The 72089-nt window shown below is 46.1% G+C and overlaps 2 protein-coding genes and 1 non-coding gene across 3 annotated transcripts; 1 reads left to right on the top strand and 2 right to left on the bottom strand.

Annotated features, from left to right (window-relative positions):
* Nucleotides 1–4583: 4583 nt before the first annotated feature.
* On the top strand, nucleotides 4584–32423 carry LOC119406803 (PC-esterase domain-containing protein 1A). The gene is made up of 7 exons (XM_037673537.1): nucleotides 4584–4659; nucleotides 4735–4814; nucleotides 6684–6907; nucleotides 9662–9875; nucleotides 11419–11588; nucleotides 21507–21640; nucleotides 32263–32423. The coding sequence occupies exons 1-7, from the start codon at nucleotides 4584–4586 to the stop codon at nucleotides 32421–32423; spliced, it is 1059 nt and encodes a 352-aa protein (XP_037529465.1).
* Nucleotides 7810–7882, bottom strand: Trnar-ccu (transfer RNA arginine (anticodon CCU)). The gene has a single exon. It is a non-coding gene; the product is annotated as a tRNA-Arg (tRNA).
* Nucleotides 32424–49215: 16792 nt separating the features above from the next.
* On the bottom strand, nucleotides 49216–57559 carry LOC119406805 (PC-esterase domain-containing protein 1A-like). The gene is made up of 5 exons (XM_037673540.2): nucleotides 57484–57559; nucleotides 57322–57401; nucleotides 56765–56988; nucleotides 52779–52992; nucleotides 49216–49415 (listed from the first exon to the last, which is right to left on the bottom strand). Exons 1-5 carry the CDS (start codon nucleotides 57557–57559, stop codon nucleotides 49242–49244), a joined length of 768 nt encoding a protein of 255 aa, XP_037529468.1. The 3' UTR covers nucleotides 49216–49241.
* Between the last annotated feature and the right edge of the window lie 14530 nt (nucleotides 57560–72089).

Genomic DNA, 72089 nt, shown 5'->3' on the forward strand with positions numbered 1-72089 from the left:
ACAGACGAAGACTGCGTTGCTGCTTACAACTGCAGGCGAAGAAGCCATAGAGGTATTCAATACCTTCGTTTTTTCGGAAGGCGAAAGCAACACCGATTACGCTACGGTAGTCAAAAAGTTTGACGAGTATTGTGAGAGCCAGAGCAATGAAACATATGAACGCTACTTGTTCAGGAAACGAATGCAAGAGCCAGGCGAACCTCTTGAGCACTTCGTGCGAGACTTGAAGACACAAGCTCGTCTGTGTAACTTTGAAGACCTGCGTGACTCCATGATCCGCGATCAGATTGTTTTTGGAATACAAAACGAGAAACTACGAGAGAAGCTGCTGAGGAGCACAAATCTCACGCTACAGAAAGCGGAACAGACTTGTAAGGCAGCCGAAGCAACAGCAGCGCAGCAAGAAACATGGCTACGGGACCATCAAGTGGATCCAATTCGGAACTTCCCCGCGCCAGGAAGGCAGCACCAAGAAGCGAGTCAAGGAAACAGCAACGCCAGGAAGCCACCAGACTACCTATGTCCCAGATGCGCGCGAACACACGCGCCAAGAAAGTGTCCTGCGTTCGGGCGTGCTTGTTACAACTGCCAGCGGAAGAACCATTTCGCAATTTGTTGCAAAGTAGCGAGTCAAGTCAACGAGCTCACTGGCGATGACGAATGCTTTGATGTGCTGAATGTATCCTTGAGAAGCAAGGTCAGCGGCCGCGACTGGCTTGTTCGTGCGAATGCTCACATATCAGTGAGTTTTAAAGTCGATACTGGCTCGCAAGCAAACATCATTCCCTTGAGTTTCGTTACCAAGATGCAGCCAAAACCACAGTTAAAGTCCAACTGCTCAGTTCTACGTTCGTACGGTGGCAATGAAATCAAACACTGCGGCAGCATAACAGCTGATGTGACACTGAACGGACACACCGCAGTCCTTCAATTTTTCGTCGTACGCAAAGGTCAAGCAATCTTGGGACTGCAAGCTTGTGAATACCTTCACCTGGTTTCACGCTCAGTTCACAGCGTGGAAAAAAGCACAGCGGAAGGCGTAGGGGAGGATTTTTGGCACCTTTTCAGTGGCACGGGATGCGTCAAGCGCCCTTACCACATGGTACTCCGCGACGACGCAGTTCCGGTGGTCCAACCAGCACGGCGGATTCCACTAGCCTTGCGAGAACCACTGCGTGAAGAACTGGAACGTATGGAACGAGGAGGCATCATTTCAAGGGTGATAGAGCTTACGGATTGGGTGAGTCCTCTCGTGATAGTACGTAAGAAAGATGGAAAGCTTCGAGTGTGCATGGATCCGAGAAAGATTAACGAATGCATAAAAAGGGAGCACTATCAAATGCCGACGCGGGAGCATATAGAAGCGGAACTAGCCGGTGCAAAAGTGTTCACTCGCCTCGATGCTAACGCTGGTTTCCACCAGATACCATTGGATGAAGAAACTTCAAAAAATTTGCATGTTTGCAACGCCTTTTGGCCGATACCGCTTCTTGAGGTTACCGTTCGGCATTTCTTCAGCACCAGAGGTTTTCCAAAAAGCGTTGAATGAAGTGTTTGAGAATCTGCCAGGTGTAAAGGCATACGTTGACGACGTGATAATCTGGGGCTCTTCAATGAAGGAGCATGATCAACGACTCAAGTCTGCCTTGCAAGCAGCAGAACGAGCTGGACTAACTTTTAATGCGACTAAGTGTGCAGTGCGTGTCAAGGAAATAGAATTCCTAGGTGACGTAATTAGTCATGAGGGCATCAGACCAAATCCTAATCAGGTGAAGTGCATGACTCAAATGCCAGAACCAAAGGACAAGCATGCGGTTCAAAGGATGCTGGGTGTCGCAAACTACTTCAGCAAGTTCTTGCCGTCCTTGGCTCAGAAAACGATAATGCTGCGGAGCTTATTAAAGCACGACACACATTTTGAATGGACTATAGACCACGCTAAAGAATGGCAGATGCTATGTGATAGCATGTCTCGCCAGCCCTTGCTATCACTTTTCGATCCAAAAAAGGAAACCAAAGTTTCATGTGATGCGTCGCAAAACGGAGTAGGTGCTGCCTTGTTACAGTGTGAAAATAACACGTGGAAGCCTGTGGCATACGCGTCTAAATCGCTCACCGAATCTCAACAAAGGTATTCGCAAATCGAAAAAGAAGCCATGGCAATAGTGTATGGGTGCGAAAGATTCAACCATTTCACATACGGTCGTAAGATTATCGTGGAAACAGACCACCACCCACTGATAGCGATTTCTCAGAAAGCAATCGGAGACATGCCACCAAGGCTGCAACGCTTTTTTTTGCGCCTGCTTCGATACGACTTGCAAATTACGTTTATTCCAGGGAAACACCTCCTGTTGGCCGATATGCTGTCCCGGGCGACTGTCAACTGCAACAACGATTTCACTGACGACGATGCGGAGGTACACGCCGTGAGTGTGCTTTCATCCCGTATCAGCAACAGGACCCAACAACGACTGGCCAATGAGACAAGTAAGGACAAATACCTGGCAAAAGTTCTGGAAAGCCTGAGCAAAAACACACCTATTGATGGCCAGCTAAAAGCGTTTAACGGAGAGCTCACACACGTGCAAGGTGTGTTGTTAAAAGGGTGCAAGATTGTGATTCCTGCTAGCATGAAGTGTCAAATACTGGGAAAAATTCACCGAGGGCATCTAGGCATCACGAAGTGCAAGTCGAGGGCGCGTGAAAGCGTTTTCTGGCCGGGAATGAGTCGAGACATTGAAGACTTTGTACAAAAGTGTGCAGTTTGCAGGAAATTTGCCTACAGCCAGCCCCTTGAACCATTGCAGATGCGGCCGATACCTGAGCAAGCATGGTACCGAGTAGGTATAGACCTTTTCCACTACGGCGGCAAAACGTACCTATGCGTCTACGATGCATTTTCGAACTTTCCCGAAGTAGAAATGCTCAAAGATGCATCGGCTGTCACGGTTATCCAAACGACAAGTGCCATTTTTTCCAGATATGGTATACCAATGGAAGTGTGTTCCGACAATGGGCCACCGTTTTCGAGCAAGTATTTTGCCGCGTTCGCGCGAAAGTATGATTTTTCGCATGTCACTTCTAGCCCTGGCTACCCGCAATCGAACGGTCTAGCAGAAAAAGGGGTACAAGTAGTGAAACTGATTTTAAAGAAAACTGATGAAGCAAAACACGACTTTTGGCTCGGTTTGCTTGCTTACAGGACAGCACCCCTGGAAGGCAGGGCGGCACCGGCGGAGCTTCTCCAGGGCAGGAAACTGAGAACAAGCATACCGGACTTCGGAGGTGATCCATGTCTCCGCATCGTCAAGCATCGTCAGACAGACAGCCAGAGGCGTCCCCTGCCAGCTCTGAAGCGCAGAGATGTGGTGCGTCTAAAGAAGCAATCGTGGGACACAAAAGCGAGGGTGGTGGAGCACTGCCCACAACCTATATCTTACAATGTGGTCACAGAAGAGGGGAGGATCCTACGACGTAACAGGAGAGATTTGTTGCGAACCAGAGAACACTTTGTGCGTGATTTTTCAGATGACAGTGAGGACGACAATGAGGTCGAGCCACTCGACAGCAGTGGAGGTGCATCAGCACAAGAACAGTTGCTATCAACTGGGGCAACGGTGACGAACGCCTCACCAGTCCGAAGATCCCAGAGGCAACGTAGACCACCAAATCGTTTAAGATACGACAGAAACTTTGAACAAGTTCCAGAAGCGTGCTTTTTGGTGCATGCCACTAGCATGTGTACTAACACTTCACTAACAATGTACTAACCTTGCGGAGGCGGGGCGATGTTTTCTTGATCTGTTTTTTTTTGTGTTCTGAAGGAAGAAAGATGTATCGTACACGTGGCGCAAGATATGTGCATGAACTGTTTACAGATGTACCTGATACGCACGCATTCGGTGCATATAACCGGCTGACGTTCAATAAAGCGGGCTTTTCCCCCACCGGACCGGCTATCAGGCGTGTCAGGTCATTGATACATCAATGAAGATGGAAGACTCCATGCCGATGCCGCCCGAAAACATCGTTCTAGGGAAGGCTGCAACCTACAATGAAACTGCATTGCACATCGCTTAGACAGCTCTAAAAGCAGGTGGTGCGCTGATTTTTTTAGCAAAGCACGAACCTTTTTATGCGGCTTATACGCGAAATGGGTACACTCGGTGTAATCCAGATTACGAAAACGTACAAATAACCCGCAACTTTTTTTAATTGCCAGTTATGCTTCATGTGGGTTGAGGTATTACTTAAATCATGATAAGTGCCCGCTTTGAACACGGACGAATGTGTTACATGGCTTGAGGACATTAAGTGAAGCTACGTTAAGGCAGCATAAAACTGAACTTCGGGCCCCACCCATCGAGCTCATGACCCCTTACCCCAAACCCTTATCAATAAAGTTCTTCTTCTTCTGGTGATCACAGTGGTATTCATCATCTTGAATCACCCTGCAGAGCGTGCGCGCATGCATCTGCCCGTTCGTGTTGTGCGCGTGCTTGCCGAAAAAAGGAGCTGCGTTCTGTGCTGGCGGTTCTGTTGCCCAGGCTGGTTCCGTCGACGCCTTCTCGCCGTGAAAGATGCCTCTGATATTTGAGAGCACCGACGTGCGCAACTTGCTCAGCAACAAGCGCGTCGTGTTGATGGGATGCTCAAGTAAGTGTACGTTCGTACAATATATTCCAGAGTTCTTCGAACGTAAAAAATTGTTCCATGCTCCACCTCTCATAGATGTAAGGGCAATCTACAAAGACCTCATATGTGTCCACCAGCACAACGAGTTCATATCAAACGAGAAGCTGAAACAGAAGGTAAGCGCTCAGCTGTTCTCGCGCGCATCTTAGCGCTGACTTTGGGTACTTCGGGGTATCGTTGCAATGATGTTGTACTGCCTTAGGTTATTTCTCCGACATAACACGGTTGGTGCTGTTGTAGGAAGTACGAACATTAATCTATTGCATGATTACCTTTAGCACGTTCTACGGCATGTGGAATGATAGTTTTGCTACGTTGCACGTGATTTTGTTTTAGGTTGTACAAATTGAGACGTCAGAGAGTGAGAAAGGTGAGGAAGGCAATTCAGAGTGAACGTTAGGGGCGAAGTCTGCTTTGGAAGGGTTCGTGGTTTAAGGCAGGACTCTCAGAGACTCTGTTCCAATTATGCGTTGTATATGCGTTCTGGTAAAGGCGATATGGCGGGTTCGATTGCGGTGGCTGCATTTTCACGGAGGCGAGGAATGTTAGAACGCTCGTGCCTGTTTGATTCGACAGGGAACACGTAGCATCAATTCGGGTTTCGAAGCAGTAAGATAATTCTATCCAATTTTCCGGTAAGTTTCAATGAGCCATGCTACGGCGCAAAGAGCCAGTAGCGTTGCAAGACTAGAAGTAACCTAATTCTAGTTCACCATTTTTTTTTATAACGAACCGAGAACTCCAGTACCAGTGTCGTCTTCGTACAAGGAACGAGCTCTTCAAATGTAGGCGTCGCGAAGCGAAATTGAAAGGAGTTTGTACGAAGCTATCATCGAAAGCACTCGAAATCGAACGGTGAAATATCAATTTCGTGATCCCTAACAAAACAAATGAATATGGTAAAAAAAATAATGAATGAGAACTCGTTCACCATTGATCGGATGCGTAACTGACCATCAGAGTTGAGCGCGTTTTAAAGGGCCACTAAAGAGAAACAATAAATCGGTTTAGATCGATAAATTGTGCTCCGAGAGCTCTAATGTCGTTAGTTTCGCCATCACAGGTTTATTAATAGAGGAGAAAATCAAGTTCGAAGTTTCGTTTTTAAATTTCGCGTCGAAATCTTCCCGCGTGACGTTACGGATTTCAAAGTATATTTATCGTATTTTGGCGCCATTGGCTCAACAAAATTACCCCAAACTTGGTATGTTAAGTCTATGGCCCCCTCAGAGGACAATGTACTTCATTTTTACCGATTAGGAACTACGTAGTCCCTAGTAGGCGCTGTCAAAAAATGTGACGTCACAGCGAATGATGCGGAAACTTCCAGGTGGCGTCGCCACCCACATTTCGTTATTGCGAGTTTTCTCGAGCGTCTTCTCGCAGCAAGCGTGGTGTTTTTGGTATCGTGAAAGAGTACTTTACTAATATGAGAAAAATTGTGTTGCTCTTTAGTGTCCCTTTAAAGCGGCGTGGGTAATTCTAGAGCCATACAGCACTTCATGTGGTTAGCGCAGCTCTGTTGAAATTTGGTCTTGTCGGTACATACTGACGACGAAAAATAGCGCTGAGTGAACGGGGACACAAGAAGAATAATGTGTTGTGTGTTGTGCGCCTTCTTCGTGTGTGCCCGTTCATACAGTGCTATTTTTCGTCGTTAGCACAGCTGTTATTCCGGGATATTCGACAACTATTACTACCATTGCGCAAGTGTATAGTTTCCTTTGCTTTACTCACACAATTACACATTGATTTCACTTATATAATTAACTGGCCTGTACTCTTGCAGTGGTTGGTACGCGTTCTTAGCCAGATTTCAGCGCTTAGGCCTACTTTAACGTGGAGGAGACAACAGTTACGAAATTTAAATAGCCGTGTTGAAATTGTTTTGGTTTTTTTTAAGTGTAGGAGAGCTTTGTCAGTTTACTGTTTGTCGTTCTATGTGAGCCTATCTCTTTGTTAAAAATTTTCAAAAAATGTTTTAGATGGAAGACAGTTCATACGGAGACAACCTTGTAGGGCACGGAAAGAAGCACAATGGCCGTGACTATAGAGAAGAAAGGCTGTACAGGAAAAACAGGACCTCCATCTCTTTCTACTTCCTCACGAGGATCTACAGCGAGTACGTTCAACGTATCCTGGCAGACATGACCGTTGGCTATGCGCCTGACGTCATCGTCGTCTCATCGTGTCTCTGGGATATCACACGGTCAGTGGCGCTGCATGCGTTGCTACAGCAACAATGATTGTCTCGCACCAGGTTGCAATTCCGTGACAGTGAAACAGAATTAGAAGTACTTCATCAGGGCATTTGGTAGCCCTTCAAGTGAATTTAAAAAGTTAGAAACCAAGAACTTAAAGTGGCCACTGAAAAACCACATGCTCCTGCGGCTACAGCGACACACAATGTCAATTTCCGTCAGGAGGAGTGACGTTTGGTCGTGTGACATTGAAGCCAGCGGCTGTGCGATGCGGTTGGCCTGCCACGCCAAGTCTCGCGATGAAATTCATATGGTCCTAGCTAGGCCAAATATAGTGTGCTAAAAAATAGAAAAACATATGCGAGGTGCGCTGAGAGGAACAAGTAGAATGAAAAGCGGAAGGGGGCATTTTCCGTTTTCGTCTGCTCGACTTTTCAGCTTCGAAAACTAATAACTTCAGCACTTACGCGCCAATTCTTATAATCCTTTTTTGAGTTCATGTCAGCATTCGACACGACTGCCCTACAGAAGGCAGTGAAAAAAAATTGACCCAGAATCTCCTTTAGGAGTTGTCTGAGTGATGTGCAGGCGTAGAGTTTCACCCTATAGTCGCGGTCTTCCCAGGAGTTCTTGTTTTCAGGTAGCATCTGCATGGCGTCTTTCATATTCTTTCTAGAGCTAGTGAGCGTCTGGAGCGGCCTAAAGAAAGGTCATCCCTTGAGCAAACTTTTGTTAATGATTCAATTTTCGGAAGGTCGCAGTTTTTTTTAATGTGCGCAATGTTCGATGTCAACTTTATACGTTATCAATGAGCCCTAACAGACAATAATGCCAAGGAAAGTATAGGGGATGTTATTAGTAGTAAATGTAAGGTAAATGTGAAGAAAGAAAAGTGGACGAAAAGATCACTTGCCGTGGGCAGGGACCGAACCTGCGACCTTCGAATAAGGCGTCCGATGCTCTACCAACTGAGCTACCGCGGCGGCCATCCCCCCGTCCATTTTATAGGGTATATATGTATATTTAAACATGGGAGCGTCATTCAACGCCGCTCCCACGTTATCGTTTCGTTCACTTGTCTTTCTTTGCATTACCTTACATTTACTACTAAATAACATCCCCTATACTTTCCATGGCATTATTGTCTGTTAGGGCTCATTGATATTGTGTATAACAAAGAAAAACAAACCCTTAAAATTAACACTTCTTAACCTAATACGTTGTAATACACAGGTACCGTCACGTATTATTTCAACAAAGCCGTCATAGCAAGCGTTTTCCTTGTTTATTTCATATGCATCGCTATAGTACAATGCACTCATGCAGCGTGGGTTTGTAGTGCAGTGGTTAAGACACTCGCCTTCGGAGCGTGGGGGCCTGCTTTAAAACTTCAGCATCGCCAAAAAATCATTTTGTTTTAAACATTTATTTCTCTATAGCCATGATCGTCTTACATGAGAGCGACGGACGGACGGAGAGTTTTGTAGCCGAGTCGGCGCAGCAATGCTTACGCACTTCAGAAACGTTGTAGGGCTTCTGAAAGGGTAACGAAAGCTGAAAAGTGCAGATTTCTCAAAACCAACTGATAGTCGAAGTAGAAATGTATAAAAGGAGTCATACCGGTATATCCCGATGAAAATGCTTGCAGGAACTCCTAACCAGGCTGGTGCATCTGCTTTCTACTGCGACTTCCCTTCTAACTAATTGCTACTTCGCAACAGAACGGCATGGTCATTTTTTGTAACAGTGTATATGTATATGTGCAGTTCTTTTGTGACTGAATGATGAGCAGGGTCAATTCTGTGACAAGCAGAGCCTGACTTCTTGGTGCCGTTAACAGCTCTCGATGGGAAAGCACTGAGAACCGTTTATGTAGTGTCGAGTGTCAGTCAACAGCTGCAAAAGAGCGCCTTACTTCAGAATCGGATCGGTAAAAATAGCGTGGACAATGTACATTATGCAACTTGGAGAGAGGAGGCATTACATACGGCATAGTTCATTGTGACAGTGTGCTTTTTGATCTTCTCAATGCCAATCTGAAGAAGTGGTTCTAGGATACCCAATACAGAAGAATGGCCTATGGTTTCTGAAGCAAGACTTTTGGCCACTCAGGCTTAGTGATGTAAGAAAAAACAGCCCTTATACGGCGCCGTGCATCTGGATAATTGCACTTGAGCCAAATCCTTACCAACGGCTACGCATTGTAAAGTATAATGTATGATGCTCTATTGTTAAATATTGACATGCCTGTGGTAATACTGGAAACTTAGCTAATCAATGTGGTAATTGTAGCCAGGTAGATCAACGTTTTGACATGGCCCGATCTGCTGAATCCATTCGTGTGCTTCAAGGAAAAATCCTTTCTTGCGGTTATTCTTGTAATTAAGTTTCACTACAATGAACCTGTACCGGACACGTAAAACTAAAAATACCTCCTTGTTTCTTACAGTCTGTTGTAGAACTGAATGAGCTTGTACTGTTTCTCACGACATAGCATAAACACTGTGAAACGCAGAGAAGATGTAGAATGCACAAGGATACTGACGTTGGTGTGAAACGTTTTAGATCTACATTACATTGAATTGTTCTGACGTTAACTGCATCGGATTTGGTATTGTTAGTTTCTTTATAATGATTGAATGCTGTGATTTCTTCTCGGTAATTTTACAGTCGCCGTTGACGTTCTGTCTATGCTTGCTGCCTGCACAGACTTGCTGTGTTTCCGTTTTAAGTATCCTCTCACAAGCTGCACTTGTCTGCAGTTGGGGTCCAAATGGCGTACAGGAGTACAAGGAGAACCTGAACAGGTTCTTCAGTGACCTGAACAGGATACTACCCTCTACGTCCCTGGTCATCTGGTTGACAGCAGCCCCCTTAGCTCAGGATGTCCGCGGTGGATTCCTCATTCCGCAGCTGGACTTCCTCAAGTACTCCCTCCGATTTCACGTCCTCGAGGCAAACTCCTTCTGCAGGGAGGTGATGCGATTACATTTCATCTTGGCATCTTAAACCACTTGCATGGGCAGCAAAGAGAAAAATGTGAACTGTGCTAGCTAAATGGCCTCCACAGTACTGTTGTAGTACCATTAGATTGTAGTCACTGTGAAGGACCAGAGGAGCCCGGAAATAAATAAAATCTAGTAGCAGATGTAGCGCTCAAAGCACGAAGCAGCCTGCACAGTTTTCAGTCAAAATTTTATCAATCGGTCAAATGCACCGCCTGTGTGTGGATAATTAATACAACGTGCATATTTTTCCCGGAACCACGTTTACTGTCTGAACACCGATACACTAAAACTCTCTTACCACGAGAAAGGCAATGATAAAAAAGAAACTTAAGAAGGAAATACGGGATGGAGCCATTATATTTTAATTTCCATGACAACTTGTCGTTTCCTCATGGATTTTTGGGGTCTGCGCAAGCGTAGCCAAGTATTTGCCAATTAACATATACCACACTATCTATTAAGGAGACAAAGACTCGGGAGTCTGAAAATGCTTTACTGCAAGAAAGTGTCTTAAATACGGGAAAGCGCTTTAAGCTGCGCAACGTCAAATCCGACGTAGCGCTGCTGAGATTTATGCACAGAATAATTGAGATATGGGTTTGGCCTTAATTTCCCCTGATATAAAGGGGTTGCAGCGCACACAGATGGGGAAGGAGGGAAGCAGAAACAAAACGCCTATTTCTTCGCTTTGTGTCGTTTTTTTCCCGCGTCATGAGGGTCTAAAATGGAGGACATTCCGCTAAGTCATGCATGTCAAAAGTGAGCAGCAGTTAAAAATGACAATTTCACGTTGTTCAGTACGGCCACAAATTCTTAGATAAAAGGCTTACGTTTCATTGGTTTTTGTTGTGTACCTACCATATCGAACTGATTCAAGAGCTCCCTTTCAAACATTTATGCCTATTTTCAAGCGTGTATTAAACGTGTGAATAAGATACGATTTTATATATTTGCTGTCTCTCGGGTATCGGGAGTATAAACGGAAGTCCCTTATTTGCTGTCATGCTCCCCTGTTATCTGCTTTTATTTTCCTGGCGTATCCTGTATTGTATCCTTCATGTCCTATATATTTTCTCTAAGCCTCTATCTTGTCCAATGCCAAATGGCAGCACGATTCGACTGGTTGTAATGCCTACGGTCCTTGACTTCCATCCTTCTTTTTGTCCTAAGTACAATAAGCTACTAAACTAAGCGGAGCATTAGACAGATATGCATAACCTTTCAGACCTAAGTAATGGCGAAATGCAGTTTTCTGTGTCTCTCACCAATTCTCTCTTTGCATTCGAAAATGAATGCAAAAGTACTGTTCTACGATAAATTTAGGTGTGTGTCTAAGAACTTCAGGTGCTTTTATTGATCCAGAGACCCTCCACAAAGCTCCTCTTATAGCGTGTTTATTGCTTTTAGACGCTAAGTTTAATAATTTGATTTATTCTTCAATCGCTTAGTTCCGGTGTTTGCCATTGTGACACAAGCTCATTTTGAGATGCGTCCTTCTCGCATGTTTGTAGACGGCTGACAGGTATGGCATCGACGTCGTCGACATCCACTACCACCTGCGTATGTTCCTCGAATATCGTGCCGAAGACGGCATTCACTGGCTTCCGAAGGCTGTGCGGCTCTGCACCAATCTCGTCCTCACTCACATTGCCATATCGTGGGGTTTCAAAGGGCCATCTTGGTAAGTCACTTTAGAAAGTTGCAGTTTCACCAAACCGAGAATGCAAAGCAGGGACATAAGCTAATGCTATAATATGAATGCACAATAAGTATTCACTGTCTTTGCGCAGTATCCCTTGGAGTGAATATTTGTTAATACGTGGTTAGCGTTCCGTAAAATCTTTGTTCTGTGATAAATGTAGTCGACTTCATCTGGTTGGTTCGCTGAAATGGCGCTTTCTGTTGGTTGAGAATTGGAAAGAGAGGATTTTGACAGTGTAGCTAGGAGCCCAACCAGAAGTGCTCTGAAGCGTTCTTCTTTTTGTTTTTGCTAGTGTTCGGCGAGGGTTACGTGATTTATGGAGACAAGAAATGTGGGGCGCGTGTGTGGTGTTACAACTTAAACAAACGAAAATTAAACTGAACCAACATCTTTGTCTCAGATGTGCCGTCCCATGAAATGGTCACGAAGCTTTCTGGCTTCCTTGGCGAAATGAAAATGGCAGCTATTCTCTATTCGCAGCAAAGAAGGTACATATTCTAAGCGTAGAGGAAGTATGAACTATGCCTCCTTTACAAATATTTCAGGGTTTTTCAAAAACATTTCAAGAACTGCTCAGGAAGTTTTAGCTCTCTTCTAAAAGAAATTATAGGTGTCAAAGATCGACATATTTAGAGAATACAGGGAGGTAGGTCTGATGGATGGGCACTGTCAAGACATTGGCAAGAACAGCCTTTCAAAAAAAATTTTAAAAGTGCTTTTAGGCATTGTACAGTCGTTATGAGCTTTGTTTACTTTTGTATAGTACAAGCTGTGCATTCGATCAAGTTTTACTCATAGTGGGCATGTAATTTTTTCTCTAGCATGTATTAGCTCTTTTTCTTCCTGTTGTCAGTTATTTCATTAGACGCGTGATTGGTTCCAGTCTCTTTTGTAAACTAACTGAGGCTCTTGATCTGCGTTTGATAAAAATAAAAAGCAGTTGATGTGTAATGTGTAATTAATGTTGAAAAAAAATCACAGCATATCCACGGAGTGAATGATGATGAGTGGGCGAAGCTGCGGAGGTTCATCGGTAAACCGTGAATCTTCCGTGAATTCTGCCCAGTACATCATCACCGACGTGAGATCGGGCGCGTTTATACTAAAGGTTCGATGAGAGTTATGACGACTTGCAGCTCACTTTAATTTTACATGTACGCTGTGAATTTTCATTGTTTAATCACGCACAGGAGAAATCGCACACACGCACTACCTTGGAGGTCAAAATCCAGTGCCTATATATACGGGGTGGTCAGTGAACGGTTGTGCAGCGCGAGCGGTCGGTTTTGGGTCATTCCACGCCAAACGCCCCAGACATTGCGCTCGACCCTCTCCAATTGTATTGTAAAAAATTGTGGACGTTCATATCAGTGCACTATTTACCCTCGGAAAGTATTTTTTGGAAAAAAAAATTTCTTGTCTGTTACAGTGATTTGAATTTTGCCATAATGGGGGAAACATAGGTTGCGAAAAGATACTATAAAGTACAATACTTTACAGAACGCCTTAAATATATGCTGTTTACTTGAAAAGGAAGGGCGATATCTTATTATCACCCATTGACGACCACTAGTTTGTCTCACGATGTGCTTTGTGGTGAAGCAATGCTGCAATTCTGCGTCCATTTTGATTATTTTTTAAAAATTCAACGAATATTACAGACAAAATAGGACTATATCACATGGCTGGATAGTTGGCAGTAAGCGTGTCAAAAAAGTATTGAAGTCGATGACCGAGTAGTTTCGAAGTGGAAGGGGCGCTAACATAGAAAAATGTGTGAAATGCTCCACGTTCAGGCACATGTAGAGTGGTGATGCAGTCCAAGTAAAAATGCACGCTTGGTCTCGTTGGGAAGAGTAAACAAAGGAGATTTATTTGTGAAAGTTTCATCGGAGTGTTTTTTGTTTTTGGAGAGAAACAAAAATTTATGTTGAGCGTTCGCGGCGTGCCTGGGCGCGGGCCCGTAAGTCCGCTTCGCTGCGCCGCCACTGTTCCTTGGGGCAACGGAAGTATGCAGCGCCCACGCGGGTGGCACACATGTAGCAATATAGTCCTATTTTGTCTGTAATATTCGTAGAATTTTAAAAAATAATCAAAATGGGCGCAAAATTGCAGCATTGCTTCACCACAAAGCACAAAGCACATAGTGAGAAAGACAAAGTAGTGGTCGTCAATGGCTGACAATAAGATAGTGCCATACCTTTTCAAGTAAACAGAAGATATTTAAGGCGTTCCGTAAAGTATTGTATTTTTTAGAGTATTTTTTCGCAACGTATGTTTCACCCACTACGGCAAAATTCAAATCACTGTAACAGACAACAAAAATTTTTTTTCCAAAAAATACTTTCCGAGGGGAAATAGTGCACTGATATGAACGTCCACAATTTTTTACAGTACAATTGGAGAGGGTCGAGCGCAATGTCTGGGACGTTTGGTGTGGAATGACCCTTTTTTCAATCAAGACGCTGCCGCGGCGCTGCCTCGCGACGCTGCCTGCGTCGGCGCCGCTGCGCCGCGAGGCAAGATAGGGGGGGGGGGGGGGGGGGAGGAGAAAGAGGGGGAAGCGTAGGAGAGGAGAGGGCGATACATATTGCGTACTGTCGCAGCGCATTGTCTTTAGGGAGCCTTCATGTGTGCACGCCCCCTCCGTTTTTAAGACTCGTTACACACTACTACGACGGGGACGAACGGGTGCCGCTATAAGGAGCTTCGCCCCTAAATGTGTGGGTTGATTGCATAATATACAGGGTGTTATTTAGACAAGACAGGTTTGTTATAAAAATTCTATGACAGTCACGCTCCAATCGTTTTCGCGAACGTACTTTATGTCGAGACGGAAATACTTTGCCGAAACTAAAATGACATTGACGAGAATAATTAGCAAAAACTTTCTATTATTGAATTGAGGGCAGTTGTTTATATTAGAAAGTTGTAGTGCGTGCCAATATATGACATACCCATTCTTTAGAAATCACGAACGTTGCACATAATTCAAGGTATTCATAATCGAATTTTAAGAGTGAAGCGAAAACTGATCGCGCCCGGCGCGCAGAAAACGCGGCCTGTCTGTTACGTCAGACCGGAACTACTAGCGACAAGGAAGTGACGAAATAATTCCAAAGTCATACGTGCGTCAAGAACCTCTAAAATATCTACAATAAAATTTGTAGAAACTGGTAGCTCTTTCAGGTGTTTCGAAGCCGAAACAAGTGTAATTTAACAAAAAAAAAGCAAAAATAATCGTCTCACGGACGGCATTATGGTGTTGTAACTGCAAACACTGTTGCGGAACGTCGGCCTTCTATCCGTAGCGCCGCCAGAAAGACGGATCCATGAGACTGCAACGAAATGCCTTTAATGGCGACAATCGAACACAAAAAAGTACATGATGATAGTGGTTCACGGTCTTCTTGGCACTAGCTGCAGAGACAGCAGCCCACTATCAATTCCTCTTCTTCGTCGTCTGCTGATCTCCGACATCCTCTGGGGCCTCAAATGTGGCGACATCTAGCTCTAGACTATGTAGCTTCTGCCCTGGCCTCTTGACTACTTTGCCTCCCTGTAATCACACTAAACAGGCGCGTACCACTCCGTCGTTTCCTGGCTACACTTCTTGAACCCGGGCTAGTGGCCAGAATAACTTGGTCGTGTTAAAAATGTCCACAATCACGATGTCGCCGACCTTTAAGTTTCTTGAGTGATGCGCGGGTGAGCGATGAGCAGATGGTAGTTGCAGCAAATATTCATGTTTCCATCGCTTCCAAAAGTCTTCCATCATTTTTTGTCGATGTTGAAAACGACGCTGGTAGTCTTTGGCCCCGTGACTTGTTACTTGTTTTGACAATGTCTTTCCTTCTGGTAACGTCGTCAGTTGCTGGCGTGAGGGCTGCAGGTTCGCTGGCCTGATCACGACAATACGTTAGTGGCCGTGAATTGAGCACCGCTTCAACCTCAGTCAAGACAGCTTCGGCCTAAAAATTTTCGGAGTGCCGTCTTCACAGTCCCGACCAATCGTTCCCACCAGCCTCCCCACCATGGGGCCGCTTCGACTATGAACTTCTACTGTATCCTTTGGTTTGCAATATAATCCTGGAAGTCGTCTTTTCGAATAACCTTCCATATTTTTTGTAGCTCCCGAGACGTCCTCTTGAAGGTAAGCGCATTGTCGGAGTAAATGGTACTTGGCAGTCCCCTTCTTGCACTAAAACGCCGGAATGCCAACATGAAAGCAGGTGACGACATATCCGAGACCAGTTCCAAGTGCAAGGCTCTTGTCACTGCACACGTGAAAAGAACGATGTAAATTTTGGAATCGGAGTTCTCGGATGACTTCGCATGCAATGTTCCGGCGAAATCAATTCCTGTAGTGTCGAACTGTTTCGTCTTTTCGAGGCGGCAAGCTGGAAGCGGCGGGTACGGCGGCACGGTGGGTCTCGTGCGAAGACGCACGCATATCAGGCACCGGTTGATTGCTTTTTTTTGCCGCTTGTCGCGCTCTCGGGATCCATAAGCGTTCGCGTACATTGTGTACTGTCGCCGTAACTCCTCCGTGCATGACTCGCCGATCGGCATTGGCAAATACCAGCTCGGTGAAACGGTGTCGAGTTGGAAGCAGGAATGGATGCTTCACGTCTCAGCTGTCTCTGAGATTTTCTAGCCCTCCCCCGACGCGTAGAAGCCCGATTTCGTCGATAAATGGGTGTAGTTGTGCTACCCATGAGTTACTGGGTGAACCTTGTTTTTCTTCTAGCCACCTCCGCTCGTCGGGAAACGATTCAGATAGAACTTGGCGGATCCAGTATCTCTCGGCTGCCAAGATTTCTTCAGCAGATATGGCTCCATCTTCCTTAGTGTTGAACCTAACCTTGGACACAAAACGCTGCACCCATGCTGCGATCCGAAGGAGCTTGTGCAGTGAGCTGAACTTCGTGGCATCCAGCAGTGGGGCTAAATGCACTGCGCTGCCTACTGAGTACAGCGTCGTTGGCTTCGTCACTGTTATGCATAGCATGTCGTTTATCTGAGGCGGTGACTGCTTCACAGCTGGCCATTTTGCTGAGTCTTTACTGAGCCAAGCTGGCCCTTGCCACCAGACTACGTCGGTAGCCAGTGCGTCTAAAGATACACCTCGGGTCATCATATCCGCAGGAGTTGTTTCTCCTGGACAATGGCTCCAGGTGCATTCAGACGTATTATTCACAATTTCCTTGGCTCGGTTCTTGACAAATACGTCTAAAGTCGAAGTCTCTCGCTGTAACCAGCCAAGCACTATGGTTGAGTCAGTCCAAAGAAAACATTGCGCTCTTGGCATGAGATCGCCACATGTTTTCACTATATATTTTAACAGTCTGTTTCCTGTTAACGCACCCATTAGCTCTAGTCTTGGCAATGATACAGCTTTCAATGGGGCTATCCTTGACTTGGCTGTAACCAGAGTGCTCGTCACATTCCCATTCACATCTAAGCGAAAACATGCACAAGCTCCATAAGCTTTTGTGCTTGCGTCGACGAATACGTGCAGCCGATTGCCACGTGGTGCCGCAACTCCACTCCTGAGGTTCCGGGGAACGTTGACTTCCGGTAGATGAATAAGCTGGTTTCTCCAGTCGTGCCATTTTGCCCTAATGTGATCGGGAAGATTATCATCCCAGTCGACTTTTGAAATCCATAACTGCTGAAACAGCATCTTCCCTCGTACCACGTATGGTGCAAAAAAGCCTAATGGGTCGTAGATCCTTGACACGGTTTGGAGTACAAAACGCTTAGTGTCCTTTACCTTCTCCAAGAAAGTAAGGATGTTCTCCGGGTTGTAGATAAAGGTGTCTGTTTCTTTGGACCAACCAATTCCTAGAACTTTTGCTTGATGTCCAGCGCTATCCTGGGTAAGCGCATCGTTGTTGTCGAACAGTTGTTCCAGTTCTCTGCAGCTTGAGCTTGAGCTCCATTTCTTTAAAGGTATGCCAGCACCATTAATCAGTTCTTTTGTGTACTTGTAAAGAGTTGCTGCTTCCTCTATGTCATTCGCTCTGAATAAGTGGTCATACAAGTAAAATGACTTCAGAAGTAGCTGTGCTACTGCCTTTTTTTCGGGATGGACTTGTCTCCAAGTGATGCTGATAGCAGCCGTAAGCATGAATGAGCTAGCTGTAGGTCCAAAGGGTACTCTGGTCATTCGCCAAATCTGTACTTTTTCTTCCTTGAAAGGGACATCAGGTCTTCTGTCAAGCCACATAAACCTGAACAGGTCACGGTCCTCTTTTCGTACCTTGACTTGCAAGAACGCCTTCTGAATGTCTACTGTCATTGGAACTAAATACCATCTGAAACGGAGGAGAACCTGTAGTAGGTCAGGGTTTAGGTTCGGTTCAGTTTCAAGGCAACTGTTGAGAGATTTCTCTCCTTTGGCGTGAGACGACGCATCAAAGACCACGCGGAGCTTGGTGGTGTGTGAGTCCTCTCGAATGACCTCCCTGTGTGGCATGTAGTACGCAGGGCCATCCATTGATGCGTTGTCAAGTACAACTTCAGCATGGCCGGAAACAATTTATTGACGAATCGCTGTATCGTATCTCTAGAGCAATCCTTCTGCTTTCGAGATACGTGTAACCACATTTCGTAGTCGGGTAAGCGCGACGCTGTAGTTGTCTTGTAGCAGCTCAATATCGGGGTGTTTACGTGGCACGGCTACTTGGTACCTTTTTCCGATCTTTGTCAGCTTACTCTCGAAAACAGATAATGTGTCTGCGTACCCGTGAGTTGCTTCTGTTGGTGCTATTACCATGGCATCCAACGTCCAAAAGGACTCCGGTATGTTTTCCCCCAATCCTTTACTTTCTTCAGCTTGCACTCGCAGTACGCAGATCATCACCTCGGTTGTTCCGCTTATGAAACTCGTATTTGTGACAGGACCTTGGAGCGTCCATCCGAGAGTGGTCTTGACCGTTACCAATCCTTCTACTTCCGTGCTTCGTATGATGTCGCCGCTCACGATCTTCTGCAGTTGATCAGGTCCTATGAGCAGGCTAATGCCCTTTTCGCCACACTCTCTAGGCACAGTTTGCTCGTATGCCAACCGATAATTTTGCTCTCGCAAATTGGCTGCGAAGGAGCATTCCACAGCCGTGGCAGGGATGTCGTGGCAAATTACTGGCATGGCGATGGCTTCGATGACGTGCACGTTGTAATCAAACTGGCTACGTAGGTGAACCACGACGACATTGCACTTTCTCACACGAGAAGGAGCGTATGATGCAAACGTGTTCACCGCAAGGCAAGTCTCTCTAAGGATTTTTAGTCCCAATCCGTGTCACCAGGTTTTCCTTAATGAACGTGCGTTGACTGCCTCCGTCGATGCTGCTTCTGACATAAGACGTCTCGCTGAAACCGACAATACAACAACGGAAGGTCTGTAAGTTGACGGCTTCGTCAAGTTGACGGCTTCGTCAAGCTTGTAACGACATTCGACCGTGTGACTCTTCTTTTATTGCCTTAGTAGCATCAGAGACCACGTTGGTGACTTTTCGCCTCTTGTCGCACGATAAACTGGGTCGCACATCGTTGTAGCATGCCTGCCTTTGCATGTAACGCACGCCAACCTCCGCCGGCACTCGTTTGCGCTGTGGCCCTTCATAGTACATCGCTAGAACCGCATAAATTTAGCCAGCCGGTTCTTTTTCTCTGAGATGGTCAAGGTGGCGCTGCATGCCTCGGTTTCAAGCCTCTCAGACTTGCAAAAGAAACATTCGTTGCGTACTTGCTTCCATTCTTCGGATGCATGTAGGACCGATGACCACGGCACATTCTTTCTGTTGTTCCCGCTGCCTTTGATAGAGGACGTCGATGGATCACATTGCTCTCTCGTTTCGAGCTCTATCTGTGTATACCGCAAGAGCTGCTCAATGTTTTCGCAAGACGTTGTGGTTGCCTCTCCTGAAGTAGCGCGTTCCGTGCCTTGTGCTTCATCCTGGAGACGTCTATGGCGTTGGAACGCCACGACGATTTCTTGTGGTAAAGAGTGAAGCATAACGTCGTACAGCATCGCCGAAAAACTGCTAGTTGGGACGTCTAGGACGTTGAGGCAGCGGACATTCAGCTGGACTACGTCGTAAAGCCTGCGCAACTCCCTCGTATTCGATGGAGAGGTCACGGGCTGCAGTTCACGACGCGCTCTGAAGTGCTGCTGTACGATCCGGCTCTTGTCCCCGAACCTCTGCTTCAGCAGCTGGATAGCACTTTCATAACACGCTTCTGTGGTTGGTAGTCCGGCAATTGCAGCTACTGCTTCACGTACCAAATAGCTGTGTAGGTAATGAAATTTGATCGTGGCACGTAAGTAATGCTGTACATGACATGCGTGTCATTATTTTCATGTTAACTCGTGTTTTTATGTTCCTCACACAGTCGCGTCGCGCAATACCAATTTCGGGGTAGATCAAGCTAGCGAAACGGCCGCCAGCGCACCATGAGCGCGACACGTAAGTCATGCTGTACATGACATGCTTGTCATGATTTTCATGTTAAGCCGTGCTATTTATGTTCATTACACAGTCACGTCACAAGATACCAATTTTGGTGTATATAAATCTAGCGAAACGGCCGCCAGCGCCCCATGAGCGTGGCACGTAAGTCATGCTGTACATGACATGCGTGTCATGATTTTCATGTTAACTCGTGTTATTTATGGTCGTTACACAGTCACGTCGCAAGATACCAATTTTGGTGTATATAAAGCTAGCGAAACGGCCGCCAGCGCACCATGAGCGTGGCACGTAAGTCATGCTGTACATGACATGCGTGTCATGATTTTCATGTTAACTCGTGTTATTTATGTTCGTCACACGGTCACGTCGCAAGATACCAATTTTGGTGTATATCAAACTAGCGAAACGGCCGCCAGCGCACCATGAGCGTAGCATATAAATCATGCTGTACATGACATGCGTGTCATGATTTTCATGTTTTGACTTGTCATTTATGTTCGTCATACAGTCATGTTACGCCATACCAATTTTGGGGCATATTCGATGAACCAAGCGACCAGGAGAGCACAAAGTCGTAGGCGGCTAGATAGATAGATAGATAGATAGATAGATAGATAGATAGATAGATAGATAGATAGATAGATAGATAGATAGATAGATAGATAGATAGATAGATAGATAGATAGATAGATACGCTCAAAGTCGCAGAAGTTCGCTAAGAAATGCTTCGCATTTAAAAGTACATGATGGTAGTGGTGCACGGTCTTCTTGGCGCTAGCTGCAGAGACAGCAGCCCACTATCAATTCCTCTTCTTCGTCGTCTGCTGATCTCCGGCAAACACAGCTTTGGTGAAATTACATAACTAACCTACATTCTCACCTTTTCACGGATAAGCAAAAAACTTGCAATACGACGTAGAGAAGTACAGTAGCGCTCAATATGGCTTGCAACACGGGAGCGTGTGGCTTCACGAATTTAAAAACTTCTCTTTCTTTCCACTAGCCCTCATTTCTACAACTAAGCGCTGTTCTCTCTCTAGGGGACGTTCCCAAATGAGAAAATAATATTAAGTTACACATATTAAACGAGTTGAAGCCGTGCGCGCTTATTAAACTCGTGAGGCCACGCACTCCCATGTTGCAAGTCATATTGAGTGCGACTGTACATTCCAAGAGCTTTGTTTATGAAAAGTATGATACATGCTGGACGCAATTCTAAATGCACTGACATTCAAACGTGAGGACTGAACAAGCTAATGCAGGTGCAAGCTAGCTGTCGCTGATATATTCATTAAAATTATTATGAGGCAGAGAATGAAGTTTCCAACTATCTTCAGAGGTTGCGGCTCTTTGCAAAGGCATGTGCTTCAGTTCTTTGCCCTCATCTCTGTTGCACATGCTGCTCATTTCTTTGCAGTCACAGCTTCTTGGTGGGCAGCGAGAAGGAAATCATTCGCGATGGAAAGCGCGGTTTCCATTGCATACCAGACGAGGATAGTGCAAGCGAACAGAATCATTCTGCGGACCTGCTATTCAACGCAGCCCTTGGATGTGAGGAAGTAGTCGTGAAAGAGGTGAGTTTCAAGCGCACGAATGAGAGTCTTATGGCGTGAGTCATTTTACTCTCACGTGGCAGTGTTCACTCAGTGACCACAAATAATGCTGGGTACTTCAGTTTCATGGTGGAACGTGGCGCACAAAAAAAAAGACACAAAGTAAGTGACGACTGGACGATGCGCTTACTTCCAACAGAATATGAGATTCTGTTGGAAGTAAGCGCGTCGTCCAGTCGTCGCTTACTTTGTCCGCGTCTATTTTTGTGCGCCACAAGTTTCACCATGTATCACCACCAACAAGCCCATTCTTACGTCCTTTCAAGTTATACTTCAGTTAACTTCAGCCAAATCATAATTAGTACTCAAATTCACATAAGTATGGTTAGTAAATATATTATCTGGAGGGAAATAATGCTTAGTACGTAGTTTTGTCTGATTTTCATGCTTCTTGAGTTAGACGTTCCTGAAATGTAGTTCGCTGTACAGGGCGTTTCGAGAAGTGTGTCAGAAAATCATCCAAAATAAGGGAAATGGAATATCTGCTCGCTGTCTTCGCAATAACTTTTTCTGTGGCGGGAGACATCCTAAGATAACTAGACACGGCAATTACGGCAGTACTTAAAAAATAGCAAATCAACTTTTTAATTAGCGGAGACAGACGGCCGGTCATATGGGAGAGTGACTGTCCTTCCTGCGAAGAGGCCATTGTCGCTTTGAGATTTTGAGAAATTGGCCTCTGGAAATTATTGCGGAGCAATGACATTCAACCAACATCATCGGCGAAACCGAAGCTCCGATGAGCGCAACTAGCAGACGACCTGGATGACGTCTCTGTTCACGACGGCGATTACAGTGGTTGAATATACGAACAGCGCAACGGACAAGGACAGAGGAAGGTAATAACACACAGCGCTGTGTCCTTGTCCGTTGCTCTGTTGGTATATTCAATTATGACCTACCAACTTGCCCAAGTTTCCACGCTTCAAAGATTACAGTGGTGTTAGTTCTTTTGCATTTGTTAACGTACGTGCGCCATGCGTACTCTAATCGCAAACTAAACCCCTACAACTACAAAGCGAAGTCGATCCATGACTGGTACAACGACGCTCGCTCATTCTGGACGCTTCGGAAAAGTATGACAGTCGCTCTCTTCCGAGTGTCGGTTTCGGTTTCGGCGGCGAAATTGGCCAGATTTCATTTTTCTCTAATGATTGCCAGCGGCTGCTTTTGCGAAATTTGAAAGGGAACAGGCTCCTCGCAGGAAGGGCTGCAATTTTCTCATTTGACCCGATCGCCGGGCTCAACTAATTAAAATGTTAACTTAATTTCTTTGTTTACTGTCGTAATTGATGCCTCTACTCAACTTAAGATGCCTGCTGCCGCAGAAAAAGTCGGGACCAGAGCCGGGACCAGAGAACACGTCCGAATTATCCGATTTTCTGAATTAACGGGCGTCGAATTAATTAACTTTTACGTAACTAACACAATATTTTTGGTGACACGTAATCACATCTATTTAATAGTTTTCTCACGCTTCTCTGTTCACGCGCTGGTGTACAGTTGCTCTCTAGGTAGTGTATTATTTTTAGACAGTACAGATTTTTTATAAAGATACTGTGACAGTCAGGCTCCTGTCGTCTTCACAAACGACCTCTACGCCGAGGCGGAAAAACTTCGCGCGCCTAAAAACAGACTGAAACGAGTGGTTAACAAAAACTCGTTATTTACTTTAATTTTTACTTCCGGGCAGTTTTTATATGGAAAAGTTGGATGATGTGACAATTTATGGTATACACATTCTTTAAAAATCCGCCAAAACACACGCAATAATCAATGGTAGTGACGTACTACCTTGTCTCTTGTAGTCCTACTTATAACTAGTTATATTTTGTCTGTGCACACTTATAATTTATTGTCACGCTCTACAGGTATTTGCACCTTTGTACTTGCGATTGATCAAAGCTTCTTGAAAAATTCCGGCAGATCCCACGCGCTGTGGGAATCGATGCAATGCGAAGCAGCCAGCAGAGACCTGCGTACATCGCCTTCTTTCTATTTGAGGGAAAATGAAGGCAGTCATGTCATCACATCTAGTTGACTATATATCTTATGTTTGTCATGCATGCATGCATGCATGTAAATCGTTTATATAATGAAGCGTATATCTGGTATATACAATGCATGACCTGTCATTTATATTTGTCACGTACTCATGTCATGCCATACCAATTTTGGTGTATATCAAAACGGCCGGAAGTGCACCAAGACAGTGTCATGTAAATTATGCCGTACACGACATGCATGTCATGATTGCCGTGTTACCACCTGTAATTTATGTTCGTCGTACAGTCACGTCACGCAATACCAATTTTGGTGTATATTAAGCTAGCGAAACCGCCGCGAGCGCACCATGAGCATGGCATGTAAATCGTGCCCTACACAACATGCATGTCATGATTCTCATGTTACCACCTGTCATTTGTGTTCGTCATACACTCACGTCACCAAATACCAATTTTGGTGTATACCAAGCTAGCTAACCGGCCGCGAGAGCGCCATGAGCGTGGCATGTAAATCATACCGTACATGAAATGCATGTCATGATTGTCATGTTACCACCTGTCATTTGTGTTCGTCATATAGTCACGGCACGCAATACCAATTTGGATGTATATCAAGCTATAGCGAAACGGCCGCGAGCGCGCCATGATCATGGCATGTAAATCATGCTGTGCATGACATGCATGTCATGATTTTCATGTTACCACTTGGGATATACGCCATGCAATAGGAAATTTGTACATGAGCGGGGAATGTATGTCATGGCGTACATGACATGCATGTCATGATTTTCATGGTACCACCTGTCATTGATATTCGCCACACAGAAGTAGCTCGTCGTATCAATTTTGGTATATATCCATCTAATTAAACGGCCGCGAGCGCCCCAAGATCATGTCATGTAAATCATGCTGTACATGACATGCGTGTCATTGTTTTCACGATAGGACCTGTCACTTATGTTTGTCATACGCTCTCGTCACGCCATATGAATTTCGGTATATATCAAGCTAACGAAACGGCCGCAAGTGCACAAACACCGTGGCATGTAAATCATGCCGTTCAGACTGGTGGCGTGCCATCTGGTTGGAAGCATTCTATTGTCCCGATTCTAAAACCAGGAAAGTCTCCAAATAACCTGCAAGCTTTGCGCCCAGTTTCGCTGACTACAAATGTCTGCAAGCTCGGTGAAAAGATGCTGGCCACACGTGTTTCCCGGTGGCTTGAATGGATCACAAGTGCCATCCGGCTCAAATAGGATTCCGTTCACACTTTGGAACTGAAGATAGACTTCCTATCTTGTCGGACCACATTTTACAGGTTTCACCACACAGCCACGCTGTACGCATGGTTGTACCAAACAATATAACGAAAGCTTATGATAATATAGACCATAAAGCCATAATTGCCAGTCTCATCGAGCTGGGACTTCCGCCACGGGTCGTAAGATTTATCTACTAATTTCTTCATAATCGCACCTTTGCGATAAGCAAGAAGCTTGCTTCTCGTCGATCAGAGGCGTCCCGCAAGGTTCGGTTTTGGCTCCTCTTCTGTTCAACGTTGCTCTATTACTTCCGGCTTGGCAACTATACCGAATTCCCGAAGTGAAGTTTATAATATATGCTGATGATGGTGACTTTGTGGTCTTTGCATAATATGTCTCTAGACAAGCTCAACAGCTCAGGAAGCCCTTGATGTGCTGCAAAACTACGCTCGGGACGCCGGTTTGGACATTTCCGCCTAAACTCCAAGCTATGTTGTGATGGAGAACAAGCCAAGACGCACAAAGATCTCGCAGTGCCCTTTTACATTTACACTTGGTGCAGTCACAAACCCGGAGGCTTCGGAGGTTCGCATACTGGGTCTTGATATTCACCGGTCCGGTAGGGGCGCGCAATGGCTCCGCAAAATCAGAGTTCTACGAAAATGCTTCACCTTATTTGTCGTATTGCATCAAAAGCAGCTGGAGCTCGTACTCGACAAAAGAAAAAAAAACTTTTTTTTAAGTCGGCCTATAGCCCTGTCTACTTCGATGAAACCGATCTTACCATATATATATATATATATATATATATATATATATATATATATATATATATATATATATATATATATATATATATATATATATATATTATAAAGAACACATTCAAAGCCCGGCCCTCTGGCCCTCACGACAGAGTGATCCTATTTTTCCCATTATTTAATTTTTGTTCTTTATACTCTTCTGCCACCAATAGTCTGTCCGTCTCTTACTTATTAAGGCGAAAACCTTAAATGCCTCATCAAACGCGAAAACTGACCAGCGTCCGGCGTCCCCTGTCGGCGTCAACAAGAGCGATAAGAAAAGTCATCACGTGATGACGTCGCCTTATGACGTAATCATGAGATCACAGATCGCCAAAACTTGTGACGTCACAGTCTTCACGCGGCGTGACGTCACATGATGACGCCATCACATCTACCTTGGCTTTGTCAAAGATGGGTCCATCACGGAGGCAGTGTAAAACCAGGCGAGGTGGCTCCGATCCTGGAGGCAGTGCAAAACCACATTAGGCGCAGAAAGCTTTCGGAGGGTGGCGGCGCAGGAACAATGCATCGACTCAGAACAAAAAGATTCCATTTCAATTATTAAAACTTGCCGCAATTCCATTCCTTTCAATTACTCGGAATGAAAAAACTTAGCCCATTCGCACTCCGGGTATGGCCGGGCAGTTCAATTCCATCAATGTAATTCCTTCACGTAAGAAAGGCATCTTGATAGTTTTATTGAGTTAAGAATGAACGCCCGATAAAGCTGATGTCATTAGATGCATTAAGAACTGCAAGAGTACGCAAAACAGGTTACCAAGGTCGAGGGATGGAAGCTTGGTCACATATCTCGTGCAGTACAACCACCCTACTAATTCCCATAGGGGCAGTTCTCCCGCTACCTATAGTATTTGCATGGTCAGCATGTTTGAACGAATGGTGGTGTTTTAATATTGTTTATGCTTAAATGTGGCAATGCTAAAATGACGACGTAGCCTATTTTTATGCTGACAAAAGTAGTATTCAAGAAGACTAAGCAGTTTTGCCACGCGTCTGGAGCGGTTGTGAATATGGAGAAAAATAAGATTTGGTTAATGAGGAATAAGACCCTCTAGATCCATGGTATTAGTTGGAACAGTGCACCGCTCGGGCACCTTGTGCCTTTGCATTGAATACGGAACACTGGGCCGCACTGCTCGTCAGCACTCACACTCGTCCTGCGCTCCTCGCAGCATAGAAGCACTAGCGTGGCACTGTGGTGGAAGACCCGACTGCCACGCAAAGGGCGCGGGTTGAAATGCCATCCTATCCTAGAAATTTGTTTCTCATTTATTTTTTTTATATCACGCGATAGCGGTCACGGGCACCGGTGGCGGTGGACAACTATGGCGCCAAAATCAGCCGTTGTGATCTCATAACAGCTTTCGCTGTAACAAACTTCAGCGCCGACAATGCCCTCTCTACGCTGGCCTGCGTCACAGGCGCGCAAAAATCCACTTGCGTTAATATAAACATCTCTGGTTGCCACTGTTTTCGTTTTTCGCACAATTTCAACATATCTTTGCTTTGGAATTCCTGCCTGAGGTACGCGCTAATACCGTACCCTGAGCTCACATTGCACGAGCTCAGTTGCTCCGGATTGCGAAGTTTTCTCGTGAACCGAAAAACGAGTGAAAAAATTTCGTTTTCACTCCGGAACGAAATAATAGATGAAGTTTCGGTTACGTTTTCGTTCCAGTCCAAAATATCGTTTTTTTCGTTTTTCGTTTTCGGTTTTCGTTCCGTTCCGACACCCTGCACAGAAGGCCTCCATTATTTTCCAGCGCTTCTGTTCTTGCCAAAAAGTCAGCTGCTCTGGCCCGGGAAATAATGAAAGCTCTCTGGATAAAAACGAAAGAGGAATTGTGTATAAGTGACCCTTGTGTGGTTTTGCGCACGTATGAGTTCGAATTTTGCACTTCTCTGCTGAATTTTCATTGTATTTCTTGACACTGTATCGACACCGCCCGATCACTGGGATAATTGAATACCATCAATCCACATTTTGTTCCTCTACTACTTATTGCTTCCCATTCAATGTAAACTGTATTTTCTCGGTATATCTCCCTCAAAAGCTGTATACAGTCGTCGCCTGCGCTCACTTCTTTCAATATATCCCACAAAATTTATTTCCTGATTAAAGTTGTCACATGCCTCAGTGACGTCTAGAAAATCCACGTACAAGGGCATGTTTTCTATTTTAGATATTTCTATACACTGAGTAAGAACAAACAGGTTATCGTCTAACCGTCTGCCGATTCGAAATCCACCCTGAAGTACTCCCAAGACATCGCTATGTTCTGCCCACATTTCTATTTTGATTTTTACTGCCTGCATCGCAAACCTGTATAGTACCGATGTAATGGTTAGCGGTCTATACGAGCGAATGTCATCCTTTTCTCCATTGCCTTTATAGATTAAGTTCATTCTACTTTTTCGCCAAGTGCCCTGCATTCGCCTGTCTTGTAAGCATTTCTCTACGGCTTTCAACAGTGCTTCCGTAGTGTTATGTCCTAGTTCGTTAATGAGGCTTACGGGGAGACCATCTAAATCCGGGACAGTGCGCTTTGGAATTTTTCCTTCAGCCTTCTTCGAGGAGAAATTCTCAAGTACTAGCTCATCGGTTGCGCTCTCCTTCATACATTTACTCACCGGGGAAATCCCCTGGAAGATCTTTTTAAATGAATCGGCTGTTATCTTTCAGATGTAACCTAGCGCTTCGTACCTTTCCAATTAATTTTCTCCATCTACTATATGTTGCTGCATTGTGATAGACTTCCTACCTAGTGCTTTTATGTGGCTCCAAGTTACCCTAGGCGCGGCCTTCTTTTTTCGTTAATCTCTGTCACGCAGCGTTCACTTTCACTCTTAATTTTTGCTACAACCAATATCTGTACAATGGATTTTTTTCTCTAAATATATTTCCCATATTTTGCTGACTTCGTCCTGCTGCCACTTCTCCTTTTTTGCCTGTCTGCTCCCGTGATGCTTCACGACGCTTCTCGATCGCTTCCCGGATTTCCTTTCCAGCATATAGTTCTCTTCTCTTTCCTTATTTCTTTCGTCATTACATGTAACAGCTCACTATACCCCCGGCCCTTGCCTGGTATTTTGACCACTTCTTCCTCGACTCTTGCGGCCATATTTGTTAATTATGGAAGACAGGGCGCGCAAGCACGGACACAAAAAAGAAGTCAAGAGATCGATAATAGTGGCATTTGTGGTGTCTTGACTTCTTTCTTGTGTCCGTGTTTGCACGCCCTGCCTTTTAGAACGAATACTTACCAACTGGCTGTGCTCTATGTTATTCTATATTTATTTTTTGTCATTTAAATACGAGCTGCTAGACTTTGATTTCATGCTCTTATTTCCAGTTTAATATCCTATTTGTAATGTTGTGCGTTTATGGTCACTACCAAAGCTGTTAATCCCTTCCTCGTCTATTCTAATTGCTCTGGGATAAATTCCTTCTGTCATGAGACAATAAGCAATGTTACATTGCCTGTTTCCGACTTCCCGCGCAGTCTGCCCATCACACTTAGGCTCGTGTTGACTCATCTCAAGACTGTTGCTCGCGGAGATCCAGCAATCGCGGGAAATCTCTTGGAATATCTTTTTAAACGAATCGGCTCTTAGCTTTTGGATGTAACCTAGCGCTTCGTACCTTTCCAATTGATTTTCTCCAATATGTTGATATACAATATGTTGTTGCATTGTGATAGACTTCCTACCAAGTGCTTTTTTGCTTCGAGCAATATCTGTACAATAGATTTCTTTCTCTAGATATATTTCCCATATTTTGTTTCCGACTTCCCGCGTAATCTGCCCATCACACTTAGGCCTGTGTTAACTCATCTCAAGACTATGTTGCTCGCAGAGGTCTAGCAATAACTTCCCATTGGTGTCTGAATATTCGTCAAGGTCATCTGTGTGGGCATTCATGTCCCATAGGAGGATGATTTCGGCCCCATTACAAAATTCCTTAATATCCGTGCTATGCAATCCATTATCTCCCAATTGTTTTCTCTGCAGTTATTCCCCGTCCACAAGTAGGCTACCCCTAGCCGTGTTTGCTTTTCACCTACTGTGCCCAAAACCCAGAGGTACTCTGAACTCGTCTGTTTCACTCTTATCCCATTTGGCTCCGCGGTGATTTAGCATTCCTACACCCCCACCTTTTCTTGCTGATATGGTCCTGTTGCACCCTTCCCAAACATAATTGTCAGTATGTGTTGGCTCTTGCAAGTCTCTAACGTGTGCTTTTGTAACCGTAAGAAACACCGACCAGTAACCCAATAAACACCGATCTCAATTTCCAACCATTCTGCCGTTTCTCTGCCACGCTGCATGTTTAACTTATTCAAAACGTTTCCTCTTTCTTTTTCTTTTACATTTTTTCTAGTTTTCGCAATACTACCTGTCAAAGTCCCCCCTGGTTGTTTCCTTTGTTACTAGCGCAGCAGTTTTTCTGGGGGGCTCGCGGGCCCAAAGGGCCCGCGATCCCCCCAGAAAAACTGCTGCACGTCCTTCCAGTCGCCAGCATGACCAAGGCTCCTATCGAATTGAATTTTGTCTCTTTGGAAACCACCTCACCTGTGCACCTCCCTCTTTATTTCCACTACCTCGAAACCTTTCTCTTGACTCATTCGCCATATCTCTTTGTTTGCGTCGACAACCACTCTTTGCAGCTCGCCGTGGCATACTGGTACATCTGGTACCGTGCATACTAAAATCTGTACCCGGGGGAGCAAAGACACGGCGCGCATGTCATCGACCCTTTTTGCCAAGGTCGTCGCTAGTCCTGACGATTCTGTGTTCAAGACGTCATTTAGCCCTGCCACAATCTCCACGAGGTTGCGTCCGTGAGCTTTAGCTGTTAGTTTTTCTCTCGCTTGTCTTATGACTGAAGCTAGCTTATGTTCTGGGAACGACCCTATCGAAACCCTTTTATCGCCTTTCACCCTCTTCTTGATTGCCTCTGAACATCGAAATAAGTTCGAGTCACCGGCAATAATGACGTGCTCAGACTTTCCTGCTGAAGTGACCTGCACCTCGCTACTGACTTGGTGACCATCGTGAGTCACGGCTGCGGCTTTCTCCCTCCCTCCCTGAAAACTAAGCTGGGCCTAATGATCACTGCACCTGCCTTCGCCACGTCCGTGGCCCGCGCCGTATCTGTCGCAGAAAGTGTGCAAGCACGGAGACCGCGTTTGAAGGCCACCTCGGTGATTCTTCCACCGTGGCTGCCGCATTTCCTGCGCGCTCAGTATCGGTATCGCCTGAATGGGCGCCTTGAATTTCTATGATGAATAATTAATAATTAAAAATTAATATTTATAGTACTGAATAATTAAAATCTCAATACCGAAATTTTGTTAATTACTCATATCGAAGTAACCTTCAGTGATGCAAAGTTTTTCCACCTCGGCGTAGAATTCGTTTGCGACGATGCACGGGGCGTGACTGTCGTCATGATTTTTATAAGAGGATCTGTATTGTTTAAAAAAAGAGCGCCCTGTATATACCTGTTCCTTTATTAATGAAGAATTCAGTCGTCAGACAGCGCTGTTTGTCCCTCTTCTTCCGTCTTTCCGGGTTGTTCCCCTTGCATGCAATATCTAAAGAAGTCTGACACTGCGGCGTCAGACACTGCGGTGTCTCTTTTAATGCGATAGCGTTAAAAACGCGCGTTTCGCAGAAATTCCGGCGTCGGCAGCGGCGTCGATGTCGGCGTCATTGGTTGTGAGCGAATAATCAGCGTTGTCCGTGAGCGAAAACTCGAGATCCACGCCGGTGCGCGAAATTGCTCCGAAAAGAAAAACACGATATGAATGATATGTAGTGCAAGGAGTATCACTAACGCATGTAATTTTGCGTGGCAGAAGCATAGAATCAGATCAGGCGTCAAAACATGTGAATTGCGCAAGGGGGCACACTGCAATAGTTATCATTGTCAACAACAGCTTGCTTTACGGACGCATAGTGGGCCCTTCGCTGATTCGCAAAAGAAAGAATTATGTCCTAGTGGGCACTTCGCGACTGTACTTGTAGTAGGAACTCTAGTATAATTCAATAGGGCCAATGTTGCGCGCAGCGGCGTTATTTTCCTTGCGGTACGATTTAGGTGTCCCCCGAGAAGCCAAGTTATGCTAGCGATTGAAAAGGCGATGCGAACAGGGTCGAATTATGCTATCGCGTTGTACTCTTGAAGAGGAAGCTTAAGCGTCCTGCAAGTTTTTTTCACGAGATGCTTCTCAGCCTCCAGGTTTCATCTGGCTGTAACAAAGCTTAACACATTTTTTTGTATAACGCATCAAACGCACATATGTGTAGGCTACAATACTGGAATTGTATTCACTACATGTGCAAAACGCGGAGGTTATCATTTCGATACTCTCTACGCTTTGAGGGTAGGCTGCGATATTCATGCTACAAGCATCTCGTGCTACAACACTTCTAACTTCGTGGTCGCTGCCTTCTGTGCAGGCCATCAACGATGCCGCAGAGGTCCCGCCATCGCAGCGACCAAAGGCACAAAGGGGCAATTGGAGAGGCAGACGGTATCGCAGGCCACGACGGAACAGGCAGCGATGCCCATGGTTGCCTGGACAAGAGCCATGCAGCAGCCAAAGCCAGCCTGGGCCTAACAGTCAGAACGACGACTTCTTCCATAATCGTCCAGACCAAAAACGAGACTTTTCATCACATAGAGGTCGCTACCGGGGGGTATTCTTCTGAGCACAGGTGATGGTCCAAGAATATGGTGGACATAGCTAGCCAAAGGGTGTAAATATTTCTCCATGGCAATAAATGAACGACTATGTCTAAACAGGCAGGTGCTCTTTGGTTCATCTGCCTCTTATTAAACGAATCTTTTATAAAGCGCAGATTTCAGTGGCGGCGTCGTACGCCAAAAACCCCAGGCGCCGGCGAGCGTACAGAAACGCGGCCGTCGAAGGTGCGCCGGTCACGTGTACCGGTATCAACATTCTGCGGACGAGGTCGTGGAATGCACCAACGAAATGATAGCGTTTGACGCAGTTGCAACGTACAAGAAGGCATTAGGGCGCCTAAGGTTTCTATAATTTCCACCAGTTTTTGTAGCATTCTTAGTCAACAAGATCACCTTGATTCCTGCATTCATGCCTGTAGTGACGGAGACATGAATAACCCCCGAATTTAACAACTGCGATATACAAATTTAAAAATTTTCCAGGATTTTTTTGTAAAGACCGCGTGGGAAGAAAAGGAGGTGCTGCCGTAATAGCCATAAGAAAGCATATCATGATGAAAGTTATACATACCAATAGTATTCTTCAAATTGTTTGGGTTGCATTCTATTTTCCAGCTGTAGCTCTGGTTACTGGAGCATGATAAAGGAAACCCGACTTTTTAGCAAATTTCTCTGAGGAACTGCAGAGCATTTTAGGCTCTGTCCAATCCGCATAAAAAAAGCGCCCCTGTAATTTTAGACGGTGATTTTACCTTTCCAGGTATAGAGCGGTCTACCTTGTCCTCACCTGGCACACGACACAAACGCGAATGTGCAGATTTTATCGACCTTTTAGAATATTTTCAGTTATCTGAAATGATTGAAACACCTACGCGTCGGAATGCGATTACTGACCTGTTTCTAACAACACATCCCGAATGTGGAACCGTGGAAGTGCTAGAGCATATGAGTGACCATCGTGGTACATAATGCACCTTTAATGCGCAAAGCGTGAAGAAACTGCGCCAATGAAAAAAGATTTATGATTATCCTAAAGCGGAGGCCGAAGGCTTCAACTTTGAGCTTTTTGTATTTTACTTGTCATTCTTGGACGCGTATGAAACTTGTTCTTTGCATGATAACTGGGTCCGTTTTGGTGACGAACTGTTAAGGCTAAGGGAGAGATATAATTTCATTTCATTTTTCATTTCATTTATTGACCCTAAGGACCCGAGAACGGGCATTACATAGGGGGGCAATACAATACTTAGTACAAAGAATAAAGGGAAACCTGCAGTGAAAGAAGTAACAAGTACGGAGAAAGGAAAATGCCATAACAAGCAAACATAATGCAAATACAATATAAAAAAGGCATACACAGTTCAGTAATTCAAAGTCGGGTAGAGTACAATAGTTGCGATCAATATATGGTACAATCTAGCAAAAAACATAGAATAAACGAAAATTTGGAATCAGACAATACATATAATACATGGAATAAAAATACATAGAATAAATGAAAATTTGGAATCAGACAATTCACCTAGCTTTGGAAGGACTGCTCGCTAAGGTAAGTTAGTAGGGCTGATTTGAAACTAGCTAATTCTTTAATGTTTGCAATGGTATGCGGTAGGGCGTGCCACGCGTTTATGAACAAAACCAAGGGAGAGTGTGAGTATTTTTAGTGCGAGCAAATAGTGGGCGTACCTTGTGATCGTGGTCACATCGGGCTGAAATGTTTACGGCTGGATGGATGGATTTGAGTGAAAGAAGGCTGTAGCTAAAGTAAATGCTGTGAAAGTAGGATAATATCGCATATTTTCTCTGTGTTGCGAGCGGTAAAATACGAAGAGTTCTTTTTATGGATGATACACTATGAAAACGTGAATAGGAGGAAGCAGTAAACCTAGCGGCTTTACTTTGCATTGACTCTAGCATGTCAGTAAGGTACGCTTGATGCGGATGCCGTACGTTAGAAGCATACTCTAGGGCCTGAAATTGCCTGAAATTTAGTGTCTGAAGTAGCCAGACGTAGGCGGCGTTTTAAAATGCCAAGCTATTACGAAATGCTTTGCTGGTAATTAAGTCTACAAGATTGTTCCACTTAAGATTGTGTTCAACGGGAGAGTTGTTGGTGAGGTACATATTCGGCATTTGATTGGCATCTCGACCGAATTTAACGTGCTTGGTCTTTTCAACGTTAATTTTCATTTGCCATTTGCTGCACCATTGGGAGAGTGTCGTTAAGTTAGATTGCAGGGTTAAAATGTCGTCCTGATTGACTATTTCTTTATATATTACGCGGTCATCAGCGAAAAGTCGTACGGTAGACTGCATGTTAATTGATATATCGTTGATATAGATTAGAAATAACAGCGGCCCTAAAACTGACCCTTGTGGAACGCCCGACTTGACCTGCGTCTGCTTGGATATATAGGAGTCGATTTTAGCACACTGAAATCTTTCAGTTAGAAAGCCTTCAATCCACTGAAGTGTGTTTTTATCGAGCTGGAGACTACGTAGCTTTGTTAGAAGACGTTGATGACGGACGCGATCAAACGCTTTAGAAAAATCAGTAAAAATTGCATCGATTACAACCTATGATGGAGAGAGAGAGAGAGAGATACAAAGAGGAAAGGCAGGGAGGTTAACCAAGCTTTGGCTCGGTTGGCTACCCTGCACTTAGGGTGGGGGAAGGGGAAATAATAGAAAAGAAAGGGTAGAGAAGAAAGAAGGACAGTAAGAAAGGGATGGATGAACAGTTTGAAACTACACAACACGAACTCGCGCTGTTAGTTCACACGCGCTCGTGAAGTGCGGTGGTCCTCAAGGAGCACAAGAGGGCTTTCGTGGCCTTGCGCATATGCGAGACCGTAGGCCTAGGTCCCAAGATCTTCTTTTCTGTCAGCGGTCTTGAGTCCAGGTGAAGGAGCTTGACTTCCATACTACGTCGTTGAGCTTGGTATGATGGGCAATGACATAGAATGTGTTCAAGCGTCTCCTCGCAGGCGCAAATGTTGCGTGCCGCATGCCGCACAGTTTTGTAAATTGGTAACTAGCTCAAACAGCTGAGTGTTACAAGATTTATGTTTCTGAAAGCCATGTTAGTTTTCAAAAAGTAGCTAATTGGATTGAAGGTGAGACATTATGTGGCTGTACAAGATATGTTGGAGCGTCTTACAACAAATGGATGTCAGAGAAATAGGACGGTAATTGTTAGCAATGTGCTTGTCTCCAGATTTAAGGCAAGGAATGACATTCTCAATTTTCCAGTCCTCAGGAAGGCCCCCAGAATCCAGTGATTGCTGAAATATTAGAGATTAGAGATGATTTGTCTGACGTCAGCTTCAAAAGCTTTGCGCTGATACCGTCCAGACCCGGTCAAGTTTTACACGGTAGTCTCTCCATAGCGCATGCTACGCCGGTCTCTGTTGTCGTGATGGATTGGAACTCGTGCAAAATTGCATCCAATGGAGGCATCGGTGATTGTAGCGGCAATTCGTCGGAGAAAACCGAAGCAAAATGCTGATTGAAAATTTCGGCGGATTGTTCTACCGACTATAAGATACCATTTTCACATTTAGGTTGTACGCTGGTTTTTCTCTTTCGGGTTTATAGCCTGCCTAAATTTTCCGGGGTCGGTCCTCATTAGATTGGGTAGAGTGTAGTTAAAGTATTTGTTTTTATCATCATTTATTGAGGATATTGCTAGCTTTGACAGCTCTTTGTAGTTCACCCAGTGTAAATCACAGTTTGACTTCGAAGCTTTTGTAAACGCCCGTTTCTTTTTGTTAATAGCTCTGTTCCCGTCACGAGTAAACCAGGAATCATCCGCTTTGGACAAGAGAGTTAATTTTGGCACGCAGTAATCTTCCAGTTCCTTAAGGAAGTTTTTAAATAAAGACCAGTTGTTGTTGACTGATCGATCACCGAAACAGTGAAGGTAACCAGCCACAAATTCCGGAAACATGTGGTTCATTTGGGTAATGTCTGCGCGAGCATAGTTAAGAATCATTTTGGTTTTTTTTGGTTTCCTAGGGCGTGCTACTTCCAGAGTGCAGTGTACGGCCTTGTGATCACTAATTGCCTCAAGAAGAAGAGCGCTTCCGTATTCAGGATGGTTAGTTCGTATCACATCAAGAATATTTTCGGCTCGAGTGGGTTGTTTTACCAATTGCGACAGGTTATGAAAGTGCACTGTATGGATAAAATGAAGAAATTCTTGGCGATTACTTTACCCAGAACAGAAAACAGCTGGCCAGTCAATGGATGGATAATTGAAATCGCCGGCCAAGAGCAGTAAGGCATTTGGGAACTTATTTGTGACTTTTGTGAAGAGATACATGCGAAAAAAATGGATCTGTGATACAGGAGACAAGCCATGGTTTACCCGAGAGAATAAGCGATGTTTGAATAAAAAGAAGCGCTTAATTGTTTGAAAAAGCCACACGCACAAAATTGTTTGAAGCTAGGCCACAATACTTAGCGTTTTCTAAAGAATGTGCTCAACAGATTGAGAGTGTGAAATACGTTTTTCAACCAGAATATTTCGTAATTCTTAAAAACAGATCCAGAAAGTTTTGGAATGTCATTTCTCCTGCATCTACTAAAGAATTACCTTTGTTGGACGCTGAGTCTGGTGGTGCAGTAGATGCAATTGATGTTGTTGACCGGTTTAATGAATTTTTTAGCAGTGTATTTAATGAAGAAAAACCACTCAACATGTCACAACAGTTTTCCAACATTTCTCTGGCGACAACTGATTTCCGAGTAATGAAGAGCACAGTGTCGCGACGACGTCCGCAGCCATCAAGCCGTACGTGCTCTGGAGCCTGCACACCTCGGCCGCCGCGCTGTCTACGTCGTCTTCTGTGGGCCAGGCAAGTAGGCGGTCATTTTCAACTAGAGGAAGGGGGCAGCGAACGCTTCGAAGAGTGTCAGCTGCGGAGTGGAGTACCGAGAGCCCGAAGAACCTCAGCAGTACCGGTTCCTTACGGCGAATTCTCGATGGGGATGTTGGTTCGTTCCGGAGCTCGAGGTGATGTGGAGGAGAGACGAGTGTAGCAAGTTGCCGAGTGTTTCCACAATACTCGACGTGACGCTGCAGAGCTGCGATGAGAGCTTTCTCCGTAGGAAGCAAGGCCGCAAGTCTTGGTATGGATCGAAAATATTCGCCGCGCTAACACAAATCTACGACGGTCGCCATGAAGAAGACCAACGGCAGCCACATCTCATGATGACGATGATGTCCTCTTCCTGATGGCGCTTACCCACAAAGGGGGATGGGCCATGAACCGGGCGGCAGGATCAATTTTTATTCTATTTTTGCGCTTGCTTGGTTAGGCCGGTCCTGACGGTGTGGCTAAACCCACTACGTGCCATTGGCTATGAGTGAGGCATGGAGTGAGGCAGTATCAGGAAATAAAGAAGCGCCGGGAAAAGAACACCAGGAAAACAGTGATTAAGACTAAAACGATATTTTGCAAACAAATAAAGATGTTATACTGCTCTTTTAAACAAAGTCGCCATATAAAATCGCGCATTTTAAGGCGGAATCCCTAAGTGTTACTGTTTGAAGGTTTGTGAGTTCCGATAATTATAATTGCACATATAGAAAACTACGCGAGCGCGTGAGCTGCACCTCTACTTCTCGCACTTCGTCTTTTCGGCATTGCGTAAAAAATATGGAAGTCACAGTTTCGCCGCTAGGGCAATAAATGCGATAGTAGAATATTAGATTGTTATACAAAGGGAAACTGGGAGCCCACACCTTGAGCTTGCTACCTGGTGTAACTCAATAAAATGCTGGCATAAAAAAACGCGGTGGCTGTAGCGAGCGATGCGACCGTTGTGCTGTCTATTATTTAATCGCAAGCGTAGCGGTGAGGACACATGTATAAATGTATGAGCCGTCTGCTGATCACCTCTCAAGATATGACTCGCGCGACCGCGGACGACTTCGCCCGGCAGGTCAAGTATGTAGTGAATGCAAAATCCAGGCGGCCCCCCTCTTTCTTCTATCTCCCCTCCACGGGCCTTAGGTGCGATGGAGACGGCCGGCGCGTTTCTGCTCGGCCTGGGTAGCGATCTTTGGCAATAAACGCACGTTTTTACACGCACGTAGAACATACGATACGCGGGGCGATGTTGTAGAATTGGACTTTACATGAAACATCACGGCGACGGCGTACATGCACTTGGAGTGCCCGCGTAATCGCATTGCCCGCGAATAATAGGTGGCGCGCTGTGCAATTCAAGATGGCGCCCGGAGAAGGGTCAACCTAGAGTTACTGTATATGCTAAAGGTAGCATATACAGTAACTCTAGGTCAACCCGTTTGGTAGCATATGAACATATAGGACAGGCGGACGTACGGCCCGTGCCACTTTCACCGGATGAGGTCATGAGCTACACTGAAATGACTATGATAGCGAAATACTTTCCCAAACGATGCAAAGCGCCAAATTCTCGCCACCTAATTATTTGCCGCGGTGTGAAAGGTTAAATTTCGGCTCCGTTACCGTGCATCAACGATGCTTTGCGAAATACTGTGCATGCTACATAAACTGCGTGAACTAGAATTGACGTATGAACTGAACGGCACTCCCAGGTAGTGCATATTGAGCCTGCATGACGGATTTGCCGCAGTAGTAGGCCGCTAGCGAGCAGCGCCATCGCTGCTGCCCGGGACCGCATGTTTACCGTGTTGATCGTTTCCAAACGTATTACGCCGTCGTCGTTACTTGCGCAGTCCGGGACGCTAAGTTACTTGTTCGACGGAACACAAGCATTCAATATCCCATTCAATAGCGCTCGTGGCACAGCCATGCTCACCGCAGTTAAAATGGTTTTAGAGAATGTTTACTGCAAACATATGGCACAATATACAACAAGCCACACTTTCGAATAGGGTGCCATCACTTCCTATGCTGCACCTTTCGGGTGAGATTGCAACTGTTCTCTTTGTTGAGGGCACGCTGAAAAAACTATTCATTTGATGAAGCAGCTACTTGATGATGACCCCTATGTATTGAGCTACGAGCCAGAGTTAAGGTTAAACACATTACAAGGCCGTCTTGAGTGTTGTTGTGACTGGGTGTCACGGATTCCCGTGGTCCTGGGCGATAGACTCGGTCAAGACTCCTAGTACATAACAACACATTTATCAAACGAAAATGCACCGCAATCTAAAAATGTACAAATATACAAAAACGTGGTTGATTCCTCCGTCATAGGAATCGGAATAACACGAAAGTAAAACGTGCCCTTATAGAAGTAACTTAATCTTTACTGCACATTGATATAGAGAGTTTGCAAAATGTATATTGATGTCCGGCAGCTATAGCACCGTTTAACGTGGATGCATCCACTTTGATGCTTGGTGGTACATCTCTATCCCGACGACTAACGTCAATGTTAAATGATTAAACAAACCCTTGTGGTAGCTGTGGTAGTTATAACTACTACAGCTACCACAAGGGTTTACGCTTTCACCGCTATAGGCACCGTACAGTCGAGTTTTCCAGTGCGACTGCAGCGCCAGAACGCAAAACCTAGCGGACAAAAAACGCAATAATGAGACGGGGTTGCTCAAAATGGAACGCGATGTGCGCGTCTCCCTCTCTGAATGAGTGGGCGGACTGCGGCCGGGATACATGGGGGACGCGTTCGCGCGTCTGTTTTCTGCGTGCCCCTAACGGCCAATGCCAGCGAACTCGGGCCCGGCCAGTGCGAGCAACGCAGCTCCCTCTGGTCAGTGTACGGTGCCTATAGCGGTGAAAGCTTAATCAGAGAACGAGTTGTGATAGCCAGAAGAGCGTCGCATATTGGACGCAGAACTTGGTCGCCATCCTGCGGCATGTTAAAATGTGATTGAAGTACCACCGCCGCACTAGAGGGAAACGCAGAGCGCGTCGTGCCGCCCCGGTAGCCCGGCTGCAATTTTTCTCGGGGCGAGCGCGTAGGCAGAACGCGGTGTTACAGCCAGGTGAGGCAGGCGCGCGTCGCAGAGCTAGTCGTGATGCTCTGAGCGAGGCCGACGCTTTTACGACGCTTCCATTAAGGTCGCCACCTCGCGGTGTGTCAAGGCATTGACAAAATTGCACTTCTATTGAAAACGCGCCGAATAGGACGAACGTGTAACGCGTTGCAGGTACTAATCGCGGAAGCCACAGTTATGATGAATTACCTTACTTTGCCGCTCCCAGAGGGCAACACCACCCCGCCGACCGGGAGAGTGGTAGATATAAAAGGCCCGTTTGTAAAACCTATGGAGTCTGTGACCGTGGCGCAGTCAAGCCGCAACAACCTTTTCTTGAGACTAAAAAGAGGAGGATTGGCTTTACCGCACCTCTTCTTGAGGCAAGTTGTTTCAAGGTTTCTTTTTCTACGTGACCAGTGCGACCCATTTTTACGGACATTCCTTCAAATCAGGCTTGCATCAGCTTTGCCAAACTTTATTGTTACTTCACATGATGAGCTCCGTCATGGTGTCAGTAGCTTTCTGCGAGAAGTTGTTTTGGCTTTTAGATTTCTCAGTGCCAGATTTAGTTTGGATTATCTGTCTAATGTCACTCGAAAGCGTTTGACGAGAGATTTGATTGAAAGTGTTTTTCCTGTTCCTTTGTATCGATCTATGTATAGCGGAGGCCAAGGAGAAGACGTTTTGAAGAGAGTTAAAAAAATGATCGTACCAGCCGGAGTTAAAACGTTCTTTTTTAAGTTACACACTGATACGCTCCCGGTTAAAACGTGGCTAGAGCAAAGAGGTGACTTTTTACCGTGGGGATCCAATTGCTTACTTTGTCAAAAACCAGCGTCGATAGAGCACGTCTTTATCGATTGCTGGGACGCCTTTTTATTTTGGGATGTTCTCCAAAGAACACTTAAGAAAGAATTCCCACTTACGCCACGCGGGATTCGGTTCTTAGCAATAGAACCGGGACTTTTAAAATACGATATGTTCTTTCTCCTTGGCTTGCATGGCGAAGCCGTATGTCAGTTAGGCATTGTGATTTAGATGCTCGGCCAGTTCGTATTTATTTTATTGAACAGATGTGCAAGTTGCGAGAAGTATTTGCAAAACTTTGTTACGATGATGAACCACTGAATGTTATGGACGACCTGTGTCATCTGAAACCATTTTAAGCGTGTGTGGCATGTTGCATACTATGCTTAAGCTATAACACTAAGCTTGAAGCTTAGTGGGGATGTATTTGTTTTTGTTTGAATGTTACATTCTGCAATAAAGACAAAAAAGTGACCGTGGCGCAGTGGATAGCGCACCCGGCATCTGTTGTTGCTGGCCGAGCAGTCGGGGGTTCGATGCCTGTTGACGGAACTTTTTTTCTGTGCCATCTGATCGTGTACATTTTTTCGACGTCAGTTCCGTGACGGAACTACGTCACTGAAGTCTTGGTGGACCCCGGCATAAAACACTTTCGTGTTAAAATGTCACAGTTTCGCCGCAAGGGCGAAGCAATGAATGCGATAGCAAGAAATTGATGCTATACGAAGTGAGGCTCGCCAATGGATACTCTCAGTTTGAACAGCGCTCCTATTGCAAAGGCGGCCGAAGCAGCGAAGGAAACTAGCGTGCTTCAAGTGTCGAGCTGTGACACTTGATAGTTCGCGCTCATCTTCTGTTTGTTTGCTTAGCGGCGTCCCTTGAGCTCGACTGACTTTCGTACGCTCCGTAACATGAGCGCGGACGTCACGGTGAAAGCTCGAAACATCCTTCTTCCTCTAACCACGAGAAAACCGCGCGAGCAGACAGCGGAAGGGCAAGGTTCTCCCTGCGCAAATATAAGAAGAAGCGAGCGAGCTCGCCGACGACTTTTAAATCCACCCGTCGCGCTCCTCGCACCATCTCGCCGGTAATGAAGAAACACTTATAAGCGCCTGCCGTCTCCGAGTCCTGCCAGCGGTAAAGGGTGTGTAATAACGCTCGCCGTTAGCTACCTGAAGGATCTGCGTTTCTGGCGTAGTGGTTAGCGCCACGCGCTGCGGAACGAGAGGTCGCTGGTTCGATTCCGCGCTTCGGAAGTATTTTTGTGAATTAGTTTTCTTTGGGATGTTGCTATATATATATATATATATATATATATATATATATATATATATGCCTATACATATACGGTGCATGACGGCGGCGACGGCGACGGCAAAATCCAGCCGAGACTGTCCATATAATTGCTATCGCAATAAAACCAATAACTGCAAACAGCTCTCACAAGAAATACAAGAAATATTCGCTTCACCCCTAATGACTACGGCGATCTAATCCTTCGATAGTTCGGCAATTCTAGGACTCTAGTCTTAGAACAGCTGATGCACTAGGCCGACCTTACTTGTCAGTGTTGACTCTGTTCCTTGTCAAAGTCCAGTCGGTGGGCATTCATGTTCGATCAGTCGTGGCGGCTCACGATGCTCTCGCCACTCTTGGAGTCCAGTCTGCTGCCCATGCGTCGTCGTCCGTCGCCTGCGCGTGCAGGTCATCGTATCGCTGACGCATGCAGCCTTTAGACCCATTAGGCCTAACGTCGTGTTCGGCCCCTTCGCCTGGCGTGATGTTCCACCGCTGACATGGCCCTCCGGGGACTGCCTTCGGCGGCTTGCTTCAGAAGGGGGCTTGCTCCGGGAACGTCCGTACTTGCGGGGCGCGTCCACTGCATCGCCGAGGTGCCTTGCTCGAACGCCGTCGAGTAAGCCGGCCACACCTCAGGACGCCTGCGTCACCGGCTCCAGACCCGAACGCCCGTCTCTCCCGTCGCCAGTGCGTCTGTTGGCGATGCAACCTTTCTCTGCCGATGCCAGCTCTCTAGTTTGCCCCCTCCTTTTCGGCTCGTTTCACGTGTCTCGCGCTCTGGAGACCCTTCCAAGCACGCGCTCGTGCCGATTCGAACATCTGGCCAGCTTGGTCGCCGTGCTTTATTCTGGAGCACATACCTCTTACTTGTAACACTGGGGTTGCATTGCCGGTTCGAACACGTTTGGGCATCGTGCCCAGATCAGTCAGCAGGACAAGTTTATGGGCGAAAATACTTTATATACAGTATTTACATCGTTCCGATCTCAGCGAACAGGCGCCGGCAATCTTTAGTGCGCCGGATAAAATAACATGGGTGGGGTTCACCCAATCTTTCTCCTCTCCACGCGGTGGCCAGGATTCCAACAATCCTGCAACAGTGGCAGGAGCATAATGAAGAGCACGCCTGTGCCTCCAAAGGTCAATGTCCAGTTGACGACGTTTGGTGATTGACACCTCGGATGACCCCTTTTGGGGAATCGGCGGCTCGTCCATGACGCACCTGGACAGGAAAAGGCCAGGCAAGTGAGGACACCTGCACGGCGTCGGAGAGTCGGCACCGTAGGTGCGCGCACCACCATTGTGTCTCCCCTCCATCCCGCTCAGGAACGCAGCTTTCAGTCGCTGAGAAGCGCGGGAGAACAAAGACTGGTGTCGGTTGTCGTGGCCGGCAGGGCGAAGACTCTACGATTCCCGGTATCTTTCGCTGTTCGAAGGTCGGTGACATTGTGGCATGTGTGCTGAGGCACAACGGTGCATTTTATAGCTCTGAAAAAAAAAATTCAGGAGTATTTGTGCACATGCGGCGCATGCAAATATGAATATTTCCGGCACACCTTCGGCGGCCGCATTTCTACGCTCGAGGCGCGCCGGGTTTCTTGGCGTGCTACGGCGCCGCTGAAATCTGTGCGTTATATACATTCACTTAATATGCGCGGAATAAACCAAAGTGAAACAGCGTGCTTAGACGCAGTTGTTCATTTATTGCGACAAACAAATATTAACACCCTTTGGCTAGCTATGTACACTATATTCCTGAGCCATCACCGATGCTCAGAAAAACACCCCCCGGAAGCCACCTCTATGGGACGAAAAGTCTGGTTTTTTCTCTGAATGATCCTGGAAGATTTCGTCGTTCTGATTGTCAGGCTCGGGCTGGCCTTGGCTGCTGCATAGCTCTTGTCCAGGCAGCGACGGGCCTTGCCGCGTGATCCGTGGTGGCCCGCGGTAACGTCTGGCCCTCCAATTACCTCGACGTGCCTTTGGTCGCTGCGATGGCAGAACCTCTGTGGCATCGTTGATGGCCTGTATAGAAGTCAGTGGGCGAAGTTGAAGTGTTGTAGCATGAAGATCACATCTGGCCCTCAAAGCGTAGAGATTATTAAAATGTTGCAAGTTCGCTATGATAACCCTCGCCTTTCGCAGCTGTTGAATGCAAGTAGAGCGTTGTAAGCTATACATATGTGCTCTTGACGTGTTACAGGAAAAATGCCGAGCTTTCTTGCAAGAAACCCAAGCCTCGAAGCTGAGAAGCATCTCGAGAAAAATACAGACATAGTATGACGCCTCAGATTGCTTTTTGTTCACATACTGTATGCGAGGGGAACAACACGCAAAGGCGTAAGACGAAGAAGAGGGACAAAGAGCGCTGACTGAGGACTGAATTCTTCATTAATAAAGGAACACGTATAGATACCTACAAAGGAACTGTACACCAGCGCGCATGAGCGAAGCATGAGAAAACTATTAGATGGATGCGATTATGTGCCACAAAATATTGTGGTAGTTATGATACAGTAATTCAGTATGAGACAACGCTGGATACGGAGAGCTGACTTCGCTTCGTTGTCTTTTTGCAGCCAAGTTGACGGCGTCTTGGCAAGATTTAGTGATCAAAAAACATGAAAATGATGGCTGATCCCACCGTCATGGGAATCGGTATAACACGAAAGCGAAACGTGTCGTCACAGACGCACATTATTATTTATAGTGCATTGGTATATGAGAGCTTGTACAATGTCTACTGTTTGCCAGATATAGCACCGCTTGATGTGGACGCATCTCACTCACGTTGACGCCTAGTGGCACATTATATGAGAGCTTGTACAATGTCTACTGTTTGCCAGATATAGCACCGCTTGATGTGGACGCATCTCACTCACGTTGACGCCTAGCGGCACATCTCCGTACCGACGACTAACGCCCATGATCATGATATAAGCCTTGCGGTAGCTCAAGTTCTTAACATATACGTGGACACCGCGCAAAGATGGCATCAACAAGCACATTATAAACACTGATACTCGATATGCACTCCTTCAAAGCGTCGTGAAATGCGAAGAGAAACGCTACGCGCGTCGTGTCTTCCCTCTAGCCTGGCCGTTACTTCTCGGGGGGCGAGCGGGGAACGCGGTGCGACAGCCACACGAGCGTCGGAGAGCTATGCGTCGGAGAGCTATTTTTCGATATGGATGGATGCTATGAGCGAGGCGTGAGCTAAAGCTGCCACCTCACGGTGTGTTAAAGCGTTGACGAATTTAAACTTGCATTGGAAACGCGCCGAATGGGACGGTAGTAGCAACGGCACGTTTTTTTTTTCGAGCCTGGTGGCACAGATGTCACCTCCCCGTTATAAAGGGGACGCTCATAGCATCCATCCATCAATCCAAGAGCACTGTGAGATGAATGTGTGAAAGATAAAAGGCGTGTTCATGTAGCCTCCTTAATGTGTTTGGCAGTAGCTCAGTGGGCTAAACGCCCGCCTGCCATCGTCGAGGACCGAGAGGACTCCCATCGAGGACTCCCGTGAACAGAGTTTTTTCTTTGCCATCCGATGGCGTTCATTTTACTGACGTACTTCCGGGACGGAAATACGTCATGAAAGTCTTGGTGGACCTCGGCATAAAACACTTTCGCGTTAAAAAGAAAACGTGCAATCTGTGCACTCCCCCTGAGTAGATATCGGGACACTACATCAGCTCGGAGCGGTGCGTGAACCACGCTTTGCTAAAACTGTCAAATGGAATTTGTAAAGCCCCAACGTCGCAGCAAACCAAGGGACCTAGCGTGTTTCATTCACGACAAAGTCACCGATTGAGTGCTTTGCGCTGCACCCCACTACCCAAGCTAGGGAATACCGTACGCATTAGAGCGGCGGGATAGAGCTGCTGCGCGCGGAACGAAACTGAGACTCTAGAAAAAGATTTGCAGACAGTTCGCTAGCTAACGCAATGCAATCCGAAGCCTGTTCTGCTCATCATCCCTATGTTTCAGGAGCCTCATGGTCAGGGCTTCCGCAAGCGGAGGTTTTGCCGCGTGTTCTCGATACGACTGCTTCCCGAATTGAGGCTCCGTCTTCGCCGTCATCGTCGTCGTCGTCACCGCTGTAATACTCTGACGATGGCCGATCTCGCACTCGCAAAGGTGCGTAGGCGTACGGCTCAAAGTCCAAGAGCTGACTCCGCTCTAAAAGACGACGCTGCAGCTCGGGCAGGTCGGCCATTTTGTAATGGCATGTTTTGTGTGCGTGACGTCATTACGACGCCGCACTGAAACAGTATAATGCTCCGACCCTCGGTGAACTATGGCTCAACGGGCTTCGTTGCGTCGTCATGTTTTGTCGACGACAGAAACACTTAACAGTGAAGCTGTTCTTAGGCTTTCATGTCCGGGGTTGTGGTAGCGGTGATCACGTGGCCTCGCATGTGGCGAGAGTGAGGCTGCGTAGAGTGAGGGCCGCGTATGCTGCGAGAGGCGAGGGTGGAGGACGTCGAGGGGGCGTGAGGCGCGAGGCGCGAGGCGAGAGGTGAGGGCGTGGGCAAGGGCGGAGGATGTCGAGGGGTGAACCTTCGAGAAATGCGCCTAGATGGGGTGACGGTGACGCGCAGTGGAGTGTAAAATAACGTGTCAGTGGCAGTGTTCAGGAGTTTGCGCCTTCAAGATGGCGAATATTTCTCAATCTCCCGGCGAAGAAGCCGCCCGACGTGAGCGCCAGCGAGAGTTGACGCGAGAACCGACATGTCGTCGCCGAGACATCCGCAATATTCGCGCAAGAGAGGCCGAAGCTAAGCGCCAACGAGACGAAGACTTGAAAAACACAGAAGTAGGATATAGCCTGATGAAGAGCGGACATAAGCCTCGCTGTTTCGACACTGTTCGAGAAGTGGAGCTGGCTGAATTTCCTTTTATTGGCTGCCTGCGATGACGCGAGCTGTATCGTTGAGGGGAACGCATGCAGGGAAATCGAAATGGTGCTTTTATCGCTCTAAATTAACCCGGACGATGAAATAAATTAAGGTATATTATTGAATGGAGGGTCAGGATTCCGAATACACAGGCCGTTTAAAATTTGTGCAGTAATTATGATTTAACATAAGGTAACGCATTTAGTGACCGTTATTTGTGGTCACGAGTAACCACTCTCATGCAGGAGTAAATTGACTCACACCATAAAACTCTCAGTCGTGCACTTGAAACTCACCTCTTTCATGAGTTGTTCTTCATGTCCAAGGTCTCTGTTGAAGGCCTGCTCCTCGGGAACATTATCTTCGCTTGCACTTTCTTCGTCTGGTATGCAATGGAAACTGCGCTTTTCATCCCGAATGATCTTCTTCTCGCTGTACACCAAGAAGCTGCCACTGGAAAGAAATGGCCAGCGTGTGCAAGATAAATGAGCACAAAAGAACTGAACCACGTGCACTTGCAACCGGCCACAGCCTCTGAACGATGTTGGAGACTTCATTCTCTACCACATAATAATTTTTAATATGAATAGATAAACAACAGCTTACTCCTGTATTAAATTGCTCAGCCCTCATGTCTGAATGTGTGTGTGAGAGAAAAAAATGAGAGAAAGGCAGGGAGGTCAACCAGAATTGTAGCATTGGAGGTGCACTTAATGTGGAGGTATTTTGGCGACTAGAATAAATTACCATATGCTTTTCGTTTTTAGTGAAATAGCACGCGAGGATAAGAACCTCGACCATATTTCTCTCTTAGGTTTGTTAATGCTAATAATGTAGCTCACTGCATAAACCCTTGGATAACGTAAGGTGGAATGATGCCATCAGCGAAAAAGACCCAATTATTACTCCAACATATTTCTTAACAAAAAAAAAAAAACATGCTGGAGCCCTTGCTCCATCGGCAATTTCTTTCTTTCTTTCTTTCTTTCTTTCTTTCTTTCTTTCTTTCTTTCTTTCTTTCTTTCTTTCTTTCTTTCTTTCTTTCTTTCTTTCTTTCTTTCTTTCTTTCTTTCTTTCTTTCTTTCTTTCTTTCTATCGCACTGCACAATACTCCATCTTAAATATTTCCTTCCTCCATGCCGGGAGGAGGACTGCCATCCACGTGCTCAACAGCACAACACTTCAGTAGCTACAGGCAACAACGGTGGCTATGCGTTCATATCCAGAGAACAGTGAAATGCAGCAACGTGAAGTGACAAGTCACTTCACTATAACGTGAGACTGCATATCAGAAACGTCTGATCGCCGATAGGCCGACAACCTAGTGAGCATTGATATTTATTGGTAAACGGCGTACACAAATACACATGACCGGCGCACCTTAGAGCCGCCGTTCTGCACGTTTGTTGGCACCGCGTTTTTCACGTACGACCACGAAATCTGTTGTTTAAAGAAGATTTTCTCGAAAACAATGTTTCAGCTCTAGATCTTCAGGTTGGTCTAACGGCTTCGCTGTACAATACCTTATCTTCACTTCTCAACTATCAGGATGCAACGTTTCTTTGTGCAAACACGATTCATGCAGGCTAGCTTTGTCACAGAAGACCGGTGTTAATGAAAACGACGCATCAGCAGATCTTCACTCAAAGGGATGTCGCACAAGAAACAGTGAAATGCTTATTGTGCATAAATATTGTTAGATTAGCCGTTATGTCCCTGCTTTGCATTGTCGGTATGGCGAAGCATCACTTTTTAGAGTGTCTTACCAAGATGGCTCTTTGAAACCCCACGAGAGGGCAATGTGAGTGAGGACGAGATTGGTGCAGAGCCGCACAGCCTCCGGAAGCCAGTGGATGCCGTCTTCTGCCCGATATTCGAGGAACATACGCAGGTGGTAGTGGATGTCGACGACGTCGATGCCATACTTGTCAGCCGTCTACAAGCAAGCGGGAAGGATGCATTCGTAAGTGAAGTTATGTTACGATGACAAACACCGGGAAAGGAAGAATAAAAATAAATTATGAGATTTAACGTCTAAGAGCAGCAGACAGGTTTTAAGAGACGCTGTACTGCGGGTTTCTGAATTAAATTCCTCGACATAGACACAAATTTATGTGCACGAGTGCTTTTGTGTTCGTTTTAGGAATGCAAGGAGTGGTGAAAGACACTGAAAACTAAATTTCGCAATTTCACAGATCTGAAAGGCTGTTCACAACTGTCTGATACTGCAAATTTGTTTACTAGTTTACTGTATTAAGGATAAAATAAGGATTACAATGAAGGACCGTGGTTTTGTCTACCAGTAGTACGGCGAACTGCCCTTTGGCCATTAAAAACATACGGACTAAGGGCAGAAATCCACCGTCCGTTACGATACTGCCTAAAGCGAATTTTGAGTGCAGCTTCGTGTTGGGGCAAGGCCAACTGTGTTTGAAGATTTGGCTTTCCGCAAGGTATCCACTACGCCATACCGCACTCACTACGTCATGTTTCTTCTTTCGGCAGATAAGTGAGGTACCCGCTACACATCTGTAAGGTATTATGCGCAATTTGTTAATGCTGCATGTGGCTGACAACGATGAAGAATTATGGTTGAGCCCCTTGCAGTGGGTGGTTAGCATTAAAGGGACACTAAAGGCAAATGTTAAGTCGACGTTGATTGTAGAAATAGCATTCCAGGAGCCTCGTAGTGCTTGTTTCGTGCCAAGGTAATGCTGATTTTGATTGAATATCACGTTTTAGCAGTCCGAGCAGCGTTAGCGCACCTCAAATCACGCGCATGAAAAGGCCTCCGGACGTAGCATTTGCCTTGCCCAACGTTGCCCGCCTTTACTGCCCAGCAGCCGACGCTGTGGTTTCTGCGGTGAAGGGTACATTACACAGCATCACATGGACACGGCATTTTGTCGAACGTTCTGTTAGAGCGACTTTCATGATCGTGCGAGGCACATGCAGCAGTACGCGATAACAAAACTACCACTGAGACGCGACCGCGCGAGCGGAGTACAGCCCTGCGAAAACGGAACTTTTGCAGAGCCCGCGCCGTTCTCCACTGTAACGTCAAGTTCTTTTTTCCATGATTCAAACAGAAACGCTTCAGCAGCGTTTTGTAACGTCTTGCGATGCTCGGAATGATCTTTTTTTATTATAAGTAGCTTGAATACTAGTGATAATTTGTGCTCGGCACTCTTGAGGTCATCGGGGTTCGTTCCAAAACGTCCCACTGGTGGCGCGTATTGTGCCCTACATTTACCTTAATTTCTCGATTGCTAGAGCACTGCTATTGATAATATTGACGTTTTAAACGTTCTCAAACATTGACCTTTCATTCTGACATACATTTTTATTTGCCTTTAGTGTCCCTTTAAAACACACATTCGTTGCGCAATTACCATTGTGTGATGACTGGTTGTTATTTTACTCTTCTGCCACGCTATACAGTAGACTCTCAGTAAACGGAAGTCTCTTAAACGGAACTGCTGCTTAAACGGAACAACTGCATCTAACACGATTGGTTTCATACTTGGATTCTGCACCGCTTTTCATCTCTCAGTAAATGGAACTCCTGTTAAACGGAATACATTTTCCTGGTCCCTTCAGGTTCCGTTTACTGAGAGTCTACTGTATTACATAGGTTAACGTGATTCCTTGCCCGACATGACGCCTGTATAGGGCCTTTTTGCAAATGAGTTTCAAGCACCAGCGTGGCTCTGTAGTAGAATACTCTACTGCCACGCGGAGGGCCCGGGTTGAAATCCCATTCGATTCTAGTTATTTATTCTGATTTTATTTTTTCATGTCTATCGGTTACGCCACCAATGGCGACGGCAACGGTGGCGTCGCTGAACGCAGGAACGGGCGCCTAAGAGTTGGGCTCTAAAATCTTGGACATCAAGCATACAATAAAATATACGCAAGTGAAATAAAAGGGCGTAAAAGGGGAAAATAACTACAAATAAAACACTTTGGACGAAATTCTCAAATGGCACATATTCAAACAAAAAAGATTCTCTTGACTCGCTGTGATTCCCGACTTCGAATTGCCGCACCTGTGACTCCCTTTAACGAGACTCGTTCACTCTCTTTCGGAGGGACGTGCGTCCCAGGAAACTCCGAAGAGAGTGTAATGGTCTCCAAAGCAAGTTGACATGCCTCTTTAAAGGCGCCCTGCAACACGTTTCTAAGTAATCGTCTAATGGCTTCATTAAAAGAGCTTATGGCCTCGCGAATCGACTGCCGCAAAAAGTTTCAGAATGCGTCAAGTACGGGCGGAGTTACAGGGATTTGGTGCACGCTTTAGGCGCTTTCTCTCTCCTTTCGTACCAGCGAGCGCGCTGGAGGCTATGCAGGGACCTAAGGCATCAAGTCTGCCGGAACAAGACCTTCAGCGAATGAGAAAAATAGGGGATTGATCGAGGGCTCGTTTGTTTTTCTTAGACAAAACCTAATGAAATCAACGGACATTGAAGTTAAGGAGGCATACTTGATGCTTAGGTAGTTAGTACACGAGGGTTTATTGGTCAGCTTCCAGCTCGCAATAAGATCACGTTCTACCGTGACGCCAGCTGGCAAGAAAAGAGTGTTCCAACAAAAGGACTTTTTAAAGACAACACCACGAGTCCAGGCTGATTTAATATGTTTTTAGTCACTGTAGTAGGATACAACTTTAGAAGTCAGCGGCATTTCCCCCTCAAAGGCGGATGAACACAAGCCTGCATCAATGGGCGCGTATTCGGGAGCTTGAATCTCTTTCCCATATTTCCGACACTTATTGCAGTAAACCTTCTTCAGATTCTTCAGTCCTTGTATTCTTAATAAACAGTGCACTCTATATTAACTGGCAAAGACTTGGCTGCGCTGACATAAAGATGCACGAGGTCACTACAAGATCTCTTGCGAATTTTAAGGTAGTGGTTTCATCCCGCCTTTCCTTCTTACGTTTGTCGTTTACGATTGTCCTTTTCATGGTAAGAGTCGCATTTAGTGTATCGGTGATTAGACAGTAAATGTGGTTGCGGGAAAAAGATTAACGTTGTATCATTCGGTGGATAAGATTTTGACTGAAGACTGTGCAGGCTTTTATCTTCATGCTTTGAGCGCTGCATCCTTTACTTGGTTAGATGTTCAACGAGTGAAGATTTCAATCAGCTTTGGGCACTATCTGGTCCTTGTGAGAACAGTGTAACGGCGCTGTATATGTACTGTGGAGGGCATATAGCTAACACAGTTTACATTCCTTGTCTTTTTGCTGCCCCATATAAGATTTTTAGGCTGCCGAGATGCAAGTAAAACACAGTACCTCCCTGCAGAAGGTGTTTGCCTCGAGAACGTGGAATCGGAGGGAGTACTTGAGGAAGTCCAGCTGCGGAATGAGGAATCCGCCGCGGACATCTTGAGCCAAGGGGGCTGCTGTCAGCCAGATGACTAGTGACGTAGAGGGTAGTTTCCTGTTCAGATCCCTGAAGAACCTGTTCAGGTTCTCCTTGTACTCCTCAACACCGTTTGGACCCCAGCTGTTAGCAAGAACAGTTTGTTAGAGGACATTCGAAACAGAAACACAGCAAGTCTGTGCACGCAGGAAGCATAGAGAGAATGCAAACGGTGGCTGTAAGATCAACGAGAATAAATGGCAGGATTCCTACATTATAAAGAAACTAACAATGACAAACCCGATGCAATAAACGTGAAGAGAACGAATTATTCAGTATAAAGTAGATCTGAAGCGTTCCGCACGAAAGTCAGTATCAGTGTGCATTCTATGTTTTCTCCGAGTCCCATTGTGTTTATGCTGTGTCATGAGAAACAATACAAGTTCACCCACTTCTCAACCAGCATGTAAGAAATACATCGCTCCAGTTAATATTTAACATGGAGGTATTTTCAGTTTAACGTGCCTGGTACGCGTCCATTGCAGGGAAACCTAATTGCAGGAATTGCCGTAAGAAATTTTTCTTGAAGCACAAATATGGATTCGGCAGATCGGCACCTGTCAGAATAGATAAGCTGTACCTGGCCACCATTAGATCGCTGATTAGTAGAGACCAGATTTTAGGCAAATGCCTATTTTGTTCCTTGCACTCCTATCGCGCCATTTTGATATATGAGCATGAATTAGAGGTTAATAAAGGCTTTTAAAGTGTTTTTATGGTGCCTATAAATGTTTGTGGCGTTCGTGCCTAAATGCTTACAAATGCCTATAAATGCCTGTTTTCAAAATTGGCTCTTATATGAACGCTATTTAGCCTCAAGTTTCGCTCCCGGGTGCTGTTTGAGACCGTTATTCATGTTACCGCGCAAGATTGACTGTTGGGGACTATGGTGTTCAACCTCGTCCTCTAGTTCAACCAACCAACGACTGCTAGCAGCAGTGAAGCGGGACACGCCGGCGAGCATTCGCCGCCGCGCTGAGATGGCCCGAGCGTTTGGCGAATGCGAAACCGCGGAGAGCCTTCAGCGCAGAGGAGAGCGAAGAGCAAAAAAAAAAAAAAAAGAAATATGCGATGTGCACGCAGCTTTTGTTTTGTTTGTAATGTATTTTTAAGGTGTTCACTGCAGTAGCGTAGCCAGAAATCTCTTTCAGGGGGGGAGGGGGGGGACAACCCCGCGTTTGTATGCGTGCGTGTATACACACACGCAAAACTGAGAAGTTTAGGGGAGAAAGGGAAATTGAACCCCCCCCCCCTCCTCTCCGCTACGCCAGTTGTTCACTGCCAGGGGAAAAATTGGCTCTACGCAATTCGACCCGTCCAATAGGGGGAATCCCTCCCTTATGGTCTTTTAGCAATATGGCTGTCTGCTCCTGCTCTGCCCTTCGCAGTCATGCCGGAAAGACACTCAGGAGTGTGTTGATTGGACTGTGGACACTTGACTCACTTTGCAGTACACGGGAGTGCGCACCGTTCGGGACAAAGCAGGCTATGTTCAAATGTTGGCGCCTTTGTGCCATCTTGAGCAATAACATTTTTGTTTTCCTGTCGTAGATAGCGGTATTCGTTTGAAATTATCTGCATTTATGTGAAAATGTATTGTGCCTATATTTGCGATTTTGGAAGCCTAAAACATTGTTTTGCCTGCCTATTTTTGGCGCCTAAAACGAGCTTTTTTAGTGCTTAAAAATCCGGCCTCTACTGATTAGGTCAGTTTCAAGTGTTACCACAGGCTTATCAATGTTTTCCGATAGATCATCATACATTATGTTTTACAATACGTAGTCGTAGGTAAGGCTCTGGCTCAACTGCATCTATCCAGAAGGACGGCGCCCTATTAGGGCTGATTTTCGTTACATTACTAAGCATGACTGGCCGAAAATTCTTGCTTCGGAAACGATGGGCGCTCATGCTGGGCTGTTCTTCTGCACTGATACTCCTAGGACCATATTTTTCATATTGGTATTGAGAAGCTCAAACGGCACACTTTTACAACTAACTAAGCCGTATGTAATGCCAGCTCTCTCCAGGTTGCGTAATGTACATTGTCGACGTCATGTTTACCGACGTGATTCTAAAGTCAGGCACACCTTCGCAGCTGCTTTACCGACACGCGACAACACGTAAGCGGTTGTTCACGCTTTCCCTTCAAGAGCAGTTAAGGACATTAAGACGTCAGATTCTCCTTGACAGAAAATTGGCACGGCATATCACTCAGTCAAGAAAGAAGTGCTGCACATATACAAATGCACTGTTAAAAAGCGACCATGCCATTCTGTTGCGGCGTAGCAATCAGCTAGTAAGGGTAGTGACAGTAGAAAGCCGCTGCATAAGCCTAGAATCAAATCTCACAGGGTCCCTTATGCATACACCTAAGACGACTGGAAGGCGAAAGCCATCTTATTTTTCTTCTCAGTCGATGTATTCTTCCTGTGCCGCCACCCTCCGCACGCTTTCTGCACCTTAAGTGGTTTTGCATTGCCTCCAGGATCGGATGCCCCTCGCCTGGTTTCGCACTGCCTCCGGGATGGGCCCACCGTTGACCAAGCTAAGATGCATGTGAAGACGTCACCATGTGACGTCACGCGATGCGACGTTACTGTGACATCATTATGACGTCAAAATGACGGCACAAATTAAGGCAATCTGTCACGTCATGATGACGCCATATGGTGACGTCATCACGTTATGATGATGTTTTGCATCACTCGTGTAGACGTCGATGGGAGAAGCCGACGCGGGACGCCGGTCAATTTTCTCATTTGATGAGGCACCTAAGGCTTTCGCCTGAAGAGAGATCTGTCACGAAAGGAATTGCACCACCTTAGGAGTTCCTGCACACATTTTCATCCGCATATACCGGTGTGACTCCTCTTTATAGGCGTTTCTACATCTGCTATCAGTTGGGTTTGAAAAAATCTGACTTTGCCGGCTTTCGTTACCCTTAAAGGGGTCATGAAGCACCCTTTGGGCTGATTGAAAAAACACATCCTGCGGAAAGCTGACACGGCTATGAACTGCTCTGCCAAATATTACAGTCGTGCGCGCCGCGTAATGGCCACAAGCGGAGCGCGAAGTTGCCGTTTCCCCAGGCACCCTCTTTTCAAACAGAGGCCGGTTCTCACTCTCGTCGGTGGGCGGGGCGTCTGTCCGCTGTACGTCGCAAGAGACATAGCATGCTTATTGGCCGATAGCCGACGTAAATCGAGAGCGGCGCTCGGATCAGATGCGCTTCTTGCCGCGCGGTGCCGCCACTTGCCGGCGCCGCACTCCTCAGTACACGGTAGCCGCACTCGCGCAAGCGAATCACAGCGGGAGAGCGATCGCGTTTCATGACGCGCGCTGGCGTAACTTCTTTCCCCCATGCCACCCCTCCCTGTCTAGCTTCCAGTGCGCTCGCCGGCACGAGAAAAGAGAGAAAGCGCTGGGAGCGTGCGCCAAACCCCCGTAACTCCGCTGCTTCTTGACGGATTCGAGAAATTTTTGCGGCAATCGTTTCGGGAGGCAGTACACTCCGATACTGAGGCCATTAGATCATTACTTGGAAAAGTGGTTCATGACCCCTTTAAAGAGGTCCTGTAACGTTTTTAAAGTGCGTAAGCATTTCTATGCCGACTCGGCTAGAAAACTGTCCTTCTGTCCGCAGCTGTCTTGCGTAGGACAATCGTAGCTATAAAGAAATAAATGTTTAAAACAAAGTAAGTTTTTCAGTTGCCCTTGGTTTCTACTTTTTCAAATTCACTTGAAGTGTTAAAATATGTGCTCATGAAGTACTTCTAATTCTGCTTCACTGTCACGAAATTGCAACCTGGTGCGAGACGATCATTGTTGCTGTAGCAATGCATGCAGCGCCACTGACCGTGTGATATCCCAGAGACACGATGAGACGATGATGACGTCAGGCGCATAGCCAATGGTCATGTCTGCCAGGATACGTTTAACGTACTCGCCGTATATCCTCGTGAGGAAATAGAAGGAGATGGACGTCCTGTACTTCCTGTAAAGCCTTTCCTCCCTGTAGTCACGGCCATTGTGCTTCTTTCCGTGACCTACAAGGTTGTCTCCGTATGAACTGTCTTCCATCTGAAACATTTTATGCAACGTTTAGCAAAGAGATAGGCTCACACAGGACGACCAACAGCTAAGTGGACAAAGCTTCCTACACTTAAAAAAAAAATTCAACACGGATCTTTAAATTTCGTTACTGTTGTCTCCTCCACATTAACGTAGGCCTAAGTGCTGAAATCTGGCTAACAACGCTGGCTAACAATGCAATAGATTAATGTTTGTACTTTCGACAACAGCACCAGCCGTGTAATGTCGGAGAAATAACTTACGGCGGCAGAGCACTGCAACGCTGTCCGGAAGTACTGAATGCGCGCAATAAGGTGCGCACGAGAACAGCTGAGCGCTTACCTTCTGTTTCAGCTTCTCGTTTGATATGAGCTCGTTGTTCTGGTGGACACAGATGAGGTCTTTGTAGATGGCCCTTACGTCTAAGAGAGGAGGAGGAGCATTTGGTATCGTCGAGTGTTTGAAGAAATCTATAGCTGGAGTAGTGTACGAACGTGCACTTACTTGAGCATCCCATGAGCACAACTCGCTTGCTGCTGAGCAAGTTGCGCACTTCCGCGCTCTCAAATATCAGAGGCATCTTTCGCGGCGAGAAGGCGTCGACGGAACCAGCCTGAGCATCAGATGAAGAAGATGATGATGATACATCATGGGTTCGAAACAGCGCGTCAAATACGAGGACACAGAAAGAAACAGACAGGACCAGCCGCTGAGCTACCAACAATGCTTCTTATTTGTGGGAACACGAATAAATAGGCTTTTCACATGAGAGGAGGGGGAGTGGTATTGAAAAAACGCATGCATGCGCCCTACCCTTTACAACTCATGAATTTAACGGTGCAGACAGCTAATCTCCTTGTCTGGTAACTGTGATGATGTCATATGAGGTCATCTGGTGGTAATCCACTGAACGTCCGTTAACTTACTCTAACAGTTGTGAAACAGGCCATTCGTACAACAACATTGTATAATAAAAAATGAACAAGGATAAAATTACACCATCTCCCCCTAAAGGGAACCATGTGTGGATGCGAAGCAGCGGGGAGATGGTTCGCTTGAGCGGGAGATGGTGTAATTTCGTTTAGGAACTGGCTCGCCAGGTTCTTAAGCTGGGGCGAAGTCCCGCGCCGTGAGCTGCATCCATCCATTCAAAGCGTCGTGGAACGCGAAGAGGAACGCTACGCGCGTCGTGTCTTCTCTCTAACCTGGCCGTCAATTCTCACAGGGCGAGCGGGGAACGCGGTCGACAGGCGCGCGAGAGGGGGGAGCGTAGAAGAGGAGAGAGAGGGGGAGGGCACGCGCATGCGCTGGCGCTCGTCGAGGCGTGCGCAGGAGAGAATGAGGCGCGCGAGAGGGGGGGGGGCGTAGGAGGGCGCTCATCGCGGCGTTGCACAGGGGAGAACGAGACGCGCGTGGGTGGTCACGCCGCACACCACCCCCGGATTGAACTCTGCCATAAGCTGCTTCGCATCTAAAAAGAACAGAGGGCCTCAGGCTCTTTGTTCATCGGCGTCGGACTGATGTGGTCGTTTGTTCGAGGGCTCTCGTCGAACGCAGTGCGTGAGCCTCGGTTGTACGGCGGGTTGAGATCATAGCTACATGATCGCGATACAACAACATGGCGACGAGAAAAAACTTGTAAGTGGCACGCTTCAGTTTACATTTACTTACGCTTGACTTCAGTTTCCTGTGTGCGTGACTCGTGGCTCTTCTGGAATGATGTCAGTCGTAGCTCCAGCACCGTTCTTATCTGCACCTGGTACCCCTCCAGTGCCGTGGAAGCGGTGGCTAAAGCTTTTCAAGGAGTACCTTGTGTCGGTCGGAGCCAGCAACTGGTCAGCAGAGCGAAAAGTGGCTCTTCTCCTGACATCACTGAGAGCGGAGGGACAGCGTCAGTAACAACGAAGAAATGAAGCAAGCAGCAGCAGTCAGCGTCCCTACGGACGCAACGGTCACAGCCCCGCAACGTCAAGTTTCAACAAATGGTTTCAACTGCACCGGTTTCGACATCTGACCGTCGCACGGGAGCATCGGATGAGTACACGGAGTTACTGAATAACTTAAACCTGCTTTTCGAGGATGCAACAAATTTCATCGTTGAGAGGCATCAGTTCTGCTGGAGGCTGCCACTATTCGGCGAGCCTTTCACCCAGTATGCCGCTGAACTCAAACAACTGGCGTTGACTTGTGAATTTGGTTCGACATTCGACGAACGCATACGTGATCAAGTCGTTAAAAGCGTCTCCAGCCCAGCGTTGCGCGAGCGTTTCTTGAACGCCGGCCGAACACTTACGTTGGCCAAGGCTGAAGAAATCGGCAAAGCAATACAGCAAGCTAACGCAGTTTATGATGAAGCACCAGTCCAACGCATCGACGAACCTGCAATGCAAAATCGGACGCTAGATGAGCAGTGCGTCCTTCAAGCATCTTCTGGATTTCGCGCGCCCGTTCATGAGTCAGATAGCGTTCGACGCAATACGCAGCAGCGGGCTTACGCCATGGTGTGGAGCAGAAGAAGGTGCTAGAAGCAACGGCCGTCAATCCTTTTGCTACCGTTGTGGTTCTATGAAGCACAAAGCAAGTGCAAGAAACTGCCCAGCCCGCAGTCAACAGTGCCACAAATGTGGGAAAATGGGACACTTGGCGGTTGTTTGCCGTCAACAACAGTCCGCAGAAGTTGGAGCGTCGCAAGCCGCTGTCTCCACTGTAGAAGAACACGTCGTCCTGAATTCTCCACATGTTCTTAGCGTAGAATTTCCACTATACAAGAAGGAAATCGTCGTCCGCATAGCATTTAAAGGAAATACGCTTCGTCTTCTTGTGGATACTGGCGCTGCCGTAGCCCTCGTAAATAACGCCGATTTTCAGAAATATTTAGCAACATTTTGCACCTTGTCTCCTTCAGCACTGGGTCTTCGGGACTATTCTGGCAAGTTGATTCCTAGTCTCGACACCTTCGAAGCGGAGATAAAATACAGTTGTACTCAAGCAACAGTGATATTTTACGTCCCACAGAAAGGTTCTTCGCTGCTCGGCCTTGACGCCATCCAGAAGCTACAAATTAATATTGTAGGCTCAACCCTGAGTGCCTTCACAATACTACAAACCAGTTGGAGCTTCCGTAAAACACGCCTCCAGGATTTGAAGCACTGTTTTCAGAAGGCCTTCTATTCCTCAAAGACTACGTGCATCAGATCAAACGCCGACCGGATGTAACTTCCGTGAGCGTCAAACTGAGACGCCTTTCTCTGACACTCAGACAGCAGGTATCTGACGAACTAGCACGCTTGGAGGACGAAGACATAATCGAATGCGTCGACGCATCGGAGTGGGTGTCTCCACTGGTGGTAGTGAAAAAGAAGGATGGTTCGCTGCACCTGTGTGTGGACTTGCGGGAACCCAACAAAGCCATCGTAGTCGATGGTTACCCTCTTCCGCATACCGAGGAGCTTTTGCAACTGCTCACCGGAACCACATGGTTCTGAAAGCTGGACTTGGCCTCGGCATACCATCAAGTAGGACTTACAGAAACCAGTCGTGAGTTGACAGCATTAATTTCTCATGATGGACTATTTAGATTTAAAAAAGTGTGCTTTGGACTATCTTCCGCCCCAGCTATGTTTCAAAAGCTTATGTCAAATGTTTGGAAGGGTTGTGCTAACGTAGTCTGTTATTTAGATGACATTTTGGTTTGGGGAAGGACAAAGTCGGAGGACGACCGCAACTTGAAGGAAGTGCTATCACGAATTTACAGCACAGGGATGAAATGGAATCATAAACGCCTTTTCGCAGTGAGAGAACTAACATTTTTGGGACACAACATTTTGGCTGCAGGTCTCTCTCCCATGGAATCGAAAATTAAAGTGGTAGTTAGTGCACCTGCACCACATGACATCAAGTCCCTTCAGTCATTACTAGGATTGACCAGCTAGTATGCCAAGTTCCTACATCATTATGCAGATTTAGTGGAACCGTTGCGCAAAATGCTCCGGCAAGGTCAGTCATTCGAATGGACGGCTGAAGCTCAGAAGAGTTTTGACCCGTTGAAAGAGCGGTTGGCATGCAAACCTGTTGTGCAGATGTTCAACCATAAGCTACCTGTCATAATCACTACGGACGCGTCGGACGTAGGGTTAGGAGCGGTCTTACAGCAACAGGAGGGCTCACACCTTCACACAGTGGCCTTTGCATCACGCGCCCTCTCACCGGCTGAAAGGAAATATTCAGTAGGGGAATGTGAAGCGCTTGCATGTTTATTCGCTTGCGGGGTAGACGGTTATCTGTGGGGTAGACGGTTTACACTCAGAACCGATCAATCATTAGTTGCTTTGCTATCAGGTGGAGAATCTGGTCGTTGACCATTACGCATTTCTCGATGGACAGCTCGGTTACTGTATTACAACTTTCAAATAGAGTATTGCAGATGCACGCAAAATAATGTTGCAGACGCTTTGTCTAGACTGCCCATCAACGAACATAATGCCAGTACTGAGGAAGAAGAAAAAATAGTGTTCCTGGTAACTCCGGCAGTTGACAAAGTACATGCTGCTACAGCCAATGACCCTACGCTGACTAAAGTAATTCAGCAACTCAGTAAAGGCTGGCTACATGAGAAGGCGCTATCGGCTGACCTGATCCCATTTTTTTCACATTCAAGATGAATTTTCCCTTGTAGATGGTCTTCTAATGCGCGCAGATCGCATAGTTATTCCCAAAGTTCTTCGCTCCACTTTTTTGCAGTTGGCGCATGAATTGCATCCTGGCATAGTCCGCACAAGGGAACTTCTAAGAGAGAAATACTGGTGGCCTCATTTAGATAGGCAAGTCGAGGAATGTGTCAAAAATTTTCTTATATGTCAGTCAGCAGATAAGTTGGCCAAACCGGTCCTTGGCCAGATAAGCCGTGGCAAAAGTTAGCCATGGATATAGTCGGATCCCAAACATCACACCCAGCCAAACCTATGCAATAACTGTCATGGATTACTATTACTCTCGCTGGCCGGAAGTATGTTTTACTTCCTCCACGACATCGCACGACGTCATGGATTTTCTTAAATGTCTCTTCAGAAGAGAGGGATTTCCAAGTCAAATCGTTACCGACAATGGTCCTGAATTCATTTCCACATCGTTCCAGCGTTTCTAAAAGAAAGATGCATTCATCACTGCAAATCATCGAATTATTATCCGCAATCCAATGGTCTAATCGAACGGTTTAATAGAGTACTGAAGGAAGCAATACAGGTCGCACAGCTGGAAGGCAAACCAGTGAAACGGACCGTTCTCGAGTATCTAGCCTTGTATCGATTTTCACCGCATGCGACAACGGTAGTTTTGCCCGCAATACTTTTACATGGCAGACAGCCTCGAATAAAATTGGATTTGAGTAACACGGACTCATAGTTCCGAAAACCACATCGACCGCGGAACGTACCTACCAGTCAGTCCCATAATGGAGCGCAATCAGAGGACAGTTCATTCCTGACATCGCAAACTCGCAACAGAATAGAGAGTAAGCAGCAACAGATGAAAGCCTATGTCGATAAACGTAGAGGCGCCAAGTATCCCTTAGTACAAGTTGCGGATTTCGTTAAAGTTCGGTCACACCGAACAGGTACAAACAACTACTTAGGCCCTTTTCAAGTCATGCAAAGGAGAGGTCAAAACTCATTTCTACTTAGTGACGGTAACACTTGGAATGTTTCGAAATTAGTGCGAATACCACTGCGTTCAGAGAATGATGAACGCCTTCCACCCCCAGATTATTCATATGCCAGACTAGCTCGCTATTTCGGCTGCCTGCTCACAGACGAGCAGTCTGATGTTACCAATAATTCCACAAATATTCCGCACAGAAATACTCTGACTGAAGTAGATGTACCAACGCCTGAATATCTGCCATCTACCGCTGCAGACTTCTGCAACCAGGAAGGGGAAGGTAACACGATGCCACCATCAGGTGACAGTAGCAGCGGAACGGGCGAATTCGAACGCTGAAACTGGGCGTCCAGTACACAAGCGCCGCCCTCCAAGATGGACCAAAAGCTACAAGATGTAGTTTTTAGCCTCTTGATGCGAGGTCTTGTAATTTTGCTGTGCTGTGCACTAATATGTCTGTTGTGTTTCTTTTTCTTTCGTCTTGTTGTTCTAATGTGGTAAGTACATTCCAATATTTTTTTTATATTTCTTGACTTTTGGTGGGTGAATGTCACATTTTCAGACATGCTTGTTGTTTATAATGTAACGTTGCTATTCTGCTCTCATTAACTCAGAGCGCCTTTTTGAAGGAGGGGATGAGAGAGAGAGAGAATAAAACGTTTATTTTATGTTCTTGATGTGATGATGTCATTTGAGGTCATCTGGTGGTAATCCACCGAACGTCCGATAACTTACTCTAACAGTTGTGAAACAGGCCATTCGGCCAACAATATTGTGTATTCGAAAAATGAACAAGAATAAAAGAACAGAGGGCCTCGTGCTCTTTGTTCATCGGCGTCGGACTGATGTGGTCGTTTGTTCGAGGGCTCTCGTCGAATGCAGTGCGTGAGCCTCGGCTGGACGGCGGGGTGAAATCATGGCTACATGATCGCTATACAACATTAACGCTATCGAAGGCGAACTGACAGATGCTGGCCTGACGTTATGCATTTCGAAGGCTGCATGGATTTCTCGGGCTCGGGAATTTACGCGCTGTTCTCGCGGTCCTCGTATTTTACGCGCTGTTTCGAACCCGTGAAGCCTTACCGACAAGCTCAAACCCATACCCTTTTAATGATGATGATAGTTATGGGATGATTGACACCTACCCATTCAGGGGGATCGGCCAAGAGTCGGGCGGATCATATAGTATGACATTTTAAGTGCTAATAGAGGTTACAGGGTCAGTAAAAATGAAGAGGTATTTTTAATGAATCCCAGATTTAGCCTAGACCATGTTGCATAACCTGCCAAATGACCAAAAATCATTATGTCAGGATGACATAATTTAAAAATTATTAGCGGTTGATGTGTCGAATAAGTCGATTTGATTCGCATATGAATTTCTCTATAGCACTGCATATATTCTCGTCCGAGTGCCCCAGAACAGAAGCCCCAAATGACATTAGTACTATTCCACCAGCACAGAACGCAGCTTCTTCTTCGGGAAGCGCGCGCCCAACACAAACTTGCAGATGCATGCGCGCACGCTCTGCAAGTTCATTGATGGTTCTGATGAATACCTCCGTGATCTCAATTTTGTGGTGAGTTAACGTAGCGTCACTGAATGTCGTAAAGCCAGGTAACACAATTGTCCGGTGTCAAAGCGGGAACTTAGCATGACTTAGATGTTGTATTTGCCTAGATGAAGCATAACTTGAATTAGAAATAATTGCAGGTTATTTGTCAGTTTCCGTAATTCGGATTAGACCAAGTATACTTATTTTGTATAAGACGCATAAAAGAAAAACGGCCGCGTAATGAAGCGAACATCGAGACCACCGAAACGAGTTTGGCATAAAACATTTGCGAAGTCTTAGTTTTTATGCGTAAAATCCTCCATGTCTTCTTTCCATGAAGTCGTGCAGAGGGCTTTCATCCCTCCACCACGAAATTCAACGAAGCCTTTAGATATAGCGTTCTTTTTTTACACCTGTTTTGCACTGCGGGTACCACGCATTCATATGGTTCAGATATTGATATTCTATAAGCTTAGGTGTTTAGCTTAGATGTCAATACACTAGTGTTTGAAGCATGGCGGCTTGGGCTGGAAACCCAGAACTGCGAGGAGCGTTTGTTTCATACATTTCCTTATAGGGATGATCGTCTTGACAGATGACAGATAGAGAGAGAGATTAATTTCTTGAGTCGTTTTAAAAATGCTTACGCATTTAAAGGTTCCCTGCATAATACTGACTTGTGCGTCCATGATGGTGATGATGATATGTTCGTCCTGATGGCACTTACCCAACAATGGGGATGGTACAAGAACCGGGCGGCCGGGTGTTTACGGTAAAGAAACCCGAAATTTAGGACGAAAAATAAAACGCCGAGTAAATAAAATGTTAAACGAGCACGCAGTCAGATATCAGATGGAATGTAAAACAGGGATTGAGGCCCACGTGGTGATAAACATCTGGATATTAATTAGGTTATAGAAGGAATCCATTTAGAAAACGAATTAGGCACCAGGAATAGGAAGAAATAAAAGCCAACACGGTAATTGTTATATTTCATTGATGCAATCGAATACAACAGAGGAGGCATCCCTGTGGCCATAACCTAAACTAGTGCCTACAAATGATACGATTACTGCAACATTTATTGCGAATCCTATATTTGAAGCGGAGCTACAAAGGTAAGTTTTTCTCTGATTAGAATATCGGTGGCAGAATAAGAACAAATGGTCTGCTGTTTTGATTTCATTGCAAAACTGGCACAACTGCCATGCCTTGCACCATCGCTGTTCGTCAGAAGAGGAAAAATGTTGCACCAGGTATCACTGTTTGTTTGCCGTATATTAATCAATACAAGATTGTATTCAAGAATTATGTAAGTAAAAGTTTAGTTGCGGATACTGACAGCCTAATGGGCTGCAAGACTCTGTGCAAGCTGCACACCCCTGCTTATTTCAGCAATATCTAAGATCTGCCAATTTCTCTTTGGAAACAATTATTTCTAAACCCTAAAGGTGTCGCGTATATGTGGTAAAATTGGGAGTATTGGTAAAACTGGGATATTGTGGCTAATGAGTCTACCATTTCATTCAGATATAGTCTGTGGTGGGCAGGTGCCCATAGCAACTGCTTTTATTTTTTAGGTTGGTGGTATTAGATGATAAAACATACTAAGGAGTGTTAAATTCGTTGCCGCAGGATCTGCTGAACATACTGAAAGAGAATCTAACTTTAACTGCTGCTGATTTATTTAAGGGAAGCTTGTATTGTCCTAGAAAAATCAATAGTTCGGCAATAAATATAGGTGTATATTCTTGAAGTCGAACCGAAAAAGACCAATCAAGATAGGGAGACAAGATGCCTATCCGAGCCTTTCCCTTTGATACCGATGCACCGTTGCAATTATATTGCTTATTTTCAGGTGAGCAAAATGATCTTGTAAGTGATAATTGAAATATCTAAATCACATTTGTTTCGCATCAGGAGGGAAAATGTAATCGAATGATATGTGAAGGCTTGGATTGAGTTTACGTTTTAGTCCCATATGCTTGATCGTTATATTAGTGGTACTAGCAGCGCTTGTACTAATATAATCGGAGTGGTGCGTAGTCGCCATGAATGTGTTTTAAAAAATGAGCTAGATTCTTTACCGAAAACGTAGAACGATCTTTAAGTCAAACTGTGTACCTTTAAAACTGTTTGTTTGGTTGTTGCTCTAGTACTAGCCCAGCAAGCGCAGCATCTTTGTCTCACATTTGTCACTGTACTGAGTGTCACTGACGTTATGCTGCCCTGCATTGCGAAGGCATAAGAGTGTTCTCCAAAATCCTGTACTAACAAATTTCAATAAGATGGCGTCCGGAAAACGGTGGCCATGACACCAACAGTGCGTTTGACCGGTTATTTGTGCCAGGAGACTCGGCACCGCAATTGATGATTACCGGAACCCGGCACCACCCATGAAACCTCGCTCCTATCGTCAGGTGGAATTGCCCACACATTTAGTGCCTGTTACGGGGCTGTGCTAATCTTTTTCGAACTGCAGGATGTCCTCTAAATGTGCAGCGTTTTATGAGCAAGCTGAATAGTCAAACACATTGTCCTAACCAAAGGGAAAATGCAAAGCAAATGGGACTAGCAATTCCCTGTGCCTCCGTTAAAGGTATTTTATATGAAGCGCAAGATGACACAACTCACGCGTAGCCTGACCAAGGCGGCTGGTGGCTTTGCGTGCGCACTGATTGTACCTGCCTGCCTCTGTCCGTGTTCTTTGCCAAATGATCTTTCCACGCCTAATCACCTTTCACATATACGTAGAGCCGTACCAAATTCACGAGACGCACGTCTGGTATATCTCCCTGCTTTTATTCCTACTTCGTCTTCGTGCGCATCTGCGATGTGGTCTTTTAGCACGGCCGGTTTACTGTACGGTAATTACGGCCATACCGTAACGTCACTGCCAGAACGTAGCTTTTTTGTCTGCAAGTCGTCTATGAATTGTTCCGATCATCTCGTCACGTAACCGTACGCAATGAGCAACGCGTGAGGCTATAACGTTTGAGACAAAAAAGCTGAGTGCCTATGACATCGGTGCTGTGTCGCCGTACTTAAATTGCCGTAAACCGGCCGTGCTGAAACACTCCAATGGCAGTGGCAGCGTAATCTCAAAGTTTTCGGACACGCGTTCACGGGAAGGCAACGCGAAGAGTTTTAGATGCAAAGCATCTTATGGCGGTGTTCAATCCGGAGGTGGTGATGGTGTGCGGCGTGACCACTCTTACTGCGCATGCGCATCCTCCTCGCTCTCCTCTCCTACGCTCTCCCGTTCTCGCGCCCCTGTCGACCGCGGTCCCCGCTCGTCCTGTGAGAATTAACGGCCAGGCTAGTGGGAAGACACGACGCGCGTAGCGTTCCTCTTCGCGTTCCACGACGCGAGGTCGGTAGCATGCCCACGAACGCCAACAGAACGCGATCGTGCAAGTGCTCCGTCTTCGCATCGCTTCATGGTCCCCTTTAGCGGGAAATGGTGAAATTTCTTTTTGTCAACTGTGGGCGCACATCATTACGGCAGCGTTGCGACTTGCGAATGTTCGCGCCGTTCATTTGAATATGTTAGACGTCGCGATTAACGCACGCCTGTCCGTATGCCCAATAAGGGGCGGCGTCAGGCGTTTTAGAATGATGGATCTACTTCTCCCGGTACATACCGACAAAAAGGCTTCGTTGCACGCATCTGACCTTAAGTCTAAGCCAACGTCGATGCCGGCGAGAGGGTGTCAGCGAAACACTAGCGTGGTGCTTTCGCGAAAAGGAACGGCGGCTCAATCTTACTTCACATCGGGCGTTCGCGCCTAGAGCACTGACTGTGCCGCGTAGCATCATTGTGTTGTCCTGTAGTGCAACACCTTGGCTCCCTTGTCGCAGAGTGTAGTCGAAGCGTCTAGTATTCTCGTCGTCCTTGTCTAAACCAAGGACAAACAATAGAGACACCTCCGTAAACCAGTGGTCTCGTCCGTTCCCAAAGAAAGCCACACCGAGCAATCTCTCGATAAACTTCGTTTAACCCGTTAAATCATTTTAGTGCACTAGTTTCGCGTAGTAAGTTTTCTTGGAATTTTTTTTTGTCCCATACAGTGACTTGAATGTAGCCGCTGTGAGCGAAAAAAATAATTGCCGAAAGGTTGCCTAAAGGTTGCCTAAAATACTCCAAAGAAATACATCGCGCGGAGCGCCTCAAATATCTGCTGCTTGCTCGAATAGTAATGGCACTTTCTTACTACTTCCCATTGGCGGCCACTACATTGTCTGACATTGTGCTTTGTAACGAAGATATACGGAAATTCTGCGCACACTTCGATTGTTTTAAAAGAAATTCTACAAATTGAACAAACACTGTACGACTAGAGAAAATGGCTCATTAGTTGGTAGTAACCGAGTCCAAAAGTTCCGAAGCTGATGACCCACTAGTTTCGAATGCAGAAGGGGCGCAAACATTGAAAAATGTGTGAAATACTAATGTTCGTCTTGGGCGTAATCGCGCTTTTTTAACGTACAGGAACAGACTGAATACACCACAAACACAGAGCGCTGTGACTAAAAAAGATTGCAAATGCACAGAATGGGGAACTGGCTTTCTCGGCTCTTGAAAAACTTATTAGAATGTGTCGAAGGGTAAACTGCTACAAGAAAAGAAGCCAGAGTAAGAATTGCGGGATCAACCATGTAAGAAAATTTGTGGATTCCTGTAAGGAAGTCGCGTACAATATTCCTTTGACATGCGGTAAGAGATACGTCGGACAGATGGAATGATGTCTAAACGCAAGATTAAGAGAGCATCGAAATAATTGTCAGCTAACCACGCAGCCGGGCAATCTAGCAACACATGATACACAGTGCAAATGTAAGCCGCTTTTGGAAAAAAAACACAAATTTGTCACAGGTTCATGATAAAATGGAGGGAACAATAACGGAATCTTATATGATCATGTAGGCAAATGCCGATGATTGTATCAGCACACCATTCATTAATCTTTCTTAAAAAGAAATTCATTTTATAAAAAAAACCTAACTTTTATCATGTCCGGTGAGTTTTTGTATCTTGCCTCAGGTTTTAACGCGATAGCGTTAGAGAGCTTTTTTTGCAGAAATTCCGCCGTCGGTGACGACGTCGCTTGTGAGCGAAAAATCTTCCGTGAGCGGAAAATCGAGAAAGATGCAAATAAAATAAACAGTAAAAAATTACACCATCTCCCGCTAAAGGGGACCATGAGGCGATGCGAAGCCGGAGCACTTGCACGATCGCGTTCCGTTGGCGTTCGTTGGGCATGCTACCGACCTTGCGTCGTGGAACGCGAAGAGGGACGCTAAGCGCGTCGTATCTTCCATCTAGCCTGGCCGTTAATTCTCACAGGGCGAGCGGGGAACGCGGTCGACAGGCGGGCAGCGTAGGAGAGGAGAGAGAAGGGGAGGGGACGCGCATGCGCTCGAGCTCATCGCGGCGTTGCGCAGGAGAGAATTTCGGCATGTCTAGCCCGCGTTTCAGAGGAAGAGTGGAAAGGGGGAGGGAAGAGGGGTATGGGAAGGGGAAGGGGAGAAGGAAAGTGGAGAGGGAAGGGGAGAGGGTATGCGCATGCGCAGTAAGGGTGGTCACGCCGCACACAACCACCACCACCAACACCGGATTGAGCTCCGCCTTAAGATACTTCGCATCTAAAATCTTCGGTCCCATTGAGGATCGAACCCGGGCCGTTCGCGTGGCAAGCAGGTGTCCTACCACAAAGCCACGATGTCACTTGCAACTGCTGCGAAAAAAAAAACACTACATAAATGTCATGTAATGGAAGGAGTCTCTTTAACGCATTTTGTTCGGCAGGTGTCACAACGAAAATGAGCCCATTCGGCGATTTGTAGGCGCATTTTAGAGGCCATCAAACTACGTTTTTGCGCGACGCCATGCTTCCAAAAAAGCCTTGATAGCGCAGCCATTGCCGCTAAAAACACACACGAACTTTCAAACAGCTCCAAAAATGGACAACTATGTCCATCTAGCGGAAAACATATCAAGCCATCGCCTCCTTTCTAGAGGAGGCTTTGATCAAGCAAACAGCAAACATTAGATAATATGCTGCCATATGTGAGCCATTGTGAGAAATATGTCTCGACCCTAGCACAGGGAAGTGCTTTCGATCGAAAACCTGTACCATTACTATAGATACATCGCGCGCGTGCGTGTGTGTGTGTCTGTGTGCGTGTGCGTGTGTGTGCAACAACACACATTGATCAGTATGCACTTAATGGTTGAAGTGCGAACTAGGGGCCAGATTTCGCTACCGCGTTCAACTCTTAAAAGCGAAGCGTAGGTCCCCCAATTTTTTGCGATGCTTTACTTTGCGTATATATGTGACGGAAACGTCTGGAAATAAAACAGATGTTAGTCTGCGCTCTGTGTTTGTGGTGTTTTCAGTCTGTTCGTGCACGTTAAAAAAGCGCGATTACCCCCAAGATGTACAACCAACTAGCCCCTATAGCTGCTCTTATTACTAATGTTCAGGCACATAGGGATTGGTGACGTGGTTCAAATAAAAAAAAAACATGGCTGATCCCTCCGTCATAGGAATCGGTATAACACGAAAGTGAAACGTGTCTTCAGAGAAGTAGTGCTTATTGTGTAGTGATATATGAGAGCTTGTACAATGTCTATTCGTGTTTGGCAGCTATAGCACCGTTTGACGTGGATGCACCCATGTTGACAGCATGTCTCTATCGCGACGACTAACGCCGATGATCATGATTAAACCATTGTGGTAGCTGACGGTGTGAACATATATTTGGACACAGCGAATCGTGAATCCCGCGTAAGGATGATATCAACAAGCTCATAATCAACACTGGTACCCGGTATGCACTTCTTCAAAGCGTCGTCAATTAAGGAGAGAAACGGCACGGGGTGCGCTTTCTAGTAATGCGTAGCCGACGCCTGTGCTCATGCATACAAAACACACACTGCGCTTCAGCAACACGGGAGGTAGAGGTTCGTAGCCTGAGCCGCAAACGCGTGCGTCCCACTGGCCTGTGTCTCGCAGGCGCTGCTCTCGCTTCACCAAGGCACGACATTCGCCCGTCGAAATCGCGTCCTTTCTGCAACGCATATTGCAGCAGTTTTGTTAGTCGGCGCTCTCGCAATTGAAGCAGTCGGCGGCGGAGAAATCCCGTTGGTGCACGTGGAAGCTGCAGTACTGAGCCGACGCACGCTAACACGAAGCCAAATGCAAAGAACTTAACTGCGTCAAGGGTGCCTCGGCGACGCCAGCGCTGCCAGTCTTCCTCTCTGGTATCGAGACGCTTTAACCATGACCTCCGATATCGCGGGCAATCTCGGAGTAAGCGCTAGTAAGTGTCGATCGTAAAGCATTACTTCGTTTCACATCTCACAGACGACGGCACCACCCCGCTCCGCCCGCCGCGAAAGAGTGTCTGAAAGATATAAGGCGCGTTCGCGCCGTGTCCTGCATCTCCCTAGTTAGCTTACTCGGTTGGGTGCCGGGCGCTTGCCGCCGCGGCCGCAACGTCGTGGGTTCGATTCCCAGCGGGGTATCTTTTTCTTGGTTTTTTCATTTCTCACCCGTTGGCGTCCATTTTATCAACGTCATATCCGTGACGGATGTACTTGGTGGACCCCGGCATAAAACACTTTCGTGTTAAAAAAAAGTTATTTCGCCGCAAGGGCGAGGTAATGAATACGACAGCAACAAATCGATCTGTTATGCGAAGAATGGGTAGCAGCCTAGCAGCTGAATTCTTTAGCGTCCTATCTGAGGTAATTCGACAAAACGCTGGCGTAAGAAAAAGAGGCCGCTTCAGCCAGGGAATCATCTCAAGCATCCTCCAAGTTTCTATTCATATTATTATAGCGATCGCATGGATATCGTGAATATTGCTGTTGTCCCCTGTCGTACATGT

Source organism: Rhipicephalus sanguineus, chromosome 10 (genome assembly GCF_013339695.2).
Source record: "Rhipicephalus sanguineus isolate Rsan-2018 chromosome 10, BIME_Rsan_1.4, whole genome shotgun sequence".
Lineage (NCBI taxonomy): Eukaryota > Metazoa > Arthropoda > Arachnida > Ixodida > Ixodidae > Rhipicephalus > Rhipicephalus sanguineus.

Coding starts and splice junctions, on each gene's coding strand:
- LOC119406805 (XM_037673540.2), bottom strand. CDS start 57,559: ATGCCTCTGATATTTGAGAGCGCGGAAGTGCGCAACTTGCTCAGCAGC. Junction 56,989..57,321: donor ACGAGAAGCTGAAACAGAAG/GTAAGCGCTCAG, acceptor AAAATGTTTCAG/ATGGAAGACAGTTCATACGG. Junction 52,993..56,764: donor TGTCTCTGGGATATCACACG/GTCAGTGGCGCT, acceptor TCTTGCTAACAG/CTGGGGTCCAAACGGTGTTG.
- LOC119406803 (XM_037673537.1), top strand. CDS start 4,584: ATGCCTCTGATATTTGAGAGCACCGACGTGCGCAACTTGCTCAGCAAC. Junction 4,660..4,734: donor CGTGTTGATGGGATGCTCAA/GTAAGTGTACGT, acceptor CACCTCTCATAG/ATGTAAGGGCAATCTACAAA. Junction 9,876..11,418: donor CAAACTCCTTCTGCAGGGAG/GTGATGCGATTA, acceptor GCATGTTTGTAG/ACGGCTGACAGGTATGGCAT.